Below are 70,788 nucleotides of genomic sequence, written 5' to 3' on the forward strand. Positions count from 1 at the left end.
GTTTTCAAAGATGGAAACTGGACTTCCATTTTTTGTTAGCTTTCTAGATGGGATCCCCAGAAATGTGGGGATGGAAACATGGGGGTATAAAATTAATTTCAAACTTTTCTACCTCAACTTGTAAAAATGCAGATATTTCATGCTTTAAATTGTACTTAATCGTGATATTTGAGCGTAGTGTGTCAGCTAGTTATAACAGAAACTTGTGTTTCACCACTTTAAAACCATAGCTTAGTGAACATCGCTGATGCTGGAAGTACAGCTTTTATTTGCAGATCTGAAATATGCAGCTGAGCAGTGATATGTCCTGCCTGATCTGCTGATGAAATGTGGGTTTGGATGTGTGATTTCTGTAAATGCCTTCCAGATGTTACTGTTGCCAGTTGAATGTCTCAAGACTGCACTGTTAAGCCTAGATTATGAAACAAAATGGATGAAATGTGCAGATAATAAACTAGTAAGCTCATATTTGGAATTGTTCTTCCTCAAAAAGAAGAAAAAAAGGAGAAAAAAAAAGAGGCATGTTTCTGTAGTCATATTACTCACTATCCAATGACAGAAAAATGTAGATGGTTTTTAGTTAAGAATACCTGCATTAATTTATAGCCTGTGAAGTGTTTAAATGTTCTAATAACTAATTCCAAGCAGTTTTCTGTGTAGTAACTACTGTGTTGAACATCATGAGGTTTTCTTTGTTACTTAAACATCCTTGTGCTAAAACATGACAGAATGCTAGGACTGAAATCCCGTTGCCAACAATACTACCTTTTTTTGAGTGACAGAAATCAAAGGGTTTTTTTTAGAATTTCCATGTAATATGAATTAATTCTTTATGTAGGATTCTTTGTATTTGCTGAATTTGTTAAATTCTCACACTTTTTGAGGGGAGGGGTTTATCTTGAAAACAGAGCATTTGACTTCTCTCTCTTTGTTTTTCCCAGGAAGTACTGACATAACCATGATAGAAGACAAATGTCCACGAGTGGCTGACTATTTTGTAGTGGCAGGGCTCACTGATACAGATACTGCAACCCTCTTGGACCAAGAAATAAGCCGTCATGAAACAAAGTCAACTGGTCCAAAGGCTCCAATTACTGACATTGCTGTGATAATTAAATCAGCTGGTGAAACTGTCCCAGAGGGATACACCTGTGTTGAAGCCACCCCTACAGCCCTTCAAGCCAACTTAAACTATGGAAGCCTAAAGAGTCCTGAACTTTTTCTTTGCTACAAGAGAGGCCGGGACAAACCACCTCTTACTGACATCGGGTGAGATTTCTCTAACAGTACAGTTGAATGGCTGGGTAGATTCCATAGGTATTGGAATTGAATTGAATTATCTTGATCTCCAACCATTCAGATGATTCTGATAAATGTTTGTTTGTACATGTGAGTATTTTTTAGGGCTAATTTTAGGGAAACTAAATAAATGCTGAGAACGGGGGAAGTGGGAGTACATGCTTCTGATTCTCTGCCATTGTTCTTGTGTTCTGTATTTCTGTGACTTTTATCTGCTTTCCTATTCTTCCACTGATACTTAAATCAAGCGTCTGCTAGAGTGACTTCCTCCTGCAGCTGCTCATTAGGCTATGTGCTGTGCCTCTGCATGTTGCATTTGCTGTGGTTGTGTTTAATTGGAAGAATACAGGTTTGATCCCAGGACAAGAAATCTTTTTCTTTTCTTCTTTTTCAAGAAGCCTTTTTCCTACATATAGCTGTAAAATCTAGTATCTTAAGTTTATATGCTTACAAACAATCTCCGAGTCATTCTATTGCTTTCCTAACCAGTATTTGTGTTCATGTTCCAGAAATAGCCAGAACTTGGGTAGAGATTTGTTTTGGTTTAGGTGCAGTGAGACTTGGATAAAAGATGTCACCTTTCTTAGTTTTACACTTGAGGTAGAATCATGAGAAACACCCAGCTCTTGTTCTTAATTGCAGGAAAATCTAACAGAAAAATACTTTTAAATGTAGGTGGTTTTGCTGTTTGTAACACTGTAGACTGGACCAAGGAAAGAATATGAGACTTCTTCACAGGAACAACTGGTCCTCACACAGTAGCCAAAACAGATATACCCTGGCAAGGCCACAGGAGAGAGAGAGAGAAAGAGAGGAAGGGCTGCAAGCAGAAGCAGCAGGAGAAAAAAACCAAAGGTTCTTGTATTACTGGGTAATGCAAAAAAGTTAGGTAACCTGCTTTGTGTAAGTAAAGAAATATTGATGATTTGTTTGTTTATTTATTTAACTACTATGGGAAAATTTAGTTTGATAAGTGGTTCTGTGCCAAGGATTCATCTCATTCTGCATACCTGGTTTCTGACAATGTCTACAGGAGTATTGATTGAAGAAATGTTATTCTTTACTAGGAATGTATTTCAAAAATTAAAATTAATTCAGATTTTCAAAAAACATAATAGAAATGTGAAGATTTTACTAACAGCCAGGATCTTTCACTGTTTAAGTCCCACCAGTTTAACAACAGCAGTTGGGATGTTTGGAACAGCTTAGGATAATAACATTGAAGCTAGTCACTGTATGTGTAGACACATAATAGTAGTGGTGGTGGTAGAAATAAAAGGCAAGTCGGTGTTTTCCCTCTGTTTGATCCAATGCTCTACCTGTGATCCTCCTACTGCCTAGTATATTTATTTTAGTTCCTTTGTTATTGAATACATGCATACTGCCTTCTCTTACATGAGATAAGTTATTATGAAATGAGTTGTTTTGCATAAGGACTGTGAGAGGCAGAAATGTGAGAAGTCAAGATGGAGAACAGCCACACACAATGCAACTTGCAGGAGTCTGTGTATTTTGAGATGGTTTTCCAGAAACAGTTTTCTGTGGTTTAAGTCTTATTTTAACAGCTGCAAGAAGGTAGTATTTTTCTTCTTTAAACATTTTTCTGATATATTTGAAGTATACCTTTAGATCACTATACTGGTCATGAGACAATTTCCATGTACAGTGTGAAACAGCCCTATGGAGACATATATTTTTGCCTTTACAAAGGATGGACCTAACATCTAGAGGAAGCTTGAAATGTTTTGCTTGAAATGAAACTGCATTGAAGTTGGTAGAATAGTGTAGCAAATAAGATGTAATTAGTATCAAGACCAAAGTATAAGCTCATAGAAGCGGGACTCAAATCTTAACCTGAGTGAATACTAATTAATCAAAGGCAGATACTGTGAATTTGAAACAAGTAGGACTAAACTTACCATCTGAGGGAGGACTTTGTATATAAAGGGTATGATGTTAAATATTTCAGTTACCACTTCTGAATGTTTTTGTCCGAATCATTAAAATCGTTGTTTAATTTGAGTAATTTGCAGGTAGCAGTTTTCTTGTTTTCTTAAATTGAAGACTGTGCATGATGTCAGGAAATGGTGTGGGTTTAATATTTCTGCTGGTGTATATGCAAGGGTCAGAGTTGCTATCTTTTTTTTTTTTTTTTTTTTTTTTAATTTTGTTAGGAAATGACCCCACTGTTACAGTCTTGAACACTGGTCAGCCACTTACCTCTTAGAACTATTTGCACAACTGAGTTCTTCAGTCTTTATTTTCCTGAGAAAACCTATAAACCGGTTAAAGTGAACTGGTGGAATTGTGTGAGTAATATGTTTTCCCTCACAGAAACTGTCAGCTGACAGATATTTCTGGAATAACTTTAGATTCTTGGATTTTATTTAAAATATATGAATACATGAAGTTGAAATAAAACTAAACTGAAACTTCAGTTGGAGACTGCTCTGTTAAAATTATGTTCTGATTAATGTAAGGAAGTGATGTGAAGAGTTGTGTAAACTCTTGATGCACAATGAACGTGACCAGGAGCTGCTGCCATTGTAGCTGTTGGTTTTGTGCTTGATTTTTTTTTTTTTTTGTGTGTGTTGTTTTATTGTTTTTTAAGTATTATTAAGTGGCTAACCCAATAAAAAGAGAATATACATGTTATTCCAGAAGATTATTTAATTTAAAAGTCATTTGAATAGCATGTACTTTGTCTACGCTTATCTTGAACCAGTAGGCAGCATATTAAAACTAATGTTGTATCTTGGAAATACTCATGCTTGGCTGGTTTTCAGCCTGAGACTACACCTTGTTTTAAATGTAGCAAAAATACGATAATCAGATTCTTTACAAGTGAAACCATTATTGAAGGCATGAATATTATCCTCCACAAACTAGTTGAATAAATTTATATGACAGCCTAGTACCTATGTCCATATGTTCTGAAGTCATGTGGTTTCTTCTCATTAAATTGTTCTATAACTGTTTATGTACCACTCAGTACTATGACAAGATGAACATATGATCTGTGGAATCAGAATGAACAGTAAAATTTGCATATTTCAGCTTAAAGATGGACAGAAGTGTTTAAGTAATTTGGGAAGATTAACAGTACATATATATTTGGAAGTTCTGAGAGTTGTTTGATCTGGAAAAAGACAATTTTTTTATTAGCATATACAAATGACTTTTTGAAGTTTTCAAATACCTACTTTCTAGCAGTCTGTCAAATGTTTAAACAAAGGTGTTGGGATCAATAAAATGTGTAGCCTGGTTAATTTTTATTTCAAAGTAAAATTGTGGTACACTATATGTGAGAAGCTGCAAGACACACAATACAAAGGTTTAATATGTTACCTTTATAGTAAATCTAGCCATATATTGTAAAGATGAAAATCAATTGAAGGTGGCAAATATTCTCTACATACTGCAGAGAATCAGGCAAATGGAACCATTGCTTACCTGGATGTGTAATGAGAGGTAAATGTTGTTCTCATTTGATTTATGGTTTAACTTCCACATCTCTTTATATGGTCACTTCCTAATAGCTTTATGTTTAGAGAAGATGGAATGTAAAGTTTTAGATTGTTTAGCTGCTGTGATACAGTGAAAGATATTTGTGCCACATCAATGTATTCTGATTTCTGGGAATAGATTCAGCTGTAGTCATTGTTTTAGACTTCTGTTGTTCTTCAACAGCATTTCTTCCCAAAGAGATTTCTTAAAATATTTTTCTGAACTGTTTCTTTGCCTCAAATCATGCATGAGGAAAGACAATATATACAATTCACGTTAGAATGTTGCAGTGATGACATAGGGTGCTAATGGATAGAGAGTTGCGTGAATTTGTCCAAGTAATTTTGTATGTATTTGAATGAGCATAATATTTTATTTCTCTCCTTTATGCAGAGTTCTGTATGAAGGGAAGGAACGTATCATTTCAGGCTGTGAGGTGATTCAAGCTACTCCGTATGGTCGTTGTGCTAACGTTAACAACAGTTCAGCTTCTTCTCAACGGATCTTTATCACATATCGAAGGGCTCCTGCAATACGGCCTCAAAATTCATTAGCAGTGACAGATATCTGTGTTATTGTTACCAGCAAAGGAGAAACTCCTCCTCATACATTCTGTAAAGTTGATAAGAATTTAAATTGTGGTATGGTAAGTACTTAAAACATTGAGACTTTCTTTTTTCCTTTTTTTACCTTCCTTTTCCCTTTTTTTATTTTCTCCTTTTTTCCTTTTTCCTTTTTTTCTTTTTTAACTTTTTAAAACAACTAACAAACAAGCCTGAAGGAGTAACGCTCTGAACTCCTTTCAGCACTGTCATAATTGTCTTCTATTGCTACATCATAATTCTTTTATTCTGTATACCATATGTGAGACTTCAGTTCTCCAGGTTTTGTTGCTCTGATTTCCTTTGGTGTTAAGAATTACTTCTTCATACTGATTACTCACTGTTCCAGTTTGCATAATCACATATAGGTTCTAGTAATGCAATGGATTTTAAAAAATTTAAGTTAACGATTTATCTCCCTCTCAACCCATTGTTGATGCTGACACAGTGTGAGTCGCAAGTCCTTTTTCCTTATTTAACTAATAATGCCTGTGTTGCTAAGACATGTAAGAATGATAAATACTGCTTATAGTTTCATTATGTACTTCTTTTTTTCATCAGTTTGCTTTTATTTAGTCTGTTTTGCATGTAGTTTAATCAGGCTGAAGTAAGTAATTTTTAATAGTACAATATATTCAGGCAAACTGCAAAAATGCTATGTAAATAGTTCATGGAAGTACAATAAAAGCTTCAGGTGGTCATGTTTAGAATTTTATTTCCACTAAGGAGGCTCCCATAAGAGTCTCTTTCTAAATAATTAAGAAAATGTGAAGTTGCAAATTACCCGCTTCAATTTTACCTGTTCTTCTATTGGAATAAGTCAGAGTAGCACAGCGATGTGATTAGTTTATGCAAATCCTGTAATCGCTAGAAGATGTAAGAAGGGTGCCTTCTCATGTTTACATGAACTGAATAGCCAACTAGTCATTTTATTCTGTACCACCTTTTGTTTAAATGTCTGCTGTGTTTGTAAGTCAGCTTATATTCAAATGCTTTTACTTGAATTTCTCTGTTGTCGTATATACTGGTTCTAAGATGAAACTTGTGTCTTTCAGTGGGGCTCCAGTGTGTACCTTTGCTACAAGAAGTCTGTGCCAGTTTCTAATTCTTTAGCATATAAAGCTGGTAAGTAATTTTAGAAGCGGACTGTCAAAACGGAAGGATTTGAATTCCCTCTTGAAAAACAATTTAAAAAGTTTTAACTGCTGTCTGTTAGAATTCTGTTCCTAAAGCAAGTCAGTTGAATTCAACTTCTGTAATGCCTTCTTTGCTCTCCTCACTTTTTCCCAGAAAAAATGCCCAACAAAACAAGAGCCTTATTAAGGATAGTCTTGCTCTGTATTAATGTAGTTCTTATTGTTACAGGTTTGGACTTAAGAACTTCAGTGGAGAGTTTAGCAAGATTTTAGATGTAACAAAAGACTTAGTATTTGTTGCATTAGTCATGGTGGAGGAGTAAATAAAAATTCTCTTCAACCTTACTAATTTTTCTTTTATGTCTCACAGCTACTGCAACATCTTTCATTTAATTTGAAAGTCAAGTATGTTTCTTCCCTTCACTTCCACAACGATTCACCTCTTTCTTATTTGAGGAGAATTTTGGGGTTTTAGTGTACTGCTACAGATTATGTTTTTTCTCTAGGAAGTCCAAGAAAACTTTCAAAAGAGCCTCTAAGCATTAAGTGCACCAAATTAATTTGAAAGTTGTAAACTACAAAGTAGAAGTGGAAAGCTTAAATAACGAAGTCTGTGTACTGTGAAATAAGCTAGATGAACAGCAGTAGTAAACCAATGCTTGTGTGCCACTTTTCTACCAGGAATATATTTCTGAAAACTGAATGAATTATTCGTTTATATTGAACATATTGAGCCATTAGGAGGAAATGTGGACAGCCAGCTAGTTTATCCTCCTGTTTTCATTGGAGGTATTGCTTCTTTTTTTTTTTTTTCAGTGGATAAATCACAACTTTCTTCATAGTAGTGTCATCTTTGTTAAATCCATTCCAATGGCACATTTAAATAGCACAGGATATTCCCAGCTAGCTAAAAGTGAAAAAACTGTTTCATTGTTCATACAATTTTTAAATGTTTGTTACTTGGATGACTTAGTCTTACTGACAAATGATAGACTTTCCTCTTCTTTGTATGTAATCTTCAGTTACAAAGTCCAGATAACCAACAGACTGTGGAAATAGAGTGCACTTACATTATTTAGACTTGCAGATCAAACATGCTTACTTTCCCTTCTTCCATTCTGAAGGTTTAATTTTCAGATACCCTCAAGAGAACTATGAGTCATTCCCACTGTCAGAATCTGTACCTCTCTTCTGCCTTCCTATGGGAGCTACTATTGAGTGCTGGGACTCGCAAACCAAATATCCACTGCCTGTGTTCTCAACATTTGTACTGACCTGTTCTTCTGCAGAAAAGGTACGGCTCTATATTGTGACTAGTGTTTGCTTTTAGTTCAGGTGGCTGTTGTGGAGGTAAATAGACACTATTTCTTGTGCATTTAAGAAATAGAACAAAACAAATTGTTAAAGATTTCCTTTATAGAACTGTATTTTTTAAAGTCTTCACATAAGATAGAAGTAAACCACACCAGGAAATACTGGAAGAATATGCGTTTACTTGTGTGTAAGATGAACCATACACTTAAAAAACCTGAAACTCTCAGCTCATAGAATCCTTCAAGGACAGGGAACTTCCCAGAAGTTTCTTGGAATGGAAATGTAGCCTGCATGTTAAAGAGATGTTCACTTACTACATGGGCTAGCCATGTTTAAATTGTTACAGTTTTCCTATGATTACCTTAAAAGTAGCTTCTGTGTTAATTTGTGTAAGTAGAAAGTTAATTTGTGAGTAGGAAAATAATTGTTAGAAAATGGCAGGGGAGTGTGAGAAAGTGTGTTAGAGGTAGCATGTGAAAGGTTCTGAATAACTGATGAACTCCTAAGACCAGTGATCCTGCTGAATTCACATGAAGTGATGGATTCAGAACACCAGCTATTTGCTGAATCTGTATAGAGCCACCAGCATACACACAAGCACCAAAAATGTGTTGCATGACTCAGCCTGCACGTGAGAAGGCACTGTCTGCTGTGCACAGAGACTGCAGGATTATAGGCACAGATGGTGAAACAAGGAAGCCTTTTTTGGGGGTTGGTCTCCCAGCCATTGTTTCAGCTGCCCAGCTGTCTCTGTGTGAGTGAACTTCATGAGGGCATAAGTGACTATAATACATGATTATCTCTGACTAATAAATACAAGTTTGGCTGCCAGTATTTTTCTAAGATGGAATGTATACTGTGATATCCATCTTTCTGTGTTCTCCTTTTGCTAAGCTTGCCAAAGTAATTCAGTTAATTATGAAACAAATAAGGAAGGAACGTGAGAAAATGTTGGTAGCCTTTTAGCTTGATAAAATGAGTGAAATAAAAGCTAAAATAATTCTATTCTTTTAATGTAGCAATGTGACCATAATGGTTGGTGGATAGGATTTTATCACAGCATGCTGTTTGTTCTTTCCCTTTTAATTTTCAATATGAATACTTGGTTGAGGAAATTGCAATGAAAAAGAGAAAGGTACAAGAGTACAAGCCATTTTGTTTATAAGAATACTGTGTGTATGCTATATAAATGAAAAGTAATTTCAAAAAATATGAGCTGTAGTATGTCTGCAAATACCAAAGACTTAAGAATGCTTTGAAAGTTCTAATCCAGTCACCTGTTTAATACTGGACCTGCTCAGCTGATATTCATCTTTTAGGTTTATGGTGCTGCTATTCAGTTTTATGAGCCTTATCCCCGAGAGCTGTTAACGGAAAAACAACAGTTGCAGCTGGGTCTCCTGACAGCTGTGGAAAGGAAAGTGGTTACTTCCAAGTCCATCAATTCCAACAAATGCATCTGCCTTCTCTCACACTGGCCTTTCTTTGAAGCATTTCGAAAATTTCTTATGTTCATATACAAACTCTCTGTCTCTGGACCTCATCCTCTTCCCATTGAAAAGTATGTAAAACATTTTTCAGGTTCATGTGGGAAGGGAGTTACATCATCTCAAGAAGTTATGTGATATGTACATATCACACTTATTTAATTTGTGTATTTTCTCTACCATCCTGCTTGCCCTGCATAGCTTATATTGTACTCATTGTAGCAGCAATCGTAGCAGCATTTAATAGCTTCACAGCTTCGGTTTAATTGTAGTGGCTCTTGCAGTGCCAGGAAAGTCAATTGAATTTTATGTGGCTTTTCTGTTGGGAGTACATCATGCCTGTATACCTTCCTCTTAACTACACCAAATACAGAAAATGACTGTGCTATAAGATAAATGCTAATGTCTGCAGTCCTGCAGATTAATAAATACAAACCCAGGGACTCTTTGCGTTAGCAATGAATGTGTCTGCTTCTGAACGCTGCAACTAATACAGACTGCATGCATGTGTGTGTTTAAATTCTGTAGAGGATGCTTTTCATAGTCTTAGAATTTTGCTGAAATGTGTTACCTTCAAAAATCTATTGGACAACTGGCAATGAAGTATATAGTTCCTCTTAGATAAGTCTCACTGCAATTCTGTAGAATGGGGTTAGGCTGCCTGGAACTTTACATGGCTGGCATAAACACCATTGTGTTCCTACCTTTTGCATACATATCTGAAGCTGCCAGTATTAATTTTTCATGCATGAAATGTGAATGAATGGAGCTTGTTTCAGTTTGCATAAACAGGCTGTTAAACTTACCAAAACAGTGAATAAATTTTAAAAACCTTTCTAAAATTTGGTACCAAAGTAATTCCAAAATTAGTCCCTAATTACTGAAGTAATTCCAAAATTAGTCCCTGATTAATCCTTAGTGCTAGTTTTTTACCATCTTACCTTCTTTTCAGGCACATATCCCATTTTATGCACAATATACCTTTCCCTTCGCCACAAAGGCCAAGAATCCTTGTGCAGGTAAGCAAACTATTTGCTTCCATTTTCAGTTACAATAAGGCCAAGCCCTCATTCTTTCCTTTGAAAGCCTAGTTTCTTCCTTTAGGCTTTTTACTCAGCTTTGAATATCCATCTGCTGGAATGGAGTGGGAAGGAGATGGATCGGTTGGCCTTCTTTTGCATTGTTATAAACCTTGGGTAGCTTAGCAAAAGAGACTATTTTATACTTCAGGTGGTGTAAATGGCAGCAGTGTCTGATTGCACTTTTGACATTTCTGTCATGTATGACTCTTCCACTTAACAGACACAGTTGGTGTTACCTTGTAGGGACTGGCAGGGGAAGGGGTGTGAGGAGGGTGTTTGCTGTCATTCTCACTTGTCCACCCACTACTGTGGCTCAGAGGTCATTTGCCCAGGGTACTGTCTCTTTTGCTTCTCTGTTTAATCACCTAGCAGCAGATACAGGTTCAACACTGAGTCACATTTTCCTAAAACTTAGGAAAATCATTTTGATGACTAATACAGGCTCTGCTGACCTAGTAAACACAAGTCTCAAAGATTGCCTCTAATCTACATCTGTTGTGTAAGATTGTTGCTCTGTCAGCCAGGCAGTTTGTTAGACTATGCATATACATTTCTATTGGAATATTATACTACAGTAACTTCAGAGTTGTCCATGTCAATCATGTAATACTTTGTGTTTCAGCTTTCTGCCCATGATGCATTAATACTGTCTCAGCCAGTTTCTACACCATTGCCATTAAGGTATTATTATTAATACTTTAATCGTATGGTCCTTGAAAAATTCAGAGGCAAATGGGAATGAGTCATAGAAGGATGCCAGGTAGTACTGCAGTATTATTTGGTCTTATAAAGAGAAGACTCAATATACATTCATTGTCTTTTTGAGGTAGACATGTCCCTTATGGAAGAATAATATCACTAATTAATCTAAAATAAAGATGAATTGCCAGATTATTATAGGAACTCTGAAGAGAGACATCTGCATTAAGCAGTTACATGAAATCAGGCAACATCTAAGTGTGCTAACGTCTTGGAAAATAAAAACTACACCTAAAATTCAGTATTTCTGCTTCAATGTTAATGAAGTGTCTATGGATATTGCCTGCATCCGGTATGGTTGTACAAGAGGGTTTGGTTTGGGTAGTTTGGTTGATTTTGTTTGGGTTTTTTGAGGTTAAAAACCAAAACATTCTCCCTTTTACAATTCTTTTCGCCTGCTTAAATATTTAATATAATATTCTGTATTGAGAAGAACCACACGTTTAATCACATTACACAGCCTCTTAAGTGAAAAATTGCAGCTAGCTAACAAACTGCAAAGTAACATGAAAGCACTTTTCTGTAGGCAGATTTTAAACCCTAGTGCTCTTACAGATCTCCTTGTAGTTCCTAAATGTCTACAGTCAAAACAAATGCAATGTACTCTAAACTATAGAAACTAAAGGCATGTTGCTGTGAGAAGGATGGATTGATTTTACTTAATTTAGTACTGTGGTTCTAAGATCAAATGTATACTCTAGTTCATGATTTTTGCTTGAAGTAATCTATCATGTGAACCTGATGGTGTTATTTGTGCCCTAATTGTTGTTAACTGGGTAGATCTCTTTCATGAAGATGATGCTTGTGCATATAAACAACACAAAGTCAGCAGCAGAATGGCATACCGTATGTTTCTTTAGCAATAGAATTTGAATTTATGTTTCTTTGTCACGGTGCAGGTCTCATGTTGAGGTGATAGCTATTCAATAGCCGGGTAGATAAACTTGATATATGATAATATTAGTAATATTTAACTAGTTGGTCCAGAACAGTTGTCAAAAGCTTCATAGTAGAGACTTTTAAAAACTTTTTTTTAAAATAACCCTGTAACATTCATATTCTCTTCCTCCTTCTTACCCATTCCTTAGTGGAGCAAACTTTAGCACTCTGCTCATGAAACTAGGACCAGAAAACTGTGCCACTCTATTGCTCTTTGTATTGCTAGAAGGCAAGATCCTCCTCCATTCTCTTAGACCAGCTGTGTTGACAGGAGTTGCTGAAGCTGTAGTGGCTGTAAGTACAAAGTGTTGTGTATAGCAGTGAGAGAATTCAGTTCAAACTCTGCCGTCATTACAAAGCTTTTTAAACTAAAATGCTTTATGTACTAGATGATCATTTTCCCCAGCTGTAACATTTGGTTAAAGTGCCCTACAATTTATAATGCCTTTTAAATAGTGCCTTACAACTATTAGAATTGTCAACATTTTTGCATAGATGACTGAGAGCTGTGCAGTAAATATGTGGTGAAACATGAAGGCTCTTTTGGCAGTGTTCTATGGCTTTTACCAACTTCTTTTCAAGTTGCTGCCTGTAACTGCTTGGGGTTTATTGTACCATATCTGTTGTCATGTTTTAATGCATTGATTTAATTTTTTTCTTCAGATGATATTTCCATTTCAGTGGCAATGTCCATATATCCCCCTCTGTCCTTTGTCTCTGGCCACCGTACTCAGTGCACCTGTTCCATTTATTGTTGGAGTTGATTCACGATACTTTGATCTGTATGATCCACCACAGGATATTGTGTGTATTGACTTAGACACAAACATGGTGTATATGTAAGTTCTGTGGAGTTTTTTACATTTATCTGTAGACAGAAAGATTGCTGATAGTTTGTTTCTTACTGTCCTCTGTTCTTTTTGTCATTTCTAATGCTTTATAGCAAATTAAATATCGCAAATCAAAGGTCAACACTTAGTTCTCATTATAAAAAAAAGTGATCAGACGTTGATATATATTTAGTAAACAATGGTAATGTGTTCTAATTTGTGTTTCCACTTCAGGAGAATGGGACAAAAGCTAGAAATGAGAGAGGTGTGCTGGGCTTTGTCTTGGCTTTGTTTTGTTTGTTGGGGTTTTTTCTGCTTCACCATATCTCACCTTTTCAGCTAGACCTTGCAATTTTGAACGTGGTGTCCCTGTGATCAGTGACTAGTGGTATAAACATGAGTGCTTCAGGACCCTTTGTCACAGCTTTTTGACACTTGGGGCACTTTATTTTTGAGTTAGTAAAGGCTTTTTTCTCAATTTACATGGACTGATTTTTTTAATGAGGTAGGTCAAGCAAAATTTGCTGTCTTATTACATTCAATCTGAAATATTTTCACTTGATCGTGTTTTTAAAGCTTTTGTTAAATTGAAGGTATTGCATGAACAGTTCATGCCTTCTTGAGGAGAGGTTTAATTCAGAGTAACTGTTCTGGTTTTCTGTGTCTAAATGAGAATAGAAATAATGGAATTGAAAATTCAGTTATTTCAGATGTTTAATTAACTATGAATTAGCTTTCCGTTTTGAACTAATTAGATCATAAACAGAGGCATCTAAGGTAATTCAAGATGAGGGCAAACATCAGGAAATAAAGTGCAGATCCTTGTGAAAATACAGTTTTTCTTCATTTCTTGTCACTTTTTAACTTCTGACTTTTGTTTTTGAGTTAAAATTAATCATTTGATTTTATGGGTCAGTAGAATGCTTTTTTCATTTTGATGTGTCAAAAAACACCATTCCTCTACTGAAGCAAATACTTCCTTTATATTACTGAAATGTTTTTTCTTTTTTATTAGTAGCACCAAAGGAAATAGTAAACAGTGGAGCAGACTGTGTTTGGGTTTATGTGTTCTTTTCTCCTTCCCCATGGTCCCCATTAAAAACACTGCACAAAGCATTGTCATCACTCTATATCAAAGCTTTATGCCACCAAAAGAATGATTATAATAGGTGTCATGAAGTAGGAATCTATTGAAGAAACTCAAGGAAGATAATTTTTTTTATATGAAGATACTTGCAATGAAAAATAACTGAATGTGTGGGGGTTTTGTTGCAATTTTTTCTTCATAAGTACAATGGAAGCTGAAGACAGAAAAAGGAGATAGAAATGAGGGATTTAGCATGGAGATAAGAATGTTAAGATTTTGTTCAGATGACTGCTAGAAAGAGCAGTTAGCAACCTTGCATTAATTGGTTACTCAACTAAAATTGAATTCTTACAAGGCACTCAACTGGAAAGATTTTTGCACTTTCTCTTTTATTGTCTTATAGTTCATTTCTCTTTCAATAGTCTACTGATTTTTGTAATTTTTTTCTGCCAATTTTGCATGTGTTTCATCAGTACCACTTACTTGATAGAGGAATTTCACATCTTAACATTTGACTTCAGTAAATGTGTGAGATATTGCTACCTACATTTTGTAACGTGGTAATGAGGATATTTTTCAGTTTTGGAGAGCTGTAGGTAACCCCAGATCTCCATAAACCACTTTGTATTTGTATTATAGTATATTTAGAACACACAGTGTTCTAAAATGTTACATTATTAGTGAGTAAAGATTAGCGTTACGTTTTATTTTATCCACATATATTTCTGCCACTCTTTATTTCCGTGATGATACTTCTGCTTTTTTCTTTACGTGTAAAAGCATTTAACAGCACTGTTGCTAACTTTGAAAGACCGCATAATAGAGGAACAGCATTTGAAAAATTTAGTATTTTCTGCAACATCAGTATGCCTGTCTACTGTCTTTTTAAAGTAAGTCTGCTGTTGTCTTCATTGTGACAGACTGAAGCTTTATTTACTGCCCAAAAATGCTGAAGGTCTTTTATTCATTCAGCATCTTCCCTAATGCTATTTTTTGGATGTTTTCAACTATTTCAACATTGAAGCCTGTTTAATGAGAGTAGCCTGTCTAGGGCAAATGTTCAAGAGTTTTTCTTATATCAGTATTTATTTCCTGGCATTTTTGGAACAATACCACTTACGTTTATAGGAATGTCTTCATGGTGCATAAAAAACCAGGCAAGGGGACCTGTAAGCATGCATTTTCTCCTTTAACTCCTGAAGCTTAGATTTCCTTTCCAAGATAGTTCTGTGTCAATGCCAACTGAGATCAATAATTGAGCAAACACTTCAGTCATGTTAAGTTTAAAGCAAACAGTGACAACTTCAGTTTGGAAAGAAACCAACTTTGTTAGTAGTCTGTCCAATGGCATTATTTAGACCTTATCATTATTTTCAAGATCTGTGGAAAATTTTCAAGGCCTAAAACTACCACAAATTATGGTAGATTTATGGCAGTATAGACTTTGCATAGTAATCACATTTGGATTAGTGTACTTCGCTTATATTAGCAAAACTAATCAAAAATCTGAAAGGGAAACCAGCAAAGTGAAACTTCAGGTAGAAAGTCTGAATCACTTCTTGATGCACATTGTTTTTACAGATTGAAGAAAACTCTACTCATAACTCAATTTATATTGTCCTGTATCTGAGGAAATGAAAGTCTGAGTTATGTCACTCTCATATTTTCATTTTTCACAGATAGGGACAGTAACAAGATTTCCTTTCAGATTTTTTTTTCTTTTTAGTTACTACATTCTGAAAATGAAGCAACATAGGGCTGAGAAGTTTGTGGGTTTTTTAAAATTTGATCCATATTTTATATATCATTTTTCCCTCTCCTGTGCTTTAGATCAGATGATAAGAAGAGCACCACGTGGAAACAGTTTCCTAAGAAGCCATGTAAAAATCTACTCAGCACCTTAAAGAAGCTGCACCCACAGCTGGCAGCAGGTGAAACATATAAAGTAAAGGGTTAAGAACAAAAACTGCCTAAAGGAAGGGAAAATAAATATTCAAAGAAAACAACCATACTTTCTGATACACTCCTACAAGTGTGAAATTGTAATTACTGTAGAAATGTAAAGTCTTCCTTCTGTCATCTATGATGTGAATTCTTTTCCTAGAATTTTTTCTTTAGTATGACTTCTTAAAATGTGAGGGTCTTTTGGTAGCCTTTACTCATGATTATATTGTATTTAAACAGAGTTTCATATAAAATGCATTTGGATCTTGACCTAAAACAGTATTTATAGTTCTGATCAAAGAAGATAGAGGAAATGAGTATATAGGTATATAGCTGTAATGCAGACACTGCTGAATATCTAAAATAATGACTTTTCTACAAAAACAAATCCGTAATAAAATTTTGACAAAGTATTTTTTTGAAAGAAAAGGAAAAACTGACCATCTTCAGCCTAATGACTTGGGACAGGATTTCTACAGTTTGCCACTTCTGAATATGGGCAAGCAGAAAAAGCAAAAATCTATCTTCAGCATCTTGCAAAAGTTACCTGGTTGAATGCACTACATTTTAATACAGGTTTGTATGTGTTGCTCATTGCTAGTTCACAGGAAAACTCAAGAAGGCTCAGCAGTGGAGATGACTCCTATTGAGGCAGATTTCTCCTGGCAGAAAAAGATGACAGAACTTGAGATGGAGATCCAGGAAGCTTTTCTCCGTTTCATGGCATCCATTTTAAAGGGTTACAGAACATTCCTCAAGCCAATCACACAGGCACCTTCAAATAAAGCAACTGCTGCTGATTCCTTATTTGATCATCAAGGTGAGGGTGAGGCAAACCAGCTGGTCATAGTATTGGCAGCATTACAGCTTTAGTGTTGAGTAGCTGTTTCACTTTAAAAAGTCCAAGTTCCCTTTGTGCGATTCTTGACATATTTAATATGGCAATTGTATCCAATTAAACTATTCAAAGTTGATTAGAACTTATGCACATGGGAGTGCAATTTTGCAACAAGTTCTAATATTAGGAAAGCTGTGTTTCAGTAGCATGATGCCCGCCTCTGCCTGATATATTCTGTAAGGGCAGCTCTTGGAAATTAAAGAGTATTTCTGCTAGATAAAATGTCACAGATGTTTTGTTTTGTATGTGGTGGTGTTTTGGACTTAGTTTGAGTTTGTTCATTATATATATTACTTTCTAAGTTTTTTTCATTTACTGTGGAAGAGAGATTTGAGATTCTTAGTAAAACATTTGGCAAGTCTTAAATGTTTCCAGGATCATCTTAAATTCTTCTGATTTTTTACAAACTTGTTATCTTGCACAGTGAGTCAGCAAACACAGTGAGCAGATTATGTGAGTGTAGCTGCTTGCCAAGTGTTGTTAACTGCGGTGAAAAAGAGTTACTAAAAAAAGCCCCCGTTTTAATCTTCTGGATGCAAGTAGTGATAAGCAGTTGTTTTTATTAGCCCTTAAATGTTTTGTGTTGACTCTTCATGTGTTAATTTCTTACGGAATTCATAACTGGCATTTAGTTGTGTGTTTGTCTTTACAACCAGGATTTTTAAAAAGCAGAGACCGGGCCTATACAAAGTTCTACACACACCTCACCAAAACACAGATTTTCAGCCGCTTTATTGAAGAGTGCAGTTTTGTGAGTGACAAGGATACTGGCTTGGCATTTTTTGATGACTGCATAGAAAAGGTGAAAAACCTAGATATACTTCAAATCTATGTGCTCCTGTTAATTTTGTGGTATTGTCCTGGGTTTCAGTCGTAAAGTTAGATACCCTCTGCAGTAAGTGTATTGAGGGATTGGAATTCTTAATGGTTATTGATGAGTCATTTTCTTCCTTGATCTTCTTGCATGGTTAAAATTTTGTGTGTTGATGCAGGAAACTTTCAGTGAAGCCCTGTAGGATGTAAACCTGTAAGATAATGTGAGAAATACTGGTAGCTGACAATTTAGCACAGAGCCATTCCAAGACTTCTCTTTGCATGTTACTTACCCTCCCTCTAATGTGGATTTATCTACTCATGGCTATTTGCGTTGCTGCTCTTTTTTCACAGAATTTAAATTTAGAACATAAAAATGTGCATTCAGAATATACTTTGATTAATCCCATGCTTTATTTGATATTGTTGCAAGTTTTTGATGTGTTGCATACTTTTAAATGTCATGCTGAAAACGTTTTAAAACAGCAGGGTTTTTTTTTTTTTAATGATGCTGGATTAAAGCACTTTGATAGATTTAGGATTTTGTTTGTAGTAGATAATGTCAAAAGATTGAAAGCACACTAACTTGTGTTTTCTTTCAGCTTCTTCAGTGTTATGAAAATTTAGTGTTTCTTATTTAGTGTTTCAGTAAGTGGCAGAGCTTTAATACAGTCACTTAGGATTTTTTTTGAGTTGAGAAGAAGCTATAATTTTTTTTTCTCCCCAGCTCTTTCCAGATAAAGGAGCAGAAAAAGGAGAGAAGGTATTTTATCCTTCAGAATGTTTAGGGATATCTGACCATGAAGTAAAACCAGAAAGTTAGGGCAGTGAACTTTATATTTGAGTGATTAGAACAAATACAAATTTAATGTTTATATATATATATATATATATATATATATATATATATATATATATATATATATATATATAATACAATATAAATTAAATACATTTTAATATATACTAACATAATTAATGTTTAAAGGGATATTTTATCCCAAAGCTGAACGCTGTTCTTAAGAGTACAAACCTTGTTTTCAGGTTGATGTAGATTCTGTTGAAGAAGCACGATTGATTGAACTTGATGAGTCACAAAAAAGTGAACACACAGTGTTCATAATGCCACCAGAACCTCCTGCTGATGATGGTCAGGACCGAGTACCAAAATACAGGTACAAGCCACATGTAGTCAAACTAGAATGCTTATGGCATTAATCAGAGCAGATATGCTGTCTTGGTGCAAGACTTGCCTTTATAAAATGCTCAGAAAAATCATTAAAAATATACAAACTGCCAGGATTCTGGTAAGTTTCTGAAACTCTAGAAGTCACTGCTTTGTGTGTGTGTTTGTTGAAGGCATGTAGATTTTGGGTTTAATTTTTCAGTAGCTTTTTGACAACTTTATAGTAGTACTTTCTTATGTATATTCAATGTTTTTTGTTCCTGTTTGAACCATTTATGTATATTTTGTAGCAACTGCAGTGCACTTTGTTTCACAGGGGGGATAAGGGGGCGGGGAGGTGGGTAATGTATCTGCGCAGTACTGCTGATGTGCAGCTGATGAACCAAAAGAGCAAGACACCCACTACACTTTCTAGGCTCCTTTCATTTAGTGTTTTTTCAGCCCTAGTCAGGAAGTGTGGAGTTTCATACTCTGGGTATGTTTTATTTTTTCTTCCTGGATCTCTTGGAAGTCACAAAGGCTTAGTTTCTAACCATTGTCCTTGTAAGTCATCATCTCTGCTGCCCTGACCTTCATGATATGGATGGCAGTCTGATACTGGTTTCTGTTATCTGTGGAGATGTAGTGTCCAAGGCACATGACATCTTTGTGAAGAAGACTAAAAGGATTCTTATTTTTTTTTCTTTGTTTTTTTTTTAATCCCCAAGTTCTTTGTTCTCCTGCTTGTCAGTTCTATTGGTGCAAGTTGTTTTTGCATGGCTTTCATGCCATGGGCAGATATGTGAAAAGCTTTTATTTTCTTTTCTCTTTCTTTTTTTCTATTATTTTTTAAATCATACATATAGCTATAAAAACTTTCCACGTCTAGATTTGAAGCTCTTTGACAGACCAGAGGAGTTCAAGCTCTCCTTCAGCAGACATCCAGCTGGAAACAGTATTTCAAATAGTCCAGCACTCATGGCAAAGAGGACAAAACAGGTCAGATGAGTCTTACTGTAATCACTATGTGAACACTGGAAATTTTGGGATAAAATTTATACTGTAATTTAGTATTGATAGAGGTTATGTTTTTTAACTATTCAGAATCAATGCTTGAAAACAAATAGAAGACAACAAATAAATTTGCATCTGCGGTTGCAGTTTATTGTCAAACCCCTTTTAGAGCTTTAGATTGTAAGAGAAAATGAAATTAAAATTAATACTTGAATGGGGAAGGATAAAAAGGGGATTAATTCTGATGGCAATTTTTGCTTGCAGGGAACATTAATAAAATAGTAGTAAGAAGGGAAATTCAGTTGAATGTTTGTTCAGTTATTAAATCTTTACTTTTAGGAGCCAGTATCTGAGTAAGTAATGGTTTCTAGACTGAGTAGTTTAAATCTTTTATCTATTGATTTTTTTGGTTTTCTTTCGTTTTACCCTTGCAGGAGATAAAAACTGCCCATAAATTAGCCAAGAAGTATTATGTAAGCCCTCCACAGTGGGCTAAATGTCTCTTCAGTCATAGTTACAGCCTATGGTTTATTTGTCTGCCAGCCTACATCAGAGTTGCACATCCCAAGGTCAAAGCACTGCAGCAGGCATACAATGTTCTAATTAAAATGAGGAAAACTGATGTGGAACCACTAGATGAGGCAAGTGCAAATAAAAAACTTGTTGCCATAAACATAGAGTAGAAGGCAAGATTCACATAAGGGGTGCTTTTCTGCTACCATACTTACAGTTTGAAAGTCGATATGAAATGATCTCAAAGAAATCTGCTTAACTGGGTCACAAGAAATTAATTTCCAATTTCATCACCAGTGTAGTGTCAGCTGGGTCAAGTATTCCAACTTAATGTTACTAGTCTTTTTGTGGACTTCTCGAAGAAGGGAGTTCTTGAATATCCCTATTTTTCAAACGTACTTTGCAGCCTCACTGAACTGAAGGGATAATGAGTTGGTTTGCAGCATGTCATTCTTTCAGTAATATCCACAGCTACACAGTATCAAGTTACCTGGTTTTCACATGGGCATTTCCTTCCCTCCATTATTTGCAAACAAGATCCCAGTGGAAAAAAACCAGAGCTTGCAGATGTCATTTCAACTTGTAGGATTTCCTGTTTGATTTTTTTGCTCCCTCTTCTGCCTTTTGAGTGTTACATACTGAGTAGCCACTTTAACACGGCTCTCCCTTTTACATATGTAAAAGTTAGAAATCAGACAAGAACTTAAGCTGTTTCAAACCCCTAGTCATCAGTACATTTATGCATTTCTGTATTTTGTCAGGTCTGCTACAGAGTTGTTATGCAGCTCTGTGGCCTGTGGGGTCAGCCTGTTCAGGCTGTGAGAGTCCTCTTTGAAATGAAGAATGCTGGAATACAGCCAAATGCCATCACCTATGGTTATTACAATAAGGTAAGAGAAATCTTGATGAGGGGTAGTAGACCAATGCTTCTCTTGGCTGTTGTTGTTCTCCTTGTCCTGTAGCATGTTTTAAAGATTGTTTCTTACAGCTATTGACTTGGATTTGATAATTCTGTTGGGCAAGCAAAAATTTTGAATGTGCTAATTGTTTACTGGGTCTAAATCACATGGGTTTACACTGTTAAGTTTACATTCCTGCACTGTTTGACTGCACCAAAAATTATGTTGAAATACACTTTTAAGTGTTTCCATTTCCAATTTTTACCATCTGTCAAAACTATCTCAGATTTCTGAGTGTATTCTTTAAGGTAGCAGGATCCAGGGTGGATAAAGACTGGAATTAAGCTAGCTGAAGCATCCTCCCCCTCTTTTCCTGGCTTCCAAATTCCTGTAATATGCTGATGAAATTTCATAGTAAACAATGTAAATTGATAGCCAAGAAGATGCTACTGTGGTCTTTTGTAGCTACCAAAGTGTATAAATAACAAGCCCCACCTCACTTAAAGAAATCTTGATCCTTTGTTGTTACTCAGCTGTTGTATCCAGAGCTGTGGGCTAAAAGGAAACAGCTCATAAAAACGCAGTTATTTGTCCTCCTTCACATGGTTGACAGGAAATACATTTTTGAGTATGGAAATAAAAGCTCCTCACTGTACTGTGTATCTCAGCATAACTTCATTACTGCTTTTGTTATTGCAATGTCTTTTTCTGTAGGCAGTTTTAGAGTCTCCTTGGCCTAGCAGTAACCGCAGTGGCATATTCCTGTGGACAAAGGTACGAAATGTAGTCCGTGGTACAGTACAATTTAGACAGTGCTTAAAGAAGTCAACGCAGAGCCCGCAAGTACCTGTGATACCAGGTAATAAGTTAATTGAGAAGGATTTATTTCTGCTGAACAAGAGCATGACATGCTTTCTGATGGACTGCAGCTAACATTGTGGCTTTTACAAGTGGAAAATCCTTAAATGTTTAAAAATTGATAATTGCCAACTTAATGCTTGAAACAGTCTTTTATACATCTTTCTCACAGTGAAGAACTGCCTGAATTCTGTTGCTAGAATTTCGTGTTCTTATTTTATATGTGCAAGTGGAAGTGTTTACTGTTACTTGATGAGGTTAGATTTGTATAAAAACCTCAAATTTAAATCCTCTCTTACTAACCTGCTCTCGTTCATGTCTTTAGCTCTGCGGAGTACCACGGGTGGAAGTGATGGGGACATGGTGAGCCATGGTAGCATGGATAGTTCTAATGATGCTAACAGTGGGGAGCACACTCTCTTCGTCAGTGACTTAGTCAGGCTTGATTCCTTTGATAATCACTTTAGCACAGGTACTAGACTATGCTGGGTTTCACTACCAACAGTACCCCCTAAGGCTACATTTTCTAGTCTTCTGTTGATTTTTCCCTCTACAACCACCACCTTCGCCTCTTGAGGCTATAGAAAACAAAGTGTTGAGTAAAGATCTGTAATGAAAAAGAAATACATTGTTGTCAAATATTGCTACTTTACCAGATCATGCTTCTTTAGTTTAGAGTGAACCATAGCACAAGTGCTGTTATCTTAAAATAAATGTCTTGCTGTGGTCTCATGAACCTTTCTTTTTGTACTGCTCTTCAGAAAAAAAGTATGAAGGCTCTGACCTGAGTCTGTTCAATTTTTGCGTATTGTCATTTATTCATAGAAATTACAGTCTGTGTGTGTAAAACCTTTGTATGTGTCAAACCTTTATCTGTATTAAAAGAGCAAAAGTTGCTGAGGTGGTAAGAAGCTAACACTTTAAAATGTTGTTCATCAATGATAATCCAGAGAGGTCTAGTTAGCATTCCTGGAATTAGTATATTATCTTTAGTTATAGTAAGCTATGCTTTTGAAGGCCATATGCTAGTTTCCTAATAGTAATTGCCTAACTTGGAAATAAATGTAGCAACTATCATAACCTTGTCATACATGCTTTATGGAAAACACCCTGGAAGTGGGAAGACAGGTGTTAAGCTGAAGAAAAACTCTGCCTTAAATGTGATGTGTACTTTTCCAGACAAACTGGAGTAAGAGAGTGCACAGGAGGTTAATCACTTGAGATGGCAGGGCAAAATTCATGTTTCTCTGTAGTACTGATTACATTCCACCTGTGCAGTCTCAACTAAACTTCCTTTTTGTGTGTACTTCAAAATGTAATGTACAAACGGTTCTTGCGCATTCTTTGTTTTTAATATCTTGAGCCCTCTGTAAAGAGAACTTTGAGTCTGATTCCTGTGCTTCATCTGATATGCCTGCCTAGAATATTGAACTTCCCTTCTCTCTGCTCTTTGTTGCTCTGCTTTTTGCTCTTTGCTGTCTCTGAGTGCCGCATTTTTCCTTGGCTATCACGGTGTGGGGTGCAGACTTACATGGTGTGAAGCCTTGGATGCACGTGTGCATTATTTCTACCCTTGAATATTACTTCTGCAGGTAATTCACCCGTTTATTGGTAGGGTGTTTTCAGTTGTGCACAGCAGGATTACTAACATTACTGAAATGGTGTTAGAGGAAAATAAGGATCAAAGACTGTCAGAACTTTTCTATATAAAAGGTTTTTAATATAATAGCAAAATGTAGTAACTGATGGGTGCTTAAACTTTTAAATTTAATTTTTTACATGTTAGCTCTTTGTGGATAAAAGAAACAGCATTAATATGTATTGTAGATAAATTATATCTGTCAATCAGGTTCTGCGGAGCTTCCTAATAGCTTTAATACTCAGTAAATTACACTTTGATCTTTTTAATTACTGTCATGTATTCTAATAGGTACACTAAGGCATATAAATAATCCTGTCTAACATATTACTGTGGGATATGTCCCATACGCTCATTTTGTATTTTTGCTTGTGCAGCAGCACTTCAGATAAAAATAACAAGGTGTCTTTCTGAATTCTTTCCTATGGCAGGCTTTTTTAAGAATGAAGTGCAGCTGTCAAGTTAAACTGGTATTATGGAGGAACAGACACTTAAACATCTAGATATCTTTTTTTTTTATATATATATTATATTTCATACTTTGAACTACAGCACAGAGATGCAACATGATTTGTGGTGCAGTTCCTTTCAGGAATGTATACATTGTTAGAAGCTTACTCAGTTACTGTTGTGTGCTTGTCTAAATTTCTTTTGCAGATGAATTTGAGAATTTAGCTTGCTTAGCAGTGAAATATTTCATCCTCATGAGAAGGGAAAAAAATGAAAGGAGATAACATTGTATTAAAAGTACTCAGTCACTACAGTGTTCTTTGGGGACTGGCTTGTATTTAATGTGATATTTAGAGGCATAATTTTGGATTATATAGACTCTGCTGTCATCACTACCAAGCAGATCTGTGCAGAGATTTGGCATTTTGGTGATCTTACTATGAATTTTTCTGGAGAAACAAAGTATGAAACAGATTTTCAGATCTTTTATTATCTTATTGAAAACCAAGTACAGGAAGGAAAAACAGATCTGAGGAATGTGTTTGTATTTCTTCAAACAGGTGGTCAGTCAGACCAGGGCTTTGGATCAAAGGATGAACTTTTGAGAGATTATGGGGATAATCTTCATACAACTGAAACACAAGTAGAGAAAGATATTTCTTCTAAAGCTGAAGACCTAATAGGAGGTTAAGTATTAATGCAAAGTGTTTATTGAGGTCAACATGATCTGCCTCATGCTTTAGACTACCACAAATACGTAATGTATTGAATTATTATGTTGCCAAGGTTAAAATACGACTGTATGAAATGTGGTGGATTACTTCTGTGCCCCAGATAAGAGTAGTGGAATACATACAAGTATAATACATATAAGCTACAAGAAGTAGCCTTTTGTTAGACTAATTCAGTATGGAAAGACATACTGGACAACTGTTAGGGCACACAATATTTTGAATTCTGTTTCTCTCATTTGTATACTTGAAAATTTGACCATTTTGTAAGTTCTACTGGTTGACCTAAAAAAGATACTACTTTTTTCCTACAAACCCTTCCCAGCTGTAGAAAAAATGGTTGTTTCCTGTCTTCTGTCCAGACTTTTCCCTTAGTTTTTCTGTATTTTGTCTTACTTATCTCATTGAATATGTTTCATATTGTATGCTCAGTACCAAACAGAACTGGTTCTTTAGTGTATAATTGCATAAGGAAGCAGTGCTTGAGTTTGTATTTTCCATAACAGTGCAAATGAAATTACTTGAAGTCAGCTAAAGTTCATATTCTCTTTCTTGCAGAGATTGGTACTGAGAAATCTGTTGAAAAGCAACAGCTGGGTATAGAAACTCATAGTGCAACAGACCCACCTCCTTCGGGTAACAGTATTGTGAAAGTTCCATCTGGAATTTTTGATGCCAGTGGCAGGAAGAGCAGTGGTGGTGAGTCACCGGGTGAAACAAAACTTGCTAAAGTCCTGATCTTGTTGTGCTATAGTGTTATACAATCTTTTTTATGCTATGAAAAGAAATAAAACTTTATTCGAGGTGCAGATATCTTGCCCAGCATTTGCTTTCCACCATTATAATTTGCAGGTGATTTAGAAGGAACCTATGGATTCTGAGGTTGAAAATCAATGTTCAGTTGATTGAAATGAAGATTTCCTGATCCTACACTGAGAGTGTTTCACTAATGTACCAAAAACAACAAGAGAATTGGTTTTCTCTGCTCTTGATTTTTTTTCACCTAAACCTTGCTGACCTTGGACAAGTCTTTTTAGTCCTGTGGCTTAGGTTGCCAGTGTGTTACAATGTCATCTTCGTGCCATACAAAATTTATTTACATATCTGAAGCTTTGTGATGACGAATAATTGTGGATATACAAAAGCCAAACCTTTGGGCTCATTTGTCTTTTCTACCTTGGTGCCTGTCTTTGACTAAGGCAATTTAGTCCAGCTTCAATGTAGTTTGAGGGCAAAGAATTGAGGCTCAGGTAAGAAGCTGCCCAGAACCTTTCTGACAAATATGAGAACTGTCTAGTCAAAAAGCAGCATTGAGGTGAGACTCCAAACATCCTCCAGCAGAGGATATGGTGTATTGAGTCCTCTGTTGGGATCCTAATGTAGTAGAATTTCCATTCTTAAGAAGGTCTTTTCCTACATAACACACCTTTCTACACAATAAATACTCCCAATTCCTTTGAGGAAATGAGAGTATTTATAAAATTAGTTTGTCTTTCATATGTTAAATTTAATTAACTTTTTCTAAATATAGATGTTTCATAAAGTAACCTCTCTGTGTTGCGTGGACAGACCTGATAGGATTTTTTTCAGAACCAGCATGAACTGTGGTGTTTAATATACAGATCTGTGAAAGTAGCACTGAGAAAAAAGAAAATTAAGAGCAATCTTTACAATTGTACTTTCCTTTAGTTCATGCTTGGTGCTGGGTGTTGGCACAGGAAAGGAGGTAGAAGATGTAAAAGGCTTTGACTTCAAGGAGCCAGAGTACATGACTTTCAGTTTGCAAAATGCCGTTGCAGCCAGTAAAGTAACCTGTTAGTACTAGTATAACTTCTTAGTGGATAGCATGAGATTGTGGTGTTCCAGATCTTCTCATTGGTGAGGAAATAAAGAGATTTCACATGATTTCAGGAGAAAAACATTTTTGGTGGCGATGGATCCCATATTAATGCCTTTTCTCTTTTAGAAACTGGTTGTAGCCCACTGTTCATAACTCAGGATTCAGCTGAAGATGTAGTCTTTGGTGATGTTTCTCCTAAGAAAACAAGTGAAAAAGGACAGAAGAGGCAGAAACTGTTTTCAGAGAGAAGCTGCAGTTTCAGCAGTGAAAGCAGAGCAGGAATGCTGCTGAAAAAAGGCAGCTTGGACTTGCATTCTAAAGAAATAGCAATAATGATGGGAGCAGATGCCAAGATCCTAACAGCAGCTTTATCTGGGGCCCAAACTCCATCCTGTCATATGAATAAAGCCCACAGCTTTGAAAGCATTGTTGACCAGCAGGTTTCTGGCACAAGTGGCACTTGGAGTTGCGTGGCTGAGAATGATTGGGAATTGGAGCATAGGTCTTCACCAGTGCTGGAAGAACCTGGGGAGGGGCAGGAGTATCTTGAGAATGGAAGAGATGAAAACATGACCACAGTGGAAGATATGAGTCTTGAACAGTCAGCTGAGTCAAAAAACCAGAAACCAGAATCCAAAGATGCAAGTACTAAAAGGAATAGCTTTTTTGGAGTGGCTAAGCCTGTTGAAAGAGAGGATGTTGAAGTAGGCTTGGACCCTTTATCTTTGCTGGCAACTGACAGTACACAACCAATGCATCCAGAACCTGAGGAAAAGTTGGTGTCACCAGTTGCAGCACGTAATTTGGCAGATGAAATAGAGAGCTATATGAATCTGAAGAACCCATTGGGTAGTAAGTTTCCCAGCATGGAACTTCACAAACCAGATAGGGAAGCAGAAGCCTCTGGTACTCTTGGTCACTCCCAAGAAAGGAGGTCCAGCCTACCTTTGGATCCTGTCCTGCCGTCTCCCAAGTCTTCTGAAAGTTGGAGAAGTCCTACAGTCTCCAGATCCAAAACATTCACCGGACGACCCAAGCAACAAATCCATCCACGAGTTCAAAAGGAGCGGTCTTCGTCTTTGACAGGACTGGGCCGTTCTTCTCCACATGGCTCGTTAGGATCTGTTGTAACAACTTTATCCAATCTGAAATTAGACAATATACTGTCTGGACCAAAAATGGATGTTCTGAAATCAGGCATGAAGCAGGCTGCCAGTGTGGCCAGTAAGATGTGGGGAGTTGTATCTTCAGCGTATAATTACTCAGATGATGAGGCAAGTATTTTTCAGTATTAAAAATTCTGGGGGATAAAGTTAGAGGGGTAACTTCTGTGTCCAGAAGACTGGTTCACAGTATGGTGTTTTTTATTTAGTATTGATTTTTATTAGCTAATAAAATTTGAATTTTTTTTCTATGATGCATCTTCCCTTTGTCATTAAAAAAACCAGTTCTCAGACAAAAGCAAATTAAATGGGCTTAATGCAGTAAACCTAAACTTTTTGTTCTCAACAGTCCCTCCATTCATTTATCTGTCTTTTTATTTACATTTAAAGAAACTGGACCATGAAATCCTAGTGAGAACAAAATTATGTCGTCTTAAATGATATTATATTGCTTGTATTTTTAAAAATAAAGATTCTGAAAACAAATAACAAACCTAAGAAGTCAGATTGCTGAGGACTGAAGTTGAAAATTAAAGAACAGCCTAAGTTCTAGTAAATTCACTTATCAAGAATGTGTAAACTAAATGTTAATGGTTCTTTTGTGAGCACACTTAACAGAGGCTGTTCTAGAGTAAAACATGTCAAAGTATAATAACATGAAAGAGGAAAGGGAGGGGTAAATATTACAGCTTCCTTCCATATATGCTGCCTCCAAACAGTTTTCTCTGTTAGAAAGGCCTCTGTATGATCCAGTTAGCCCTTTGATCTGGGATTTGACTTTAAGGATCTTCTTTCTCCCCTCTTGAGGCACATAGCAGGTAACTTTGTTTCCTTTTTCAAATTCTCCCTACTTTACCCAAACTCCATAAAGGTGGGAAAGGGGAAAATAGCCGTTGAGCTTTATTTCTGTGTGAAACAAAATTATGTGACGTTGCTAATAAGGTGCTTTCTACTAAATAGGAAAAAACTTTTGGTTTGTTCGTTTGGGGTTTTTTTGGGTGGGTGGGTGGGGGTTTTTTTTTAGTCGATTTTTGGTTTGGTTTTGTTGTTTGTTTGTTTGTTTGTTTTTTACCAGATTGTGCCTACAACAGTGAAGACGCACTGCTTTGCTTTCTATCCTGTTTTTAATGATGACCTAAGTTTTCCTGTGTGTCTTTCTATTATACTGACCTATTTTGTACATTTTCATTTAATGGTACATTAAACCCCTTTAATGTGACTTTTTTGAATTTCCTTCAAGGATCTTTTCAGTCTGTTCTTACTTCTGCAGCTACCCTTTTTAATATCCTAATTACTATACTTTGTCACATCCTGTGACCTACTGAGTATGCTATTGCTGCATCATTTCAGCTGGTGTGTTTTGTTCTGAAAGTATGACTTGAACATTTTTCTGATAATTCCTTCATTTTGTGTAATATCTGGCAAATCACAATTTCTACATCATTTTTCCTGTTTCTCCTGTAATGGAGTTTATATATATATAAACTCAGTTTGATTCTCAGCTACATGTTTTCACTGGTAAAGCCTTTTATCCAATGTCCTTCAGGTTTGTCCAATATCTACTTCTTTTTGGGGATTGCATAGATATGTTTTGCATCCAGTAAGTTTTTTACAGCAGAATTTTTTCTTCTTCTTCAATTATTAGGATCAAGATAGAAGTCAAATAATGAATCTGGAAGTACTAAAGATGCTAACTTTCTTCTTCTTGTATTAAAGGAAGAAGGCAATCGACCAGACTTTAACTTCCCTGCTGGTTTTGAAGAAAACATTTTAGGAGATCATCTGTCGTCAAGAGCTGGAGTCTCAGGGCTCATTACGAATGAGCTTGCAGAAAGCACTACTAGTCTGGTCAGTAGCAGCAGCAGTGGAGATGCAGGAAGACAGCCCTCCATTGCAGGTGAGATTTTGTTTTGTTTCCCTCTCGTAACTACTTTATGTATAGTTTTCCCTGTTTGTTATATTATGTGAAATAATTCCTAACAGTGGAAGATAATAGTGATCTGAAATAATTTCAAGCCCTTGAGATAAATATAAGCAAATTTATACTTCCATAGTATACTCTCCACTTGCAGTAGTAAATAGCTAATACTTCAAAAAGTTGATACAAAATACAGAGATTTAACTATAAAAATACTTCTCCTGACTATGTCTGCCACATATGGGTAAGATCCCAGTTTATGCCAGTCTCAGAGCCCAGGACTCTTTTTGGGATTATTTGGCAGGATTAATGTTTGCCCCTCTTTCAAGTGTCCAATAAGGACTTGCTCTGACAAGGTCAGAAATTTAAAGCAATTCAATGGTTTAATTTATTAAAGTGACAGATACAAGATGGGATTGCTGGTGGTAAATGCACTAAGTGCAAGATGATCTCTGGTCGGTGAACCCCAGGTAACATCCAACACAGTTGGAGACGCAAACCTTTGCGGTAGTTCCAATACAAAACAGAAATGCACAAAAGTTAAGCTGTGTATTGAAGGTGCACTTCTCAGCAGGTGTCCCTGTCTTGGGTGAAGGAAAAGGAACACAGCCTTTTGACTGTCCTTGACTATGCCTGTGTGGGTGCTACTGCACACAGGTGTTGCAGCTGTTGCCTCCCATCCCAGGGATTAGTCATCTCATGGGTTTTCTACACTAGCTCAGGCTATTTCTGCCATTGAGGTTATGTTTAGCATGATTTAGGAGAAGAGTTGAGTAACATAACCGTATATATTTAACATGTACTCAGTTTTGCTGGTTAGCATATTGAAAGTTGTCAACTTTAATACTCCAATTGCATTCAATTAGGCAAAGGGTTTTGTGCAGGCACCCTGGCCCTCAAATTCTGTTTTTAAGTTGGGTGTTTATGTTATTTTCATCCTGTTTCATTGGTTTTAGCCAAAAGAGGGCTCTGTTATGCTTGTAAGATACCCTTCTTCAGCTCTTTGTTGTGCCAGCTTTGTGGGACTTTTTTTTTTTAACACAAACACCTACTAAATGTAAATTACCTTGGTCCCAAAGCATACTGAATCAGCTGGCATTCCTTTCCCACTGTAAGCTAGGCAGTTACCCCACAGTATAATAGGACGATGCCTAATTAGTTAATAGCCAGGAGCGCTTCATTCATGTAAAGCAATAATATAAAGAAAGTTGTTCAATTAATACAGAAAAGCAGAGCAGTGTTTTATAGAAACTGTAAATAGTTGCCTAACTTAAAATGGCAGATTCTTGAGAGGGAAAACAAAGGAAAAAAACCTCTGAAAGCAAGCAAATCCAACCCCACATTCCCAAGCCTCCCCCAAAAAACTGAAGTAACACACACACAAAATGGATCACCTTTAATGTGGAATAGGACGTATTGGATGCCTACTTGATTTGAAATTGTGAAGGTGAATAACTGATGAATGTATGTGTATTGCCAAATTATCTCCCCCCTCAGTTCTAAATCTTAAGATAGCTTGTTGAACCATGGATGTTTGGTTTTTTTCTCTTTGCATTAGTTAGTGTAAATTCATTTCCATCAGGAGATGAAGAACTGTCTTGTGTATGGGACATAAGTCTATCAAAATCTTGAAAAGGCATCTTCTAGTTCCAGTCATGATTTTGTTTGTTTGTTTGTTTGAATGGGAAAGTTTTGCTGGGCTTGTTAGAAGTAGTACTGACAATTTTGCTTCCTAAAACCTGATTCCAGCCATTTCCTTCTGGTAAATCTATTCCAATTCCTTTTCCCCTCAATTCTGGACATAACCCTAAAGCCTAGCCTTTCCAAATTAAACTTATTTGTTTTACTGCAATGTCAGCCAAGAAAAACTTAACCACAGTAATGGCATATTTGGTATGGTGTCTCACTTCGTACTATCTTTGTTTTTGCTGTTTACATAAGGATGTATTATTCAAGGAATCTTGAACAGCTTTGCAGAATATCTTACCTTGTTGAGCAATCTTGCTGCTCTTTGCCATTCTTTATTCTTTCTTCGTATTTTCAGATTTTGTTCACTGATGCTTATCTATTTATTTATTTACCCATCTGTAATACATTGTTAGGCAAAAATTTGAAATATTAAGCACAAAAATTCTATTTTTATATATTGTAATTTTACTATCAGGGAAGTTACAGACCTACACATATCTTCTGATATAATTTTGTCTTGGTCAAAATTATTTTATTTGAGAATGGATGAATTACTCTTTCCTTGAATTAAAAACCCAAATGACTCTTTCTGTACAGGTGAACTCTCATTCCCAAGAAGAATGAAAGTTCCAGATTCTGAGAAGTCAGAGCACAACTCTTCACATAATACTAGCTTATCCAGCATTTTCCAGAACTATGCAATGGAGGTAAGATTAATAAACTCTTAGCTGAAAAATAGAATTATTCAGGGTTACTGTCTGCATTAATTTCCTGTTTTGTTGTATTGTGGTTGGATTTTTTCAAAACGCTTTTTTCCTGTATTTCTGCTTCAAAGATGCTCAATGCTTTTACCTAGGGTGTGACAGTAGCTTTAAAAAACAAGTGTGATAAATGCCTTTATGTATCTCTCATATAGAGAGAGAAGAGACAACTGAGAAAAGGGTCAAAACTTGAAGTGAGGCAGAATCTAGAAAACTGTGGTGAACTGATCGCACCTTCATTTCTTTGTCTTCCTGCATCCCACACAAAGGGATGAGGTAGAGAAGTTGGGAGTAATGTTGAGCCCAGGAAGAAGGAAAGGTCCAGGTGAAGGTATTTTAAGATTTGGGTTTATTTCTCATTATCCTATTCTGATTTGATAAATAATAATTTTTTCCTGCCAATTCAAGTTGTTTTGTCCATAACAGTAAATGCTGAGAGGTCTCCTTGTCTTCATCTCCAAGACTTTTGTCTTGTGTTTCTCCCCCCATCAGCTGAGGGAGGGAAGTGATAGCTTAGTGGGCACCCAGCAGCCAGCCAAGGTCATCTGACCACATCACTATAAATGTTTCTTTTGTGTTTGGTTTGTATTTTCGTGGTTTTTTGAGTAGACCTTCATTTTTTCGTGTACACGATGCAAAACAATTCGTATGTGCTGAAGGCTTCATAGAAGTGAGCATTGGCAAATGCTAGATTTGTAGCATGTCAGGATAATCCTTCTTCCAGGTCTCAAAACACCTGACAAAAATAATTATTAGTATTTGCATTTTGTGGGTAAAAGTTATGTGGACATTGTAACTCCTGAGTATGAGAAGTACTGATGAACTCATTCCTCCCAACTGGCAATCTGACTACCTGTCAGCTTCTGTGGATACTAAGCCTATAAATCCAATTGTAAAAGAACTCTGAAACAAGATTGATAATATTCATTCTTTGCTGTTCTAGGTATTGATGTCAAGCTGCTCTCAATGTAGAGTTTGTGGTGCCTTGGTTTATGATGAAGAAATTATGGCTGGATGGACAGCAGATGATTCCAACCTGAACACAACCTGTCCTTTCTGTAAAAGTACCTTCTTACCTTTGCTTAATGTTGAATTCAAAGACCTACGTGGCTCTGCAAGGTTGGTAGGTTTTATAGATACTCTTTGTGTCTTTGCATTTGTACATGGCTCTATTATTTTCACAAAAGGATCGTAGTTGCATCTCTCAGTATTTTTTTTGTCTAGATATTCACAAGAATGTATTCAATGGACATGACTGTACTAAAGGAAATTTTAAGTCACGTAAACTACTGGATTTCATTGTAAACCAGCCCAAAACCAAAGCAATGGTTGCCTTTTTACCATTTTTTTTGTTTCATATTTTCCTTGGGAGTGTAACTCTACAGAAGGTGTAATTCTGTTTGCACTTTGTTTAGCTTGTAAAACAAGGTTAATGAATCATAAGCTTTTAAAAAACACATGAAGCGGTTTTTAAATCTGTCAGCAAAGAATTTCTCCCAAATAAAATTTGTTCATAACTAAACCACTTTTCAGCTACATATGCTCCAATTTATTGTTTCTCCAGTAGTTCTTCTGTTTAAGCTTCTCTGCTTCCTATTTTTAACTCCAGCACTGTGAAGGCTGGAACTTACTTTAAGGTAATTCTCACTGTCATGATCATTGCTGTGGAATGAAGCTTCCATTTAGCACTCTCTAATGCTGAAATAAACAACTGTAGAGTGTCTACTTAAAAACCCTTAGCAGAGCAAGACTTGTTCCTGTTTTCTTGTGCCTGTAATGGTGTACAGTCTTTGAGTCTGTAATGTCATATTATGATAACAACGATTTTCAGTGATGTGTCAGCTGTTGATGTGTTGCTGCTGACTGGGAACCAATGACAACTTTAGATTCCTTTTATTGACTTCGTCTGATGTAGGATTTCTTATTTTGCAGACCGGATCTCTGTATGTGTTTGTTTACTCTGTGTACACAAGTTACAATCGAGAGTGCAGGATGAAGTTTGTGTTCTGCTGTTAAACCTCATAATGTCATATTTCCTTATTTTTGATACTTTGTGAAAGTAAACATTGAAAATAACTCTTTTTAATGACTTTATGCATGCATCTTAACCATTGCATTTCTCTCTCTTACCATTGCTGTTGTAACTTAGCTTCTTCCTGAAGCAGAGTACCTCAGGTGATAGTTTACAGAGTGGTACCCTTCCATTAACTATGGATCCTGTGGAGCAAAAATTGTTGTCTAGTCCAGCTGTTGCTGACTTGATGACTTTTTCAGATGACCTACAGCCAAGCCACACAATAGCTGTGGAAACCAGCTCTGCAGCTGAGCAAAGGTAGGTGAAATAGTTATTTCTGTCAGAAATGTATCAATACCTGAGTATTTATTCTTTACTTCTGAAGAAAAGGTTAGCTTATATACTAAATAAAGGGGAGAACTACAATTGTAGCTTGGTGATTGCTTGTTTCTTCTCATAGTTTTTGCATGTTTTAAGCACACTTTCATCAATTTGAAATAAGCTGTTTCAACTTAATGAGATTTAGAGATACAGCTATAGAAATAAGTCTATTATTGAGTAATAGGTAAAGCTTTTACTCAGTACTTTTAGAACACATTCACCTTTCAAAGACACACAAATTTAAGCATTACTTCTCTTTTACTTATGTTTAGAATTTAACAAAAAGGACCCTGCATTGAGGTAAATAAGTCCATTTCCTGGAACACTTTTTTGAGAAAAAGCTCTCAGAGCATTCCACATGTACCAAATGTGTTTTATGACATTGTGATGTAAATATTGTGATGTAAAACTGAAACTACTTTTGAAACTGTTTGAGGAATGACGCATTAAGGAGGAGGTGTCGTGTTGGAAGAGGGAAGAATTGAAATAATGCTGCTATGACCTTTTTCTGGGATTTGTTGACATGCTACATTGTAATTTTTTTTTTAATCATTATTCATTTTGGAATTCTTGAGTATCAGTGCCTGTAAGCTAATGAGCTAATGCCTGTCTCAGACTATTAAAACTTACATCAGTGTGATACTCTAAAGGTGGTATTGCTAACATTTATCTCTTAACTTTGATGTCATACATTTTTAGCTGAAGTCAAAGTTAGAAGTGAAGGTCACCTCTAAATTAATCTTTTCCCTCTGCAGATTATTTGGAAGCAGACGCTTTCTGTTTCACTTGCTTTTTCTTCTCTGTTTTAGCTGGATTGTTCCAGTTGTAAGGGGCACAAAATATTCCCAGATCTGCAAGTAGCCTGATTGTATGTGTTAGATTTGGTAGGCTATAATGGGAGTTTGCTTACATTACCTTGTTTGACAAGGCTGATGCTGGGTTTTTTTTCCAGTTGTTTTGGCATCAACTTATAAATTATTTTCTATAGTAGTTTTGCTCTGCTTAGGACATTTAGAGAAAGGAAACATAAAGAGAAGAAAAAGTAAAAAGGAGCATATTCAGAACAAGGTGGTCTTTGTGTATTGACAAAACTGTACATTGCTGTTTTGCTAAGCAAGGTAAAGCTAGACTAGAGCAATTATACAGAACTACAGGTCTTTCAGACTCATGTCTTAGGTTATATCTAGATGCTTTTGTGGAAGGAAGGTAATACTGTTCTGAGAGGTATTTTATTTTGTTTTGTTTTCCCTGAACTGTGGAGCTAACTGGGCAAATTTCTTATGAATAACAAAACTTGGTTTGGGATACTTACTTGGCAGCCTTTCTCTGCTTCCTTCTTGTTGCCATGGGAATACTGAATAGTTTCATATTAACATACTCTCTTCTAAAATCCAAACAGTGATGTGGCAGAAGAACAGAGTAAAGATCCCAGAACCATGAAGATGTCTGCCAGTAATCCAACAAAGCAGGGTGTGTCCTTGACTCGGAGCCATAGTGTTGGGGGTCCGCTGCAAAACATTGATCTTTCCCAGAGACCATCACACGGCATTTCAACAGTTAGTCTTCCAAATAGTTTGCAAGAAGTTGTGGTGAGTCCAGAAGCCGCACATTCAGTTGTCAGCAAAATACAGAATGCAGTAAATTTAGAATGAATAATGTCCCCTACTAGCATTTTTGTCCGTTTGGGGAACGGGAATGGCCAAGCATATTTTCATTTTCTTACAACAGTTACTCTAAAATTGCTTTTTGAGTACATTGTACCAACAGTGCTGCTTGAAGTGTCCTCTCTAGCAAAATGAAGCTAGTCTATCTTTCTAAAACTAGAAGCATGTTTTTAAAATGACCCAAATTCTAGAGCAGACTAAACAGAGTGGTGCAAACAACACCATTGAAAGAGAGCAAGTTTGCTCCTTTTCCACGTGTTTATGTACACTCCTCCTCTATATTGTTAGGTTTACCTCTTGGGTGGATTGGAGAAGGTAAGAGGCAGTATAGAAAAAATTACATTATTCTTGCCTATGAAACAGTGTTTCTTCTCTTTCCTGGTGCTTTTTATTGGAAAGAAGCTGTTGTAATATGGGAATTCATAATTCAGTTCCACATCTGTTTTAATTACTGGTATTTTTCTGTAATCTTCATTGCCACCACCTTAGATAACTTCAAAGAAAATTGCCTAAGCTCTATCTGTTATGTGAAAAAGAGAAAACACTAATTTATTGTAAATTCTTCCTGACTCTGCAGTTTCAAGCTAAGAAATACGTCAACAGTCGAAACTGCTGATGCTATTAAACTTATTGTTTGTACAGTACTTCCAGAGAGTTCTTCCAAGTATCAAAAGAATCTATGTACTGGAGGGTTTTCAGGGGAAATAATCCTGAAAAAATTTCTGGAAGAAAATTTTTATTTTTTCTGTTTAAAAATACCTGTTTTCCTTCCTTGCATGTGGTTTTCTTTTTCAGGATCCTTTAATAAAAAGACCTAACCCTCTTGCTGTATCTGTACCCTACCTGAGCCCTTTGGTACTGCGTAAGGAGCTTGAATCGCTGTTGGAAAATGAGGGAGAGCAAGTAATTCATACATCCAAATTCATTAATCAACACCCCATAATTTTCTGGAACCTAGTTTGGTATTTCCGACGGTTGGACCTACCTAGCAACTTACCTGGACTCATTCTAACATCTGAACACTGTAATGGTGGAGTGCAGGTAAGTGGCCTTCTCTTACTAGAATAGATACTTAGAGTAAGCTAATAGGTCAAAAAACTGGGGAAGTTATTTCTGAGTAGCTTGGATAATAGGTTCTTTTTTATTATAATACAAGTAGATACAAGTTTTCCACGAGGAACCATGAAGAAACGTGAGTGAAAACAGCATTCAAATGTTAATGAAGCTGTTCTCTTGCAAAAAGCTGGAGAACAGGATTCATTAAAGGGATGGCTGGTATTTAGAAGGAAACAATATGTGCCTGCGGAGCACTTGCAAACTGCATGTGAAGAATATACTTTGTTCTTTCCCACTAATACTTTTTGCTACTCAAACTCCAGAGTTTCACGACTATACAAACATAACCAAAGAATGCAGAATCTTTTGAGTATTTTGCTCTTCCCATTTCAAGGAGCAGATGTTTTTCTGAAATATACATGATTTGTATATGAAAATGCCAAATTCAATAGGCGTTTGTACGTGGTGCACATGAAAAGTAGTATTTTGCACTCTGTGCACTTCAGTTTTTAAATTCTTTCTCTCAATTTTCAAAACAAAAAACCCTGTCTTGGAGCCAATAACAAATTTCCAAGAAACGTAGTTGAAGACCAATACTAATGTAATGCCCGCTAGAAAAACACAGTGCTTTGGCAAGGGAAAACACAAGATGAGACATATTTCTTGTAACTGCTACTTTAAATCGATGCACTAGTGTTAAGTTCTTCTTGCCCACTAATTCTTACTGTATTTTTTATTCCAGAGGCACTTCATAAAATTAAGTAATTATGATACTCTTGTTTTGAGTGCCATATACCTTTAATGCAAATAAATGTTTCGTATTTTTATGCAAATAGAGATCAGCACATAGACATGCATACTACATCTTAATTCAGTTCAGAAAATAGCAAGATATGGCATGATAGGTAGTACAAATCAAGCAGCATGTTTGGTGTGCAAAAAGCGTTTTCAGAGACATAAATAGTTTTCTTCAGATACCTGTAGAAAACTTGAATGGCCTTTGTACATTACGCTAAACTAGAAAAAGCAATTAAATGTAACAGGATTTGTGACTGTTCTGAGTGATTGCATTTTCTCTAGAAGACATCAACTGTTCCTGTTTGTAAAATGAGTAAAGAGCAAGTTTTTTAAAATAATAAGACTGTGCTGATGTTTTAAAACCGTTTTTCCTTTCTTCATGTTTTTTAGCTTCCTTTGACATCTCTTGCTCAAGATAGCAAGCTAGTATGCATCCATCTTCTATGGGACAATATCAACCTCCACCAAGAGCCTGGGGAGCCCCTGTATATGTCTTGGAGAAATCTCAGTAAGTAAAACACATTACAGAAAGCAGAGGGAGCAGAGGCTATGGAGAAAACCAGGGTTTTTTTTTTTTGTAGTGTCTGAAGTGTACACAGCCTATCAAGTCCAAAAGCTTTGTTAGTGTGTGAAGCATCTACAATCCCTCAGGTACTTAATGTACTTTCAGTGTCAAATTGTTTGTGCTAATATCTTACTGGTCTGTGTGAAAAGGTATGTTAGTTGTTCTTTATATGTATTGCACTTGCAAACAGGGTGGGAGGATTTACTCCTAAATGAGATTCACTCCGTTTGAATTTCCATCACATTATCTGGTTATATCTGTGCAGACATGAAAAACAAGACTATTACAAACCTGTGTCTTGTGTTTTTGTAAAGGAATGAAAAATCACAGGTCCGATAAATATGTACGTTTGGCAGTCTACTCGACTGTCGAAAAGGGAGACCCAGGAAAGCCTTTGTCTACTGTAATTGTCTTTGGAAGGAGAGAAAAATAGGCAAAGTAGTTATGACAACTTGGGGATTTCATTACTTCTGATCAACAAAACCACTTTGTTTTACTAAATATCTCAGGCTGTGTTCTAACTTTAAAAAATAATGCTAAAAACTATGTAGCATGCTAATTCTGGTTCTTTGGGAGGAAAAAAGGATTTATGAAAATTGTCCTAAAAGTAAACAAACCGAACATTACAGTCAAGAGAACAGAGTAAGATGTGGTGTTTCCCTCAGCTTGTACAAAAGTGTGATACCTGAAGCATCCTCAAAGCATTCAGACATGAATGAAGATACATAAATACATGGGTATATGAAAACAAAGGAGCAAAAGGCCTGTTTTAAATGTGCAATAAAAGTAGTAGTATTGTAGACAGAATCTACAGCAGTGTCAGAAAGTGCTTGGAAAACAGGAAATTACATTTGTAAACAATCATACATGTCCAATCTGTGAAAACGCTAGGTGGTGTGATTATGATTACTAGCCTCGGTCTACATTTCATTTACACGCCGTGTGCTTGCTGCCTAATCTGTAGCCTTGTTTTTTTGCCAGTAAATATACTTAATATTCCCTCATGAGTCACCATTTTCCAAAGAGTAACAGTTCAGTGTTATTCTGGAAGTGGCAATGTAAGCAACAAATCATGATGGTAAATGTTTTGATAATTTTCTTTCCCGTTTGATGCAGTTGTGCATTAGGTATCTCAATAGGTAGCCCGAAGTTATTAATGAACTGTAGGTAGCTTGTAAAAATGGCATTGATGTGAAAAGTTTATTTGGTATGAAACATGACAGTATTTTGTTTTATTTATTTTGCTTCATGTAAAAATAACGTTCTTGGAGGGAAATTTTTGAATCTTAAATGCAGCAATAAATCTGAGTTAACAAATCAACATAGACAATACCTGATGCTGGATACTCTACAGTCTCGTGTTTCTTTGTTGTGGGAGCTCTTGCACATGGGTACTTGATGCATTTTGTCACTTGCTATTAAAGTGTTAAACAGACAAATTCTTTCCATCATAACAAATTTCTATAGACTGAGTAGAGGTTCTGTATATATATCTCACTTTGATGAAATACCTTCTGCATACTAAAATGGAACAAAAGTAATCTTTATTGTTTTAATAATCTATACTGTTGCATCTCCCAGATTCTTCTGAAAAGAAACCCTCCACAATGACAGAAGATCAGGAGGCCACAAACACACTGCTGGAGAAGATCAGACTAAGTATTCAACACAATGATGTTGTTAAACCAATCAACCTTCTCCTGCAGAAAGTGAAGCCAGATGTGAAACGGCAGAGGTAAAGCAATAATCTCTTACTTTCTCCTCATCAAATTGTGTCCACCTCATAATGGTAATACCATAAAGACCTCTCAGGAATATTTAATTTCATTTATTTCCACTAAACACGGTGTATATTTTTTTATGTCCAAATTTACAAACATATGTATTCTGTAGCCAAATTCAAAATTCATGCAAATCATTACATGCAATGTAACTCGTTAATAAAAACCAACATTTTACAGATTAACAAGGAAAATGCAGATATTGACTATAGAGATTTTGTTGTTGCTCCAGATCTAACAAATTGTTAAATACAAGTGTGGAAGCATCCTGTTGCAGTGTCTGGAAAATTCTCAAATTACCTAGTTGTACATACAGAAATTCTACCAACCTGAAGTATTAGCTAAGAAAAGTGGATGCAGCACAATCCACAAACAAGTGTTATTTTACACATCTCCTTTTAAGTGGAACATTTTTCAATCTGCACTGTAGCTCGAAGAGAGCTTCATACAAAAGCACAGCTTCTGACGTAAATAACAGGAGATACAAGATACATTTGAAGTCAATCGTGTTAAATCAGCTTTTCTTTTATGGTTCTAAAATCTAATCTGCCTAGAAAAGAATCTTTCTAAGTTCCACAAGGAAAAATATTCATACCAAGTTATTTAGTGATACCCATTTCTAAGATAAATCATAACACTCTGAAATAAAAATCAAAAGCATGAGTGATTTGAAGTAAGCCTGCTCCCTGTACCTCACCCTCAGGCAGGAATGAGTTAATAAGTAGTGCATAATTATCTTATTCTTGTCTTCATGGTATGTTTGGCAGAGGAATTTTTCAAAGATAATGTAGCAGCTGAGATTTGGCAATAATACAACTTTGTACACTGAGGAAAAACATTCAGATATGAGAAAAACTTAATCTAGTAATCATGTAGATCTCTCATGTAGATTTGTTAACAGAACAGGTCCAGAAATTAGGTAATAATAAGCATCTTCAACATAGCATTTCTAAAGTTAAGATCGTTGCTGCTGTTCCTAGTTGATAACTTACCCTTCAAAATATTTCCTAGGAGTTTTTACAGAGAAATTCTTTTCCTGTCTCTGGTGTCTCTTGGACGAGAGAACATTGACATTGGTAAGTAAAAAAATACTGTGAAACACTTAATGCCTGTGTATGAAATATATGAATACTTTATGTGAAATGTGTATAAAATTGACCTCATGCATGAATTTTTCAGTAAATTTTCAATTGCTCTGTTTTAGTGAAAAGTACTTTGCTTTCACTCTTCAAGTAATATATAAAAGTAATTCAGATGGGGCCATTAATTTTACTTTGTTTGAAATCAGTGATCAGTTATTTCTAACAAAGTTTGTTAGCTTGAAGCTTTAATTCGTCGTGTCTGAAAACTTGTTCCCAGTTTTCTCCATCTTTCTGTGACATACAAGATCTATGTCATCTAGCCATCTGATTGCCTATCCATTCCCATCTCTGTCCTGATGTCTATTTGATGCTATGTAAACAAAGGGGCCCTGTATGGGATGAGACAGAAAATACCCTGGGGACAGATAAACTGGATGGTGATAGAAGTAATGGGCATCTGCTGTGATGGATTGCAATGCTCCAGCATGAAAGTGGTTTTCACATTGTATTGATAAATTTTGAAAAATAATAACATATCAGTGGATATTTAGGATAATTGTTTTGTTATTGTATAAAAATCACCAAAAGGATTTGATAGGAACAGCAGTATGCACTGTACAGTGTTTTTTAAATTTAACTTCCAACTATGTTTGTTTGTTTGTTTTTTGGTTTCAGAGGTCTTTGATAGTGAATACAGACTTGCACATAAAAATCTACCAAAGGATGTTCTTGAAAAGATGCAGAAAATAGATACTCCACCGAACAGCAGGGTCGAGTATTGTAGGAAGTGTTTTGGAGCACCTTTAATATAAAACTGAGGAAGACATACACTAAACTTCAGGAAGAAAAAAGTAGACGTGAACAAACCAGGAGCGTGGTGATATATACACCTTGAATCCCAAAAGGCAGTAATTGACCAATTTGTCAAAGCAATTTCCTTGGGCTGCCACATACATTCTTGTCTTTCATCTCATGACGCACAGAACGCTAAATGTTTTAAAACTATACTAATAGCACGAGTTTACTTCAGTGATTGATCTTTTTCCCCCCCGTATATAATTCTCTTTTTCCTTACTCAAATCTTTCCTCCACAATGTCAAGTTGTTCAGAAAACCTGATGATTAGAAAGCAGCCTATAGTGGGTGATTTTCTTAAGGGCTGCCAATATTTGTGTATTTTGATGAAATACCTTTCCTGCTGGAGAATATTTAGATTCTTCACTACTTCTTTAAAACTACCTTTCTCTAAAGTGAGATCTCTTTGTTTGTGTGCAGTATGTGTGTATGAATGTAAATATTTGAGTCCTTGGATTGCAAATTGAAATGTAGTTGCTTTTATGAGATTACCATACCTAAAATTGCTGCCCTTCTCCAGACCCTTGTCCCAATCAGTACTCTGAATTACCTTCTGTTGACCTTTTCACAATGAATATATGTTTATAGCTGTAAACCCCAGAAACTTCCAAAGTTTTCCTGTATTCTCTGACAAGTTAAAGATCCTATGAACATGCTGCCACTTTCTTAAAAAGAATGATAGGTTCCTGCACAAAGCAGGTCAGAAGTGCATGGCTTCCTGAAAATTAGATGTGAAGCTTATATAGCATTAGGATGCCTACAAGGTTTGTCAAACAGATACTGTCTGAAAAAAATCATGCTTTATACTGTATGCATGCTTAAAAAGTGTCTTTTCCTTGAATTCTTTATTGTCCTCTCCTCTGGTTTCATGCTGGCCTGTGGATTAACTATTTTGCATTGATAGTCCAAATTCAATATTTCAATTAAAATGTATATATGTGGTCTTCAGGATGGAGATTTAGCACAAATTAAGTGCTTGAGTGTATGATCTGCAAAGATAAATCCATCTTTTGCATTGTTTCTGGTAGGTAAGACACTTCTTTCCCTTCATGAGTCTAACTGACCACAGCCACAGTAGTCATAGTCCTGGCAAGAAGAACCTGGATATTTGGTCATCAGTTTAAATAATTCTGTTACTTGAGGAGTATGATAAGATGTATTTCAGGCTTTTCCTGAAATCTTAATGGTGTGGCTTTTTTTTAATTATTCCTAGAGAAAGCAAGTGTAAGATTTGTAGCATGTGTATTTACTATGTACTACTCTCTTTCTTAAAATTTTCATTCTTGAAAATGATGAGGGATAAAGATCTGTCTGAAGCAGCTTCCACATGAAACAACAAAAGCAACTTTTGTTTTTTTCATGGGGGTAAACCAAAGGATTTGTACTATTTAGGACAAATTACATTTGCATCATAGACTGATTCATTGTATTTTGTCTAAAAGTGCTGATCCCAAGTTAAAATGGGGATATTGCCTGGACAGATTCTCTCCTGATGAAAATACCATGCTTGCTCAAGAATTAAAAGCAAGAAAACACACACTGACTTTTTTTTTTCTTCATTCTTTGTTCTTTTTAGTTTATGCATGGTTGCTAGCAGATACCTGAGCTACATTACAATGGAAGAGTAGAGCTTGATTCCTCATATATTCCTCCTTTCTCCTATTAGTAATTGACGTATGCAGTTCCATCCTTTTAAAGTCAAAATCTCTTGGAAGCATTTGTCCAAACAACTTAGCACTTTTTCCTGTACCATTTTATATTGATCCTAAACATACAGCCATACAAAGATGATTTTTGAGTGTTAAATGGACAAACTGTATGGTTATGTGATGCAACTTGAATGGAATCAAGTTTTAGTTAAATTTTCCCAGTTCAAGAAATTGCAAAGAAAACCTGTCTGGTCAGTTCTGGTTTAGGTAGTTGGTGACATCCAAATTGCTTTACAGAGTTATAAATAATACTATTGTATACTAAATTCTATAAGCAGATTACCTTCCTTTCAGAGCAGTCTTCCCATCTGTTGCTGAAAGATATATTCATCAGGAGGTAATGTTGTGGAAACAGCAAAGCAGATTGTGTCACAGCATCTAGTGTTAAATGTTAGGTAGCCTTTCATGGGGTGTATACACTAAAAAACAAAAAAAAACAAACCTAAAGCCTGAGGGGAAAGCGACAGGTCCAGGACTGAACTGGCTTTGATTTACTCCTGCATATTGGTATTTTTGTACACTACAAATTAACTTTTATTCCTGTTGTGTATATACCAGGATTTCAGAGTGGTAGAAGTCCTGCAAGTATTTACTTAAAATCTTGAGTATGCTTACAGAAATTATTTAATATAGAATAATAAAAGTAGGCACTTACTCTTTTTAATTTAATTTTTTTCCCCACCTAGTTTTTAGTAGTTAATCATCTGGTTCTTGAATTAAATTCATACTTCAAATTAAAAGGGAGATCTCTGAAAGATCTAAGGAGATGATTTTTGGGGGGAGAATCAGGTTCACAAAAATTTGGAAGTAATTAATAACTTGTTTTTTCCTATTCAATTTCTCTCCTTTTAAATGCGTGATGGCACTTCGTGTTCTTTGTTTGACTTTTTAGGTCTTCTCTTACAAACAGGTAGAGACTGCAGGCTTTCCTACACAAACTTTCTGAGATGTAGGCTTCCTTAATTTGAAGGTTGAAAGAACCATGAGCCTGCAGAAAAGGGCATGGCATAAAGCAGCTTAGCATGGCTCAATACTTGGGTGCTTGAAAATCTGGACAAAAGTAATCAGTGAAGAGTCTTTGAAATTTTATATGAGTGCATTACAAACACTTCCGGTTTTATGAAAATTGGGTATTAAAGACATAATAAGTTCTTCTCCACCGGTTAGTAATAGCATGAACTTCTTGGGCTACATAGGAATGGCTTAGTTATCAACAAATGCTGCTAATTTGTTTGATGCTCACTCCTAGTAATCTAAATTCATCTGAATCCATAATGCATGAATGAGCTGGACAAACTGGTGTGAAGGAGAGGTGTAGATAGGCTTGATCGTGCTTCTGTTTTCCTCTTAGTATAAGTAAAAAATACACACTTTTGCTCACTTTAAATACTCTTGCCTACAAATACTCTTTTCTAGTAGCTCAACAGTCAGTGTTCAGGAGAGTTGGCTCTTCTGTGTGCATTTTGGAATTCTCACATAGAAACCTGAAGAAAATGTTTGCAGATCAATAAATTATTAACTTCAAAATGAGACTATAAACAAATGGATTACATAGTAGATGCCAATGGTTAATGAATGCCCAAGAACTTAGAAAGTTTGTGTTGGAATAACAATTACCACAGAGAAGCTTCCTTGCTTTGTTGCCCTAAGGATGTTGAACTACAGTCAAGTTACACTGTAAAGATATATGTTGCACCTTTCACCCAGCTGTAAAACACATAGCTTATGCGCTCATATCAAAATAGATTGCTTTTTTTTTTTTAAAGAATTAAACAACAAATGGGGTCTTAAGTGTTTAAAATCAGGATTCCTAAGTGACAAAGGTTTTTCTTTATTAATTATTAATATATTCTGGTGCATTATCAGGACATAACAACTTTCAGAACTCAGTAAGTATAGGAGGCTGGTGTGGCTTGCAGTATTGACATAGTGACAGGTACCAGCTTTCGCATTTTACTAGAGCCATCCATATGTTACTTATAGTAAGAGCCTGTCTGGCTATTACATAACTCAAGTTTGGACAATAAAATTTTAATGCAAAATGTTTTGTTTAGAATATCTATTTCAAACTAAATTCATCTTGTTTAGCATGTGACTTAGTCTTGTTCCTAGTGGAATTTCACATTGGTTAAGCTCAAGCTACATTGCACTTGTGAATGAATAATTTTGTTCTATTTTAACTGTGAATTAATGGCTTTTGGTATTGCTGCAGGTAGAAGAATATATCTTTCATTGAGTTTACTGCTTTCCTTGAATAACTGCAACATAGGGGATATTTTCAAAATATATATTAAATTAGATGATAGAAATTATATTTGTAAAACAAACTGTTCAAATGTAAGTAACTGAGGAATCCACTCTGTAGTTTGGCGGGGGGGGGTTGTTTTGGTTTTCTTCATTTTAAAACTCTTAATTCAACAGTTACTTCAATACAGATGACTTTATTTCATTAAATGGTAAGCAGGTTGTCTTACATAACTGTACATTTTCAAAAGAAGGTTTTTTTTTTTCCTTTAGCTAGTAAAAACCTTAAGGTGCCTTCTGTATGTCAGCTTTTCATTATGGACCTTTTCAAAAAACAAACACCCTTTCTACTTCTAAGTCTTGAAACTGAATGGATAAATTGGACTTTAATTTTGTATTCTACTGTGCTGTATATCGTGTTGGAAATTGATGGGAGTTTTATTCTTTCAGTCTGCATCAATCAGTGGTGCAAATAAAAGGGATTGTTTTGTTGTTTTTAGAAGCACATTAAACTCCTTTTAGGAGCTTAAAATAAACTTGAGGATGAAAGGATGTAGTGTGAATAAATTATGAATTTATTAAGTGTGCTGCGAAATTTTGTTTCATGCAATAGAATTTGCACTGGTTTAGTGACTATTTTGAACTGTTGAAAATGGCATCCATTTACTGTGCTTTGATTAGCAAATGTTTCTCTGTAATGGTTTTGTACATTTGACAAATGTTTCTTGAGTTTAAAAGGGCACTCTGCATATTCTGAAATCTGTATAGATATCCTAGACTAAGAAACAATTTTCATGTATTTCCCAAAATAAAATATGTATGCATCCTGTGTAAAAAAAGGGAAAAAAATCATCTGTTCACCTTTTTTATCTGTTTGGCAGAATTTAATCTTAAATTTAAATTCATCTATTGTAGGGCAATTGTTCCATAGCACCTCAGTGATGTCTGAATGGTGGGAAAGAGCAGGAGCAGTTGAGGGAGAGAGAAGGTAGCATCCAGCTGTGGAGATTTGGTTCATTAGAGTGGATGGCTCTGTGGCACTTAAGCAACCCATGGGGGCTAGCAGGGGTAAGAACTGGAAAACAAGCTGAGGGAGGCAGAATGCATGAAAGTCTTACTTGTGCTGAAGTCAAGGACCCTGGCTTCCTGATGATAGAGCTGCTGTTCTCTGCTCACCAGAAAAAGTTTCATTAATCAGGAGGTGGGAACAGGCTGGTGGCTGTCCTTAGCAGAACACTTCCTGGGAGTCCTGGTTGCTCATTGACTTCAGAACGGGGCCACAGAGAAATGCTTTCGGTAATGCATCCTGGCTTTCAAGAAACACTGGTTTACTTCCTTAACATACTTGCAGGTACAAGGGTTCTCAGTGAGCTGGCTGAAGTAGTTGCCAAGACACTTCCCATCTTTTACCAACAATCCTGCCTAAGTGGGCAGGTCCCAGCTGACTGGAGATTGGTACCCATCTATAAGAAGGGCTGGAAGGAGGACCTGGGGAACTACAGACCTGTCAGTCTGACCATGGGGACTGGGAAGGTTCATGGAGCCATTATGCAGCATGAGCAGGGCAACCAGATGGTCAGGCCCAGTCAGCATGGGATCATGAAGGGCAGGTCCTGCTTGGCCAGCCTGATCCCCTACAACAAGGTGACCTGCTTAGTGTATCCGGGAAGGGTTCTGGATGTTTATCATGTGGACTTCAGTAAAGCCTTTGATGCCACAGCATCATCCTGGGGAAACTGCTTATAGTTTGAATGGGTGAACAGTGCAGTGGATTAAGAACTGGCCATATGGCTGGGCCAAAAGAATGATGGTGAATGGAGCTAAATCCAGTGGGCAGCTGGTCGCAAGTGTGTTTCGTCAGGGCTCAGTATTTGGGCCAGTTTTCTTTAACATGTTTATCAAGGACCTTGACAAGGAAATTGAGTACACCCTCAGTAAGCTTGCAGATGAGACTAAACTGGGTAGGAGTGTTGATGTGCAGGCTCTGCAACAGGATCTGGATAGGCTGGTTGGATGGGCCAAGGTCGGTTTGAGGGTTCTGCAAATGGGTCACAACGACCCCATTCAGTGCTACACGCTCAGGGCAGAGTGGCTGGAAAGTTGCCTAGCAAAACGGACTTAGGGGTGCTGATTGACAGCCAGATGAACATGAGCCAGCTGTGTGCTTTGGTGGTCAACAGCATCCTGTCCTGTATCAGGAATAGCGCAGCTAGCAGAAGTAGAAAAATGATCATGTTCCTATACTCAGCAATGGTGAGGCAACACCTTGAATAGTGTTCAGTTTTGGGACCCTCACTACAAGGACTTCAAGTTGCTGGAGTGTGTCCAGAGAAGGACAACACCGCTGGCGAAGATGCTATGGAACAATTCTTAGGAGGAGTGGCTGAGAGAACTGGGATTGCTTAGTCTGCAAGAGAAGGTTGAGGGGAGTCCTTATTGCTCTGTACAAAAACTTTAAAGGTTGTAGTGAGGTAGAGGTTGGCCTCTTACCATCAGGTGATGGGACAAGAAGAAATGGCCTGAAACCGTGCCAGGGGAGGTTTAGATTGGATATTAAGAAACATTTCTTTATGGAGAATAGTCAGGCATTGGAACAGGCTGCCCAGGGAGGTGGAGTCATCGTCTTCCCTGGAGATGCCCTGGTGAACATGGCACTATGGGACATGGATTAATGGCCATGATGGTGTTAAGCTGACAGTTGAACTCCATGATCTTTTCCAACTGAAACAAATCTAATTCTTCGATTAAAGTGACAGTTATAACAGATTTGCGATTGCCAGATGTAAATGCACTAAATGCAAGGGATTTAGCTCAGGTTTGTAAATCCTGGGTAGACTCTAACAAGGTTGGAGGCACAAATCTTTGCCCTGGCTCTAATATACAATGGAAATACAGCAAAAGTTAAGCCACGTATTGAATGCAGAGTCCTTACCAAGAGCATGCTAAACCACTGTCCATCATTTAGCACCACTCCTGGCTCACTGGTGAGGTCCCAGACGACCGGAAGCAGGCCAGTGTGATACCCATTGACAAGGGCTGGATTGAGGAACCTGGAAACTTACAGGCCTGTCAGCCTGACCTCAGTGCCAGGCAAGATTATGGAGCAGATCATCTTGAGGGCAATCACAGCACACCTGCAGGATGGCCAAGGGATCAGACTGAGCCAACATGGACTTAGGAGGGGTAGGTCCTGCCTGACCAACCTAATCTCCTTTTATGACCAAGTGACCTGCCTGGTGGATGTGGGGAAAGCTGTGGATGTAGTCTACCTGGACTACAGCAAGGCCTTTGGCACCATCCCCTGTAGCAAACTCCTGGCAAAGCTGGCAGCCCATGGCTTGGACAGCAGCACTCTGCGCTGGGTTAAGAACTGGCTGGAGGGCTGAGCCCAGGGAGTGGTGGTGAATGGTGCCACATCCAGCTGGCAGCCTGTCACTAGTGGTGTCCCCCAGGGATCAGTGTTGGGCCCCATCCTGTTCAATGTCTTTATTGATGATCTGGATGAGGGGATTGAGTCCATCATCAGTAAATTTGCAGACACGAAGCTGGGAGCAGGTGATCTGTTAGAGGGTAGGAGGGCTTTGCAGAGGGACCTTGACAGGCTGGACAGATAGGCAGAGTCCAACAGGATGGCATTGGACAAGTCCAAGTGCTGGGTTCTGGACTTTGGCCACAAGAACCCCATGCAGTGCTACAGGCTGGGGTCAGAGTGGCTGGAGAGCAGCCAGACAGAAAAGGACCTGGGGGTACTGGTTGACAGTAGGCTGAACATGAGCCAGCAGTGTGCCCAGGTGGCCAAGAAGGCCAATGGCATCCTGGCCTGGATCAGGATTAGTGTGGCCCGCAGAAGCAGGGAAGTCATCATGCCCCTGTACTCAGCACTGGTTAGGCCACACCTTGAGTACTGTGTCCAGTAAGAAGGGCATTGAGATACTTGAACATGTCCAGAGAAGGGCACCAAAGCTGGTGAGAGGTCTCGAGCACAAGCCCTCTGAGAAGCGATTGAGGGAGCTGGGGTTGTTTAACCTGGAGGCTCAAGGGAGACCTCACGCTCTCTACAACTACCTGAAAGGTTAATCTCTTCTCCCAGGCGACCAGTGACAGAACAAGAGGACAGCCTCAAGCTGTGCCAGGGGAAGTTAAGGCTCAAGGGGAGGAGAAAGTTCTTCACCGAGAGTAAATGGCCAGTGGAATGGGCTGCCCAGGGAGGTGGTGGAGTCACCATCCCTGGAGGTGCTAAGATTGGACGTGGCACTTGGAGCCACTGTTTAGTTGTCAGGTGGTGTTAAGTATGGGCAAGAGGTTGGAAAAGACCCAAGAGATCAAGTCAAGCCTGGTTGATTCTGTGGGTCTGTGTTCCTATCTTGCATGAAGGAAGAGGAGCACAGCCTGCTGACCCTCCTTGTCTTATTTCCCCCCAAGGTGTTCCTCTCAGGATTTTTTATACCCTACCCCTGGCTGTCTCTGCCTTCTAGGTGATGTTTAGTATATACTAGAGTTGGATGGAGAGTTGAGTAACAAAGACATAGATGTTTAGCTTGTACTTTCTTTGGCTCCTTATCATACTGAGGGGTGTCAGCTTCCAATATTAAAATTGCAGTTAATTAGGTAAAGATCTTTGCTCAAGCACTACGGCCTTCAAAAATCTCTTGTGTTACATTAGTTTAGCCAAAACAGGGCCCTCTTATTTTCACAAGATTCCCTCCTTCAGCCATTGGCAGGCCAGTTCTGCAGATACCAATTTCCAGAAGAACAAGCATTTCTTGGTTGCAAGCATCTTGAACTTTCTCTTAAAGCACACTAAATTAACCTGCACTCCTGTCACACAGCAAGCTGAGCAGTTATCCCGGTTACCTGAACAGTTGTCTCCATCCTTTCAAAGCTTCTCAGACCTGGTTAAACACTGCCCTCCTACAGGAGGGTTTGCACTGACTTCCAGTTATGGACCAGGCTCTGTGAAGATCAGTGGCAGTCAAAATATGCAGGGAGGAGCAGAGGCTTCCCTCAAGGCATTTCCCTTTAGTATTTTTTTCCTGTATTTGTGTGACCTTACCAGATGTTACCAATATTACGATGTTTCCTTGAGTTGTGGAAAAAGTATGTAATCTGTGCTGGCTCTACAATCTGCGTGTACTAGGTCCAATTCTAGGTACTACAGTTCAAGAGACAAGACTGAAGAGAAACATCACAAGGATTACCAAAGAGCTGGACCAAGTGCCCCATAAGGAATGGCTGAAGGACCCTGGGTAATTCCCAGAGGAAACCCCATCACATACTTAGAGGGCATCTACAAGGACAGAGGTTCTCCATTGGCAAGGAACCAACTGGAGAAAAGGCAACATGTGCAAGTTACACCACATTTTTTTATTTACTGTCAAAAAAAACCCACAACAAAATCATTACCTCACCAAGGACATACTAAACTCTCCCATCATTGGGTTTTTCAACAGGGTACTAGATAATCTCATCTAAGGTTGGACCCATATGATCTTTTGGGGTCACTTCAAACCTGGGCTATTCTTTAATTCTGTAATTTTAAGTCATGGTATCCTCATTTGTATTTACAAACCTGTAACTATAGAACGAGGCCATTCCTGGTACTAGATCTGCAGAAATCTGAATATGTAAAGGCTGCTCTTTTCATCCTTGAAATTTCCAAGTCAATCCTTTTAACAGCTGGCTTACTCACACCATGGTACCAATTTCAGGAGCAGAATGGTAAAATACTTACGAGGATCAAGTACAAATCCCTGCTCCTTATGGAGCTACCTAAATACCATGACTAAGCATGTCATATGGGCACTTGTGATAGGCTTGGTAACATCATCACTTACTTCCCTGAGGATCTTGCTCCAGTGACTGACATCATTGCACTTAATGCTGTTAAGAGTCAGCTGAAGGTACTACGTTTTACCTTAGAATCAGAGACAAGTGACAAAATTCCTGGTATGGAAACATTATCCTGTACTTAAGAGAAAAAAAAAAAAACACAAACCCCACCACATGAACAGTATCAGATGAGTTGGACCCAGAGTTCATGAAGAGTAGCTGAAGTTTAGTTCTGAGAACTGCTGAACCATCACAGAGGATTTTGCTGTTACTGGGTTTTCCTGCAGGCAGGATTTACAACATGCATGCACCCACAAGGTTATAAACTAACTGGAGTTATGAATATCTAATTCAAATTCTCAAAAGAGAAATTAATCAAGACCAAGGTTTGTTCCAGTTTGGTCTGCATGCTGCAGTTAGTCTAGACTATTATTTAAGAAATGGCTAGTAACAATATACACTGGAAAGTCTCATGTGGGAAGTTAGCCACAAAAAGAGTTTATTTTTAGCATCATGTACATCTTTACTTCTGACTTGACTCAGACTTAGATGTAGAAGCTCTCAAGGAAGAAAGCCGGCGCCTCTTTGCAATCTGCTCCTGGCGTTTCTCCTTAGCCTCCTGCAAAGGAAAGCAGTATCAAGTTGAATACCAAGATGCTACAAATTATCAAGCACCTCAAAACATCGAGGAAGGACAACCTAGAGAAAAGGCAGCTTAAAAAGAAGCTAACACAAAGAATGGGATTTCTTAAGTCAGTAAGGGAAAAGTGTTTTCAGTTCCACAGATGTGAGGAATTCTGCTACAGACCCATGTCTTTAACATGGATTAATGTCCAAACTTACAGGAAAGCCGTGTTCACAACATACTACAGGTCTACCTACTTTGTCTGAAGTTGTAGAATGCTCAAGCACTGTGCAAAATATTCTGACAGGACTGCTGCATCAGTCACTGCTGTTTTAGGTACACGAGCAAACTCATTCAAACAAATACATTCTTCCCATCTGTCCAGTGCAACTGCTGGATCCTGTTTCTCCACAAAAATCACTCAGATGCTTGGGCACCTGAGTTAGACTAGAATTCATATCAACTGTAACTCTTCATTATTTACATCAAAATTAGCTCTCAGTTAACTTGTTAGTTAATATCTACTATTCTTGCACCACCAAAAATGAGTAGAAATGCTCACAAACATTTGACCAGCAATGTTTATACTCACGTTCTGGCACTCCAGTTGAACATGAGCTATGTTAAAAAGCAGCTTGCACCTTAGCAGTAAAGTTTATCAAATCCCTTATCCCATATAGCTAAGTTAATGGCAAACGCACCTTCATTCTCTTGGCCAAGAGCTTCGCATACTCTGCTGCTTCCTCCTTGTTCTTTTGAGTGCGCTGCTTCTTCAGCGCAATGCGCCTGCGCTTATGCTGCAGAACGCGAGGAGTCACTAACCGCTGTATCTTTGGAGCCGTAGTCCTGGGCTTCTTGCCTGAAAAAAAAAACGAAATAGCAGAAGCACCGTGACAGATGATCTTCCAAAGAGGCCTCAAGCCTCATTAGCAAACCTAAAAAAGTTCCATTTAGTGTTACAATAACGTTTAGTGTACTGTGAATTATAGCAACTTAAACAATGTTCAACCTATTGACACATTTTGCAGGAAAAAAAAAAAAAACAAACAATTCCTGCCAGATGTAGCATTACCCAAAACACAATCTTGGTGCTCTCAAACTGTCAGCAGTAGTGAAGTGTAAGCAATGCATTTCTAATAACCTGCATTTTGGTGAAAATTCCTGGCCCCTCAGCAGGCCTGTCTTAAATAGTGCCCCCTAAAATTAAAGCATTCAATGAACATGGAAACTCGTCACCTAGCTTTCAGAAGCTATTACGTTTCCAGTGCTAGAAAGTTAGCTCTAAAATTATACATAGACACCCATTTCCAAAAAAACACATTGACATAGCCCACAGTGAGCAAACACACACCACCACCACACACAGATCCTGCCCTGCTTCAGTAGTCACAAACAAGTTTGATGTCCACCAAGATCCCACTCTTAGTTCCTGAGATGCAGAAAAACAGCAGTCTTTTATGCAGCAAGTTGCCACAGTACTCAAACTGCTCAAGATCCTTTCTGCTAAAAATTCTTACCCTTTGTCCCCTGATCAAATGCAGAACCCAAAACTAAAATCTTAAGCTGCAAGGGAAGTAGTGTCCTCCCAATAACAGCTGATTTTGGAGACTGCCATAAGGAACAGGAAGAAACACTTAGTATCTATGCACTGCATTTTATTCATGTTACTACAATATCTCAGAAACATTCCACCTCATATTTAACCTTTTATATTAACAATGACTTTTGAGTTAATCCTAGAACCACTAGTAAATACCACCCCAGATTCTATCAAACATTTCTAAATTGTGCCAAAATGGAAAGGGAAGAGTAAAAGAAATGGGGCAGCTGGGAAACTCCCATTATGTGCAAGTCAGAGCTCACATAGTCTAAGTACTGCAACACAAGGACAGACTGCCTTGGTCCCTGCAGTAGGTTAGGCACTTCGCTGATGATCATTACATAAACTCAAGTAGCTGCTGATTTCTTACCCTCTTTGTTCAGAGGCTTCCTCACAACATACTGGCGAACATCGTCCTCCTTTGACAGGTTGAAGAGCTTCCGTATTCTGCTTGCCCTCTTGGGACCAAGACGCCGAGGCACAGTCGTGTCTGTCAGCCCAGGAATATCCTTTTCACCTTTGAGAATAAATTTAATCATGGTAATTAATCCTGCATCTAGTAAGTATCTGCTTCATTACTGGACTTCAAATTTAAGTTTAAAATGCATAAAAACTCAAAATAATATTAAATAATCCTTAAGGTTCACCAATAGCACCACCCCTAGCTACACTTCACTGATTTAACATGATTAGATCACTGGGAACAAGAAAAGCGTCTCAGTGACCGATTTTTAACTACAAGAATGAAAATGTTAAGAGGTAATTTTAAAACATGTTCACTTTGAAGCTGGGACTGCATTTACATTCTATAGAAGTTCTCAGCCACCAGCAAGAAGTGTCCTTCCAGGTGCCTGCTGCTTGTCTCATCCAGACTCTTACCCTTTTTTACTATCACCAAGTTCAGAACACTCAGGTTGGCATCAACAATGCAACCACGGACAGATTTGCGTTTTCTCTCTCCAGTTCTTCTGGGACGATAGCAGGAGTGGCCCTTGCTGAGCAGAAGGCGGACACGCCCATGGGTCAGGACACCTTGCTTCATGGGGAAGCCTTGTTTGTCATTGCCACCACTGATACGGACAACATATCCCTATGAAAAGATAGAATACAATCCTCAGATGCTCATGTGTTTTTATGGCTTCAAAAAGAACAACATACTGCCCCTAACTATAGGTCTTTGTGTCACAATTCAGGAAAAATTAGTTACTGCTGAAGCAAAACAATTTCTTTAACCAACACCACTCCAATGATTTGGGAATTTCACCTAACTTCTGCTTGCCAGTATTTATTGCTCTAGCCACATCAGACTGAATGTTGTCCATTACTGTCTATCTGTTCTTTAACCCTGAACATAGTCAAAGCCTGTTATCATGAACTGGAAATCTGCATACAACACAAGAGCATCTGGAGTGGGTTTACCTGAAAAAGGTGAGGTAAAAGTAAAGTTTCCATCGCTTTCCTTATCAAGGTTGCAGTAGAAAACATCAACCTACTCAAATTCAGCTTGATTGTCCATAATAGCAGCCAACTATTCCAAGCCTATCCACCAGGCCCAACATGCTTTTCCCCCATGTGCAAATAGCAGCTTAATCACAATAAAAGCAATTATAAACTTGTTCAGTGAAGAAGGCATCAGCAGTTCTATGGCACAGATTTAAGTTGCCCTGAACACCAATAGAGCATGCAAATGAAAAACTAAAAATACTGCAAAGAACAAACAAGAAACTCTGAAGACAAAGCTTGAAAGAAAGGCACTTTGATAAATCGAAGTAGCAGAGCTGGCAAGCATAATCACCAAATTCAGTGCATATATAAAGCAATATAAACTTTTAGCATAATCTGCCAAATGTACACCACACAAACTCTTTAGTGTGACAACTGCATACCATAGAAATTTTCTAAATTAAGCTCCTCAAATACAGTTCACATACCCTTGTATGCAACATACCTTCCACTCCTCACCAAGAGAATCAGCTGCGACCTCTGTGGCCATCCGTTTCTCATAGAATGTTCTCAGCTTGCGCTCATCGTCCACTTCAATAAGTTTCTGACAGCCAGTGGCTGGGAAAGAGATGTTGAGCTGAGAGAAAAAAAAAGAAAAAAAAAAAGGCGTTGTATTTTGGTTGAAACGTTTCATGAGCCGTTTTATCAGAAAATAAGCATTTACCCACGGGTTCCATCCTAGCATCTTGAAGATGAAATCCCGCTTACATAAAGGCTTAGTACTCAAAACCTGTCACCATCACCGTGCTCGAATGGCCAGGCAACACTGTCCTTAGCCACAGCGGGCTGTATTATTTTAAGTTACACAGAAAAACGACCCTCCCAGAGCTGTAACTCGATCATCTTCCAGAACACCAATCAAGCAAGTCTAGGTGAGGAAAGCAGAAAAACAAAAAAGAAAGCCCTTCCCAGCACAACTGTTTTAGAAAACTGCATGACGCTTATCTGCGTTGATTTCTTGTACGTTCTTGGCGCCGCTGGAAAGGCCGGAGATCGGGGACGCCTCCTGGCGCCTCCTCCTCAAGCACACTCCGATGTAAGCACAAGCTCAAATCCAGCGCACATGGCGCCTCCCTGCAAAGCCTCGTCACCAAAAGCGCAGACTTCACACTTCTTAAAAAAAGGCGTTTCTGAGCAGAATAACCTCTACTGGAACCCAGGGTTCCACGGCCCCATGACCCTCGGAGAGGCACCAGCGAGGGAACGAGATCCGCGCGGCCACCCCGACGCCCAACCATCCGCTCCCATCCGCGCCACAGAGACGGTACATCTCCGTCCCCAGGGACCATGGCCCTCCGCCAGTGGTCCCGCATTCAGGACTGCTGCCATTTGTGACAGGGAAGCCCGAACTCCGGCGGGCGCAGCCCCACACCCTAGAGTCCCCATACTTTCATCTCCTCCAAGCCGTTCCGCCGTAGCAAGAGGCCGCACTTCCGCTTGCAGTCCCTACATATACAACTCCCAACTCTCGCGAGAACGGCCCTGCCCGTGCTCGGCGTGACCAGCGCTACCCAATGGCGAGCGAGGCTATGGAGGGGAGATCGGGGGGAGACGGTCTCTGGTGACGGATGTACGCATGCTGTGCGCCGCCGACCTCGAAGAGTTCCTGTGCGTGGTTTACTTCCGCTGTAGTATCTGTCGCCAGTGACGGGCGCCTCTCTTTTAAAGTGAAGCGATCCCGAGACTAACCAAAGGGTAGTTAGAGGGTGCGAGTCTGGGGCACAGCCGATGCATTTTACTGTGGTCTCTGCCGCCGGATTGTGCTTGATTTGTCGGAAACCACCGAGCACCTAGGCTTGCCCATCACTGAAATAAACAATTAATTTTAATAAGCAATGTAAATAAAAGTCAATGTGTCACTCCTCTGTGTGTGATGTTTGGATTATTGCAAGGTCAGTGAATCCACCTTTTTCAGACAACAGTTTTTGGCCGCCTAGGTGGGACACCCGTCACACCTTGCCCAGACTGACTTGTTGGCCCACAGTGGGAGATGCTGCTCTGAAGGCTCCAGTTCACATCGACCTGTTGATCACACTCCCTGAGTATTCTCCCTAGCCGGCGCAGGTAAGTGACTCAAAGGTGTAACACATGAGAAAGAGACATTTCATGGAATAATACTACAGAATAAATGGTATTTGGTAAAAGGTATTTGGTAAAGGCAACATAAGCATTGTGCTTATTAGCGTTATGCAAGCCTGGACAGTGATGAGTGCATGAAAGCTTGGGTAAGAAAGTTCTTTTTGGGTGGTAACATGGGAACAGGGTCATCAATGGAAGTTTCACTCTGTTTTCCATTAGAGTGGAGAGCTAATGAAAAGGAAGTTAAAGGAATATGGTAGACAATAGTGGCCACAGTATCAGTTGGAAGATGGTGAAAAAGTAGCCTTTAAATGGATCTTTGAAACATAACATTATATTGCAGTTAATGTTGTTTTTCTGGGGAAATAAGAAATGGGGTGAGATTCAATACGTAGATTTGTTCTTTGCATTCAGAACCAACTGGGATGTCTGCTATGTTGCAGGTGGGATCCCAGTGTCTGCCTGTCTCAGAGACCCAGAACCCTTGCTGAAACTCTTTGGAAAAAATAATGTTTGCCTCTTTTCAGTGCCCCAGTAGGGACTGCATGGAGACAGGTTTGCAAAGACAGGTTTGAATTGACAAAGTGACAGATGCATCAGATGCAGGATTGCCAGTGCTGAATAAACTCAAATTGGTAATGCCTGGGTAACACCCAGCAGGGTCAGGGACAGAAATCTTTGCAGTGGTGCTAATATATGATAGTGATAGCAATGTGGACATTGGGCCACATGTCAAATACGCAGTTCTTGCTGGGAGGGCTTGCCCTGTCTTGTGGAGGAGGGAGGGGGAGTAGTTTGGACAGGGCACAGCCCTTCTACTATCCTGATCTCTGCTGGACCCACAGTCTTTTCCCTCCATAAAGGGTCATTCCCCTCATGATTTTTTATACTCTAGTCCCAGCTGTCTCTGCTTTCCATGTGATGTTTAGCATGATTTGGGTGGAAAATTAAGTAACTTAGTCATAGATACTTGACATATACTCCATTTGGCTCATTATCATACTTCAGAGTGTAAACTTTAGTATTCATTTTGCAATTAATTAGGAAAAGGTCTTCGTTTAGGCACAATAGCCTGCAAAATCTGTTTTGAAACTGCATGGGTTTGCTGTTTTAGCCTTGTTTCAGTAGTTTTATCTGAAACAGGGCTGTCTTTGGCTGCTTGCAACTCCCCCAAACACAGTATTAGAATCCTCCAGTGAGGAAGAAACTGAAGCTCCCAGTCTGATGACCTGGGGACAAAGAGCCATGGTTCAGGTCCTCCTTAAACAGGCCATAGTACCTGAGAGAAAAACAGTGTATGTGCAGGTATGATTTACCACCTCAGAACTACTGAACTGGAAACAGGTCATTGTTATGTTAATAACTCAGAAGGAGCGTATAGAACTGTTAAAAATGCAGTGATGACTTGTGTTTCAGAACTCTGGGACGCAATCATCAGGTCCCATAGATTTATGTATGTTGAGGTTCTTCAGGTGGTCCTGAACTTGATCTTACCTTATGCTGGGAAGGACTTTACCCCACTGGTCTGCACCTACTGATCCATTGACTCAGGAACGGGGATGGAGCAAGACTGTCAGTGAAGACTGAGGCAAAAAAGCTATTGAGTACCTCAACCTTCTCCTCAACTGTTGACACCAGCTCTCCATTCTCACTCCTCAGACAGGGAATGCTTTCTTTAACCTTCCTCTGCTGGTGGATGTAGAAGCCCTTATGGATATTCTTTGCATCCCTTGCCAGGTTCAGCTGTAGCTGTGCCTTAGCCTTCCTGACCTTATCTCTACACAACTGAGTGGTGTTCCTATACTCCTCCCATGTTACCTATCCCTGCTTCCACTGTCTCTGCAGTTTCTTATTGCTCTTTATTTTGACCAGCAGGTCTCTAATTCAGCCATGCTGATCTCTTCCCTTTCCTGCCTGATTTCTTACACCTGAGGATTGAGAGGTCTTACATTCTAAGGATAATGTCCTCAAAGATCTGCCAGGTGTGCTCTGCTCCCCTGTCCTTGAGGATCTTTTCCCATGGGGTCTTACTAACTTCCTAAGGAGCTAGAATTTTGTCTTCCTAAAAATAAGAGTCCTGATTCCTCCTTGCTTGTCCCATATCCCTTAGGATTGCAGACTCCACCAGTGCATAACCACTGCAACCCAGGCTGCCCGCCATCTTGGCATTACTGTTGCTTGCATTTGTGACTATCAGGTCCAGTACTGATTGCATTCCCTTGGGGAGGGTTGTCTATTTCCTGGCTCAGAAAGGCACTGCAGGAGTCACCTTGATCGCTTATAGCTTGCCATGCTATTTTCCCAGCAGATGTCAGGGTAGTTGAAATCCCCTAGCAGGACAAGAATCTGCAATCATGAAGCCTCGTCTAGCTGGAGTAGGAAGGCTTTGTCAGTGGACTCCCCTTGATCAGGTGGCCACAAGGTTCCCTTTGTTGCCTTTGTCTCTAATTCTTATCCATAAGTTCTCAACCTGTTCCTGGCAATTCTTCAGGGACAGTTCACACTCTCCATTTCCTGACATGGAGGACATCCCTCCTTTCTCACATATCCCTTCTGAACAGTCTGTAGCCATGAGTGGCCACACTCCAATCATAGGATTCATCCCATCAAGTCTCAGTGATGGCTACCAGGTCATGGTTTTCTAGCTGCACAGTAGCTTCCATCTCTTCTTGTTTGTTGCCCATGCTATATGCGTTCATGTAGAAGTACTTCAGCTGGGCAGTTGGCTGCACTGCTTTCTTAGCAGAGCTCCCCTTGATCTCCTTGAGGTGTTTCATAGAAGTTTCCTTGCTGGCTTCTACTGCCTCAGGAGCCCACAGTAAGTCAACCCTTTGCTTGTTGCAGGCAGGCCTGATTTCTTCCTGCTCCCCCTTCACATCCCTATTCCCCTTCAAATCTAATTTAAAGCTCTTCCTGTGAGTACTGCTAAGTCTTGTCCCAGGATCCTTTTCCCCCTTTGGCACAAATTAACCCCATCTGTTGCTAGCAGGCCTGATGTCTTACAGATCAAGCCATGGCCAAAGAATCCAAAGCTCTGCCAGGCTCGAAGCCAAGAACTTCTCTGATGTCTTTTGTTGTCAAAGCCCTCATCACTCCCTAAAATTGGTGGGATAGAGTAGAACACTGCTTTGCACTCCAGATCCCTTGGTCAGCCGTGCCAAGGTCCTGAAGTCTCTCTTAATTGCCCACGGATTTTGTGATTTAAGTTCCTCGCTTGAGTTGGACACAATACTCCAGATGTGGTCTCACCAGGGCAGAGTAAACGGGAAGGAGAACCTCCTTTGACCTGCTGGCCACACTTATCTTAATGAAGATACCATTGACTTTCTCAGTCACAAGGGTACATTTCTGTCCCTTGGATAAATTATTGTCCACCAGGACGGCAAGGTCCTTCTGTATGGAGCTGCTTTCCAGCAGGTCAAGCTGTTATCTCCACTGGTGTATGTCGTGGTTTGGCCCTGGTGATTTATTTACATTTTTCTATTTTTCTGCTCAAAATCTGTAAAAAATTTTAAAGGCATGCTGTTGTTTCTCCCCAGGTGCAGGACTCTGCACTTATCCTTGTTGAATTTCATTAGGTTGTCCTTTGATCAGCTGTCCAGCCTGTCCAGATCTCACTGAAAGGCCACACGATGGCCACACTGAAAGGACACAGAGTGTATCAGCCAATCCTCCTACTTTTGTATCATCCACAAACACTCTATCCCCTCATTTAGGTAATTGATAAAGATGTTGAATAAGGCTAGGCCTGGTACTGACCCTGGAACACCACTTGTTACAGGTGTCCAAATGGAATTTGCACCATTGATCACAACCCTCTGAGCTCTGTTGTTTAGCCAGTTCTCAATTCATCTTATCATCCACCCTTGTAATCCATACTTCCTGAGCCTGCCAATGAGGATGTTATGAAAGACAGTGTCAAAAGCCTTGCCAAAGTCAAGGTAGACAACATCCACTGCTCTCCCTGTATCAACCCATTCAGTCATACTGTCAAAGAAGGCTGTCAGATTAGTGAAACATGATTTTCCCTCGGTAAATCCATGATGGTTGCTCCTGATAACCTTCTTTTCTTTCATGTGCTTAGAGATGACCTCCAGAATGAGCTGCTCCATCACTTTTCCATCGATTGAGGTGAGGCTGACTGGTCTATAGTTTCCTGGATCTTACTTCTTGCTCTTTTGAAGACTGGAGTGACAAGGGCTTTCCTCCAGTTCTCCGGCACTTCTCCCATTCTCCATGATTTTTTGAAAATGGTGGAGATTGGTAGAGCAACAACATCAGCCAACTGTGTCAGCAGCAGTGGGTGTATTGCACCAGGGTCTGTGGATTTGTTTGTGTTCAGTTTGCCCAATGATCTCTACCCCAATCCTCACTGACCAGTGGAGAGTCTTCCAGCCATCAGGCTTTCTCTCTTATTACTTATAGGTCTGGAATTCCTGAGGGCTGGTCTTAGCAGTAATGCCTGAAGCAAAGAAGGCATTCAGTAACTCTCCCTTTTGTGCATCCTCTGTTACCAGGGCTCCCACCTCATCCAGCAGTAGGCCCACACTTTCCCTATTCTTTCTTTTGCCACTGATGTATTTGAAGAAGCCTTTCTTAGCCAGATTTAATTCTAAGAGAGCTTAGGCCTTCCACATTGCATTCCTACCTGCCCTGATGTTCCCTGTGTCAAACGTTCCTATAATTCTCCCAAGTGGCCTATCCCTTTTTCCAGATACTGAGAACTTCTTTCTTCCACATGACTTCTTTTCAGCAGCTACTTGCTCATCCATGCAGGTTTCCTGCTTCCTCTCTTTGATTTTTTTAGTCAAAGGAAAGCATCTTGAGATTGGGGGAATGTTATCTTGAGATTGGGGGAAGTGATGTTTGAATTTTAACCAGCTCTCTTGGCCCCCCCAGTGCCTTCCAGAGTTTTGACCCACAGGATTCCTCCAAGCAGGTCTTTGAAGAGGACAGAGTTAATCCTCCTGAAGTCCAGAGCTGCAATCCTACTTATTTCCCTACTTCCTCTTCATAGGATAGGAAACTCTACTATGTCATGGTTGCTGTTACCAAGGCTGCTCACAATCTTCACATCCCAAATCTCTTTGTTCATTAATACAAGGTCCAGGAATGCACCTCTTCTTGTTGGCTCCTCCACTACCTGTCCCAGGAAGGTATCATCAGTGCACTACAAGAACTTTCTGGACTGAGTATGTGAGACAAATAAGTGGGAATAAGGTGGGAAATTAGTAATAATGTATTATTTATTTATTAATTTGGCTCCACCTCCCACATAATGTGAAACAAAGGTTATAAAGGTTCAGTAGTTCAGCTGAGGGTTATCTTCACAATAGGAATGGTCACAAGTAGTTTAAGAATAGTATTTGGAAAAGATAGATGCAAAAGCAGTAATATTACCCCAATTACAAAAGGAAGGAACTTCCTGGGGACTTTAATAATATATCAAAGACTCGTAATGCTGTTTGCTGATTGTGAGAATTTCTCTTTTCATCCCTTTTTGTGGGAGAATCTTCCTGAACTGCTGCAACTGTTTAGTCCATGTGTGGTGGGTGAAGACCTGAGAGAAAAGAGCTCTCTCGCTCTGCAGCTCACTTGTTCTCATAAAGCCACCTATGTTGGATGTCACCAGAGTGCATGCCAAAGCTCTGACAGACAAAAGAAGTGGGCATCAGGAGCAGATAAGCATCTGTACCCTGCCCAGACATGTCCCAGCACAGGGTCTGTGTCTTACTGTGTCTGGCAGGGCACATGGCTTGGGGGAAGGGCTCATGTGAGTCCTTGACCCACAGCTCTGGTAGGGGGGAGGTGTCTCCCCTTGGCTCACTCTATCCCAGCTTCCCCGCTTCTCCACTTCCTCCCATACTGTCTTTGCAGGGCAGCAGGGGCTTTGGATGTACTGCCACAGTATTCCTAGCTGTGTGACCTTCCCAGTAAGTATCAGAGTGAGTGAATGAGCATTAGGGCATGTGCACTAGGGCATGTGATCTTGAGGCTATTTCCAGATGTGTGTAGCAGGCCTCATCAACATCTGCTTCCTGGTTTGGTGGTCTGTAGTAGAAACCTGCAAGAATTTCGGCCATATTTGTGTGCCACTTAATTCCTACGCATGAATTTTCACCACCTTCTTTCTTCCCACCCTCAGTAGAGATCAGTACATCCATGACATTTCAGTCATGTGAGCTGTCCCACCATGTCTCAGTAATTGCAATAATGAGGTCATGGCTCCATGATGGAGCAGAGATCCCCAAATCCTCCTCCTTATTTCCCATGCTATTTGCATTGGTGTATAAGCATTTCAGAGAGGGAGCTGAGTACATAGTTTTTGCTCTTGAGGGGTAGTAGGCCTTCTGGTTCTTGAAAATGCTAGCACTCTGCTCTCTGTAAGTGCTGTCATACTACACCCAAGGGCCTCACTAGCAAGCCTGTTTACATCCTCTTCTCCCTCCAAATCTATTTTAAAGCTCCATCAATCAACAGAGAAAAGGTGAAGGAAAGTAAGCAGCAAGGACAAGTGAAGTTACAGGAAGAGGCAGAGGAAGTATTTGAGGAAGATTGAGACACAGAGGTTGAGGTCATGGATGCAATGCTAGCTGAGAACTTCCTTTAGGAATCAGTGTTCTTACTGTAGGAAGAAGGGCCACTGGAAAAGAGAATGCCTGTGGTTTTTGGGCAGACCATGAAAAGGAACAGAGAAAGCATTTAGAGTAATGGGCAGTGACTGGCTTGAGAACAGCCCTGAAGAAAGGGACTTGGGGGTGCTGGTGGATGAGAAGCTCAACATGAGCCACCACTGTACACTTGCAGCTGGAAAGCCAATCACATCCTGGGCTGCATCAAGAGAAGTGTGGCCAGCAGGTCAAGGGAGGTGATTCTCCCCCTCTACTCTGCCCTGGTGAGACCCCACCTGAAGTACTGCATCCAGTTCTGGAGCCCCTATTGCAAGAAGGATCTGGAGGTGCTGGAACGTGTCCAGAGAAGGGCCACCAGGATGATCAGAGGGCAGGAGAACCTCTCCTATGACGACAGCCTGAGAGAGTTTGGGCTGTTCAGTCTGGAGAAGAGAAGGCTCCGAGGAGACCTTATTGTGGTGTTCCAGTATGTGAAGGGGGCCTACAAGAAAGCTGGGGAGGGACTTTTTAGGATGTCAGCTAGTGATAGGACTAGGGGGAATGGAGCAAAACTAGAAGTGGATAGATTCAGATTGGATGTTAGGAAGAAGTTTTTACACCATGAGGGTGGTGAGACACTGGAACAGGTTGCCCAGGGAGGTGGTAGAAGCCCCATCCATGGAGGTTTTTAAGGCCAGGCTGGATGTGGCTTTGAGCAACCTGATCTAGTGTGAGGTGTCCCTGTCCATGGCAGGGGGGTTGGAACTAGTTGATCCTTGAGGTCCCTTCCAACCCTAACAATTCTATGATTCTATGATTCTAATGGCAGAAATTGGACTAGATTGAAGGGGACCAGATAAATCTATTAAAGTCTCCCCAACTGATCCTCTGATTCCAGTTAGGCTTGGGAACGAAACAACAAAATTTTTGATTGACAGCAAAGCTATGCATTTAGTAATAAATAGCTTTAAGGGACCTATAGGGAAAAATAAAGTGAATGTCCTTGGTGCCACAGGGGTAGAGATTACTACGCCATTTTTTCAGTTGGAGGCATTAAATTAACACATAAATATCTCTATATCCCAGAATGCCCCCTGCCCTTGTTTGGACAAAATTTATTTTGCAAACTAAATGCATGAGTAGCATTTTCTGAACACTGTATAGTTTTATATTCCTCAATAAAACGTGTGGAGAGCTCAAATATACTTATTAACTGAGGGAACTGATGGAAGAGGAGTCCTAAATGCAGTAATATCCATAGTTTGGTCATCAGAAACACCAGAGTGAGCAGAGAACATGACTCAGGTAAAGACTGAGCTAAAACCAGGAGCAAACAAAATCCTTTAAAATTAGAAACTTCTGTGGGATCGGAGCCCATAATCAACAATTCCTTAAAAACAGATTATTACAGCAGTCAAAATATAATACTCTGATCATGCCAGTCGAAACGCTGCAGTCTCGACAGGCAATATTCTCAGGAATATAAACTGGTACAAGATCCTAGGGCTATAAATCAAATTGTGACAGATATACACCTGGTAGTATCCAATTATTATCTGCTATTAACAACAGTAAATGATTCTAATATTTATTTTACAGTCTTGGATTTTAAAGATACTTTCTTTTGTATCTCATTAGAGGAAGAAAGTCAGAAATTGTTTGCTTTTGAACAGGAAAGCCCAGCTACCAGATGAAAAATGCAGCTATGCTGGATAGTATTCCTTCAAGTATTTACAAAACAGCCCTACAATATTTGATAACATATTGGCAAAATAACTGGAGCAATGGCAAGTTAGGAAAGCTATTACTTACCTCATTGCAATGTATAGATGATGATGTTCTACTGGCAGCACACTCAGCTGAAAAATGTAGAGAAATCACCATCAGCTTGTTGAATATTTTGGGTTTAGCTAGATACAGAGTATCCCAGAAAAAGGCACAGATTGTACAGAAAATTGTGATATATCTTGGGTCTGAAATATGCCACAGAGGAAGGAGTATGGCAATTAAAAGAAAAGAGGCATTATGTCAAATTCTCTCTCCCTAGATCAAAGACAGACTTGAAATATGCCTTAGGTGTGATACATGCTATGGAGTGATTTGGAAAGGCCCTTTAGGTCATGGCTGTGGCACCACCTCATAACTTAAATGTTTTTGCCAGATTTTGGGTCTCAAATTCTTCTTCTTTGGGGGTGGTGAATCTTACAAAGAAGACAGAGAAAAGAGGGAAGAAGCAGAAGATAGTATACAAATGATCATACATTGAACTACAGCTATGCCTGTCATCATAAACATAAATCCAACTAAAAACATTAACCCAATGTTCATGAAACAACTTCCACACCATGTGAGTTTCAAAGCCTGGTCTGCTGAACCAGTCTTGTGGTTGCAAGGTGTGTTGGTGTGAGCTGAAATTCCCCCCCCACCAACAATAACCAGGCTAGTTCAGTCTGGAAGCAAATGAAGGCTGTATTTACAAGCAGAGTCTAAAATCTATGATGAAATGCAATGAATATGTACAAATATACAAAATTCACAACATTTACAAATATACACAATCAACCGAAAAGCACAACCGATCTCCCTTTGCTTCCCCCCAAGGGGACCCTCCCAAAGGGGCCTCTCTCTCTCCCAGGAGCTTCCCCCCAGACCTCCCTGGACAGAGAAGCAGAATTAGTTAAGCAGAAAGTTGTTAACTTAGCTGCCAAGGTCAGTACGTGTTATCTTCAGCCAGAAGAGAAGAAGAAACAGCAGCCAGACAGCCCAGCAACTGCCCCCACTGCCGAATGCTGAATGTGCAAGAGTGCCCACTTTATTTTGGGTAATACTTCTTAAACATTTCTATCTATCCAATGGAAGTGTTTAGAACAATCAGTATTTTGCTTTCTTACACCCAATAGTGACTTATTTATACTCTTTCACTTTCTCTGTTTTGAACTTTGCAAGGACAAAATTAAAAAGACAGTTTCAAACCATCACACAAGGATTGGAACAGTTCAGCTGTCTGATCAGCAATTACCTTCATCTTGGCATAGCTAGGTAGAAGAGTTGTGGAGGATAATACAACATTTACTATTGGTGAGGTTTAACATCCTACATACCCCCTGTTCCTTTATCAGCAACATCTAATGTCACCCTATTCTGCAGTGTCATCTTTGATGCTTTTCATAAGTCAGAGCAGGGAACATACATAGAAGGGGCACTGCCTTGCCTTCACAGGAATTGCCACAGCTCTCAGCCTTGCAAAAACAGCATGTTTAAGGCATAACCTTTAGGTCAGAGCCAAGACAGTAGACATTTGGATTCATTATACACAAGTGAGGGCTGCACCTCCAGAAGGGTGGAAGGCTGGCTGAACAAATGCAGCTTTTTAAGTTGAGGATATTTTGAAACAAATGTACATAGACTAATACTGAGTTGTATTTGTGTGAAAGTTCTAGTCAAAGTTCTATTATCAAAGGTGTAGGAATAGTAATACTTTTTTGTGTTTATTTGTTAAGTAAACGTGACAGATTTGATACAAATGTTGGGGTAATAATGGAAGTTATTTTGCTTTATCTAACAAGGTTAACCAGATAGGAACACAGAATAAGGATATAGGCTGACAGTTTGTAAAGGCTCTGTAACCCAACGCTGGGGGAGGAGTCAAGGACATTTCATGCTTGGGAAGGGATGGTTAGATAATAACACAGGTGTGAGGCAATCAGGGTTAAAAGTTCATCCATCGACCACCAAACGACCCCTGCCGGACATGCACAGGAGGAAACTGAGAATGCTGCACTGGCCAACATGGGACGGGGTTTTGTTTTTGCAGGGCAAGGATTCACCTCTCCTATGCAACCAGGTGGTTCCGGGACAGGGTTTGTTTCTTGAATGTAACCAAAGAGTGTTATAAAAACCCCATTGGGAGTGTAAGGTGTGCATGCAGACTTTATTAGGCATGTACCAAGTGCTGTAAATAAAATCTTTGCTCCCCTGTGGCAGGTTAGGCTGGGTGCCTCCTGCTACTGCCACATAAGCTACACCTCAGGTGTCCTGAGTGTCCACCCAATAAAGTGGGCACAGGAAACAGCGTATTTCTACCCATAAATTCTGCACCCTATAAATCCAGCTGCAAAGTTATTCTCTTCCTCTTTCTTCCTCTTTCTTCCCTCTCTGCTCCTGTGGGAGATGTTCTCTCATTGGGTAATGGTGGGGGAGTATCTCAAGGCCTCTTAGGCCTGTCTAGGCCTAATGCCAGGAGGAGAAAGGGGTGGGGGGTAATCTCAGACCTGGCCAGCCTGAGACTAGCCTGGCAGTGGGGGGGTGGGGTGGGTGAAGAAAGAGCCCTGGGGATTTGGGTATACCCTCAGGTGGGAGAAGGGAGGAATTGGGAAGCCTTTGGGTGTTATGTAAGGGGCTCTATATGCTTTGGGATGTTCTTGTCACTATGCTTTGTAGTCTTCTGTAGTTTCACCAATTGCTTTTCCATTTAAACTTTCCATCACTCTTCAATCCGTTTGTGTGAGCGTCAATCTTTTGTCCCTCTCGGGGCAAGAGAGAATCTGTCTGGCCTCTAACCAGCACATCCACTGACTTTGTTCCTCAGCGAAATTTTTAGAAGAGTGGGCTTGTTTCTTACATTGGGATTATTAGGTGGTATAAAATGGGTAATAGAGTTAATAGATATGAATAATTCATGGACTCAGATTCAGTGGGTGCTTTTGGTTGATACAGGAAATAGTGGCAGTGGAAAATGGATACAAACTAAGATATTGCAGACCTTTTTGGGATTTGCAAAAACGTGGAATTAGCTACCTCATGGATTCCTGAGCATATAGACTAATAGTGATGCTAGCCATAGTAATTTTGTAAGTTTTCCTATGTGCGTTTGTAATTATGCAACATGTTGTTAAGTCCTGTGAAATTTTTGTGAACAAGGTAGTAAAATAATTAATATGACTTGAGATGGTCAGAAATTAGCTTCATCATGTCCCAAAGGGAGGAATTATTAAAAGTAATGAGGGAATCTAAATGCTTGAGCCAAAGAAGCATGCATGTTTAGGATTAAGCTGAGCCAAAGAAGTACACATGTTTACACCTAAGTTGTTCTTTTAAACAACATACTGGAACAATTAAGTAAATCGGGATGTCCTTGGTGGTTGAAAAAAATTGCTACTAAATAGTGTAGCCACTTTTGGGAGGGCTTGAAAATAGCGTCCTGGATTAAGCTAGCCTCATTTTAATGTTAAACCCCACACCTCCTGGATAGAATACCCCTGCTCCACAAAAGCCCTTCACCCTAGGAGCATGCGCAGTGAATTTAAGAGAAGTATTTTCAGTGAGGAGAGCCATAGACTAAGGGAGGCGTAGTTAGAGCGTGTGCGCCTCGGGCACAGCCGGTATGTTTTACTGTGTAAGTATCTGCCACGGGACTGAACGAGTGTGCTTGATTTGTGGAAAATTATCAGCACCCAGGATTGCCGAGCTCTGAAATAATTAAGCCATGTCTCGGTGTGTGTTAATTTTGGGTTATTGCACATCGTGCAACGATCCCGCCTATATCGGAGTGGCGGCCGGCACCCGCGCTGACAGCAGGCCAGGGGCGTCTTCCCCTCTTTACCGTTGGGAGAGGAAAAGGGAAAGGGAAAAAAAAAAAAAAAAAAAAAGGTGCTTTTTGGATTTAAGGATGAATAGCTGAGTCGGAGAGACGGACTGAGCTGACGTGTCCGCCCTAGAACTAGTGTGGATAGCTGAAACGCTATAGATACGGGCTGTGCTCGCACCGGCTTTGGGGGAAGCCCCAGTGTTTGTGCAGCCCGACCGGCTCCCAGGGCGTTGTGCTCCCTTTGATGGCGGCAGGAAAGGCGGAACGGGACGTGCACCTCCTCGGGCACCGCCAGCTGTGTGTGCCAGGCGCGGGGCCGGCAGGCGATGAAAAGCGCCCTTTCTCGGGAGAGCAAGCACCGGCACCGAGCAAATGAATACACAGCCCACATTGGCCTTCCGCATTTCACAGAGCGTGAAGTGCACATGCAGCTACCTTCATCGCCGAGGCTTGCGTCTACGGCTTTCGC

At 38.8% G+C, this 70,788-nt stretch overlaps 2 protein-coding genes across 11 annotated transcripts; one reads left to right on the forward strand and one right to left on the reverse strand.

Moving 5' to 3' along the window:
- The first annotated feature begins 958 nt into the window (after positions 1-958).
- Positions 959-42,539, forward strand: DENND4C (DENN domain containing 4C). 10 transcript variants are annotated; one of them, XM_054397976.1, is made up of 32 exons: positions 959-1,269; positions 5,200-5,452; positions 6,464-6,533; positions 7,669-7,838; positions 9,178-9,419; positions 10,298-10,364; positions 11,050-11,108; positions 12,275-12,419; positions 12,789-12,964; positions 15,873-15,973; positions 16,588-16,806; positions 17,541-17,686; positions 18,425-18,460; positions 18,742-18,872; positions 19,729-19,861; positions 20,311-20,517; positions 21,151-21,279; positions 22,003-22,154; positions 22,497-22,618; positions 24,796-24,921; positions 25,525-25,659; positions 26,933-28,080; positions 29,686-29,866; positions 32,174-32,283; positions 33,281-33,456; positions 34,487-34,669; positions 36,132-36,321; positions 37,192-37,437; positions 38,641-38,758; positions 40,397-40,550; positions 41,608-41,672; positions 42,354-42,539. In XM_054397976.1, the coding sequence occupies exons 1-32, from the start codon at positions 959-961 to the stop codon at positions 42,488-42,490; spliced, it is 5,838 nt and encodes a 1,945-aa protein (XP_054253951.1). In that variant the 3' UTR covers positions 42,491-42,539. The 10 variants fall into 10 exon arrangements, with proteins under 10 accessions (XP_054253951.1, XP_054253950.1, XP_054253952.1 ...); XM_054397975.1 differs by having other exon boundaries at positions 22,003-22,147; positions 22,472-22,618; XM_054397977.1 differs by having other exon boundaries at positions 22,003-22,147; positions 22,472-22,618; positions 26,933-28,044.
- Positions 42,540-52,493: 9,954 nt separating this feature from the next.
- RPS6 (ribosomal protein S6) lies at positions 52,494-57,451 on the reverse strand. The gene is made up of 6 exons (XM_054398252.1): positions 57,431-57,451; positions 56,488-56,619; positions 55,419-55,629; positions 54,910-55,056; positions 53,641-53,798; positions 52,494-52,933 (listed from the first exon to the last, which is right to left on the reverse strand). The coding sequence occupies exons 1-6, from the start codon at positions 57,434-57,436 to the stop codon at positions 52,838-52,840; spliced, it is 750 nt and encodes a 249-aa protein (XP_054254227.1). The 5' UTR covers positions 57,437-57,451; the 3' UTR covers positions 52,494-52,837.
- Positions 57,452-70,788: the final 13,337 nt, after the last annotated feature.

This window comes from Indicator indicator, chromosome Z, assembly GCF_027791375.1.
Source record: "Indicator indicator isolate 239-I01 chromosome Z, UM_Iind_1.1, whole genome shotgun sequence".
In the NCBI taxonomy this organism is placed as follows: Eukaryota; Metazoa; Chordata; class Aves; order Piciformes; family Indicatoridae; genus Indicator; species Indicator indicator.

Coding starts and splice junctions, on each gene's coding strand:
- DENND4C (XM_054397975.1), top strand. CDS start 959: ATGATAGAAGACAAATGTCCACGAGTGGCTGACTATTTTGTAGTGGCA. Junction 25,660..26,932: donor TGCCAGTGGCAGGAAGAGCA/GTGGTGGTGAGT, acceptor TTTCTCTTTTAG/AAACTGGTTGTAGCCCACTG. Junction 37,438..38,640: donor ACTGTAATGGTGGAGTGCAG/GTAAGTGGCCTT, acceptor CATGTTTTTTAG/CTTCCTTTGACATCTCTTGC.
- RPS6 (XM_054398252.1), bottom strand. Junction 55,630..56,487: donor CTCTTGGTGAGGAGTGGAAG/GTATGTTGCATA, acceptor ATCTTTTCATAG/GGATATGTTGTCCGTATCAG. Junction 52,934..53,640: donor TCTTGGCCAAGAGAATGAAG/GTGCGTTTGCCA, acceptor TTTCCTTTGCAG/GAGGCTAAGGAGAAACGCCA.